Source organism: Mus caroli, unplaced genomic scaffold (assembly GCF_978045245.1).
Source record: "Mus caroli unplaced genomic scaffold, Mus_caroli_1 scaffold_8, whole genome shotgun sequence".
Classification (NCBI taxonomy): domain Eukaryota; kingdom Metazoa; phylum Chordata; class Mammalia; order Rodentia; family Muridae; genus Mus; species Mus caroli.
The window spans coordinates 104674626-104735573 of NW_028227263.1; the positions used below are offsets into that span (position 1 = coordinate 104674626).

The following is a 60948-nucleotide window of genomic DNA, read 5'->3' on the forward strand; positions in this document are numbered from 1 at the left end:
TGCATACACTAACAAATTTTGCTGAAAGGACCCTGATATAGCTGTCTCTTGTTAGACTATGCAGGGGCCTTATGCAGGGCAAACACAGAAGTGGATGCTCACAGTCAGCTATTGGATGGATCACAGGGCCCCCAATGGAGGAGATAGGGAAAGTAACCAAGGAGCTAAAGGGATCTGCAACCCTATAGGTGGAACAACCATATGAACTAACCAGTACCCCCAGAGCTGGTGTCTCTAGCTGCATATGTATCAAAAGGTGGCCTAGTCGGCCATCACTGGAAAGAGAGGCCCATTGGTTGTGCAAACTTTATATGCCTCAGTACAGGAGAACGCAAGAGCTAAGAAGTAGGAGTGGGTGGGTAGGTATGGGGGACTTTTGGGATAGCATTGGAAATGCAAATGAGGAAAATACCTAATAAAAAATATTTTAAAAAAGAAAAGAAAAAGGAGGGAAGTAATCTTTCAACAAACCTAAAAGAAGATAGCCACACAAACATAATTACACCTCTAACAACAAAAATAACAGGAAACAACAATCACTATTCCTTAGTATCTCTTAACATCAATGGACTCAATTTCCCATTAGAAAGACATAGACTAACAGACTGCTTAGGTAAACAGGACCCAGTATTTTGCTGCATACAGGAAATGTACCTCAGTGTCAAAGACAGACACTACCTCAATGTAAAGTGCTGAAAAACAACCCTGAGATTCCACCTCACACCAGTCAGAATGGCTAAGATGAAAAACTCAGGTTTCAGCAGATGCTGGTGAGGATGTGGATAAAGAGGAACACTCCTCCATTGCTGATGGTATTGCAAGATGGTGAAACTGCTCTGGAAATCAGTCTGGAGGCGCCTCAGAAGATTGGACATAGTACTACCTGAGGACCCAGCTATACCACTTCCTGGGCATATACCCAGAAGATGCTCCAACATATAATAAAGACTCATGTTCCACTATGTTCATAGCAGCCTTATTTATAATATCCAGAAGCTGGAAAGAACACAGACATCCCTAAACAGCATAATGGGCACAGGAACTGTGGTACATTCACACTGTGGAGTACTACTCAGCTATTACAAACAATGAATTCATGAAATTCTTAGGCAAATGGATGGAATTAGCAAACATCATCCTGAATGAGTTAACCCAATCACAAAAGAACACACATGGTATGCATTCAGTAAAAAGTGGATTGTAGCCCAGAAGCTCAGAATACCCAAGATACAATTCACAGACCACAAGTAGCTCAAGAAGAAGGAAGACCAAACTGTGGATACTTAGGTCCTTCTTAGAAGGAAGAACAAAATACCCATGGGAGGAAGAAAAGCTGATTCATAATCTTTTTCGTCGTTAAGAAATTTGAAGTCTTGGATATGAAACTGATCGTGGCTTTGTAAAACAAATTTGGAAATGTTCTTCCTGTTCCTATTATGTGAAGGGATTTGAATATTATTTATATTATCTATTTTTTGAATGTCTGGTAGAATTCTGCGCTAAAACTTTCTGGTCCTTCACTTTTTTGGTTGGAAGTTTAATGTCTGCTTCTAATTCTTAGGCTTTATAGGTCTATTTATGTGATCTTGCTTTAACTTTTTTGTTTTGTTTTGTTTCTTTGTTTTTTGAGACAGGGTTTCTCTGTGTAGCCCTGGCTGTCCTGGAACTCACTTTGTAGACCAGGCTGGCTTCGAACTCAGAAATTCACCTGCCTCTGCCTCCCAAGTGGTGGGATTAAAGGTGTGTGTCATCACGCCTGGCTTGCTTTAACTTTTGTAAATAGAAATTTCCCCCATTGTATGGTTTTGGCTTCTGTGTCAAATTCAAGTGTCCTTAGATATGTGGGTTTTCAATTCAATTCCATTGATCAAGATATCTATTTCTGCACCAATACCATGCAGTTTTTTCTTTATCACTATTTCTCTGTATTACAGCTTGAGTTCAGGGACAGTGAATCCTCCAAAAGGTTTCTTCTTCTTTTTTTTTTTACTGGTAACATTTTATTGCAAAAGGAATGAATACAAGAGCATCTTCCTCCTCCTTCTTCATTGTTATTAATTAACCCATTACAAATGTCATAACTTATATTGACTACATTTTTGGTTTCCTTGAAGACTGGGTTCCTGAGAGGGCTCAGAAGATAAAAGTCCTTGTTCTCAAGTCTGTTTCCTTGAGTTTGACCCCTGAAACTTGCATGGTAGGATAGAACTGACTTCCTCAACGTTTTCTTTGACCTTACAGGCACCATGCAGTAGTACATGCTCTATGCAATGTGTACCTCTCCACATAAAGGCCTCTGTCATTTTTTATAGGATTTCATTTAATGTCATTTCCTGTGCTTTGGTTGTGTTAGAATATCCAGGGTTTGCTGTAGTAGGATTGCTGTGCTCTGAAGGTGCCATATTGACTTCTGTTGAATGTTTTTTTAATGCTGATCTTTATCCATCTGGTTGTCCCTGGGTGTTCCTGGATGATTCAGGTTCTACAGGTCTGTATGCTTCAGGATCTGCAGGTCTGATGAAGGTCTGTGGAGAAGTAGCCAGACAATGGAGGGTCTGGTTGGTTGGACAGCAGGCTACATTTTGCAGCAGGGCATACTCCAGACGACTCAGTGGGAACAGAAAAGGGAGCAGGGAAGGTGTCAATAAATATTTTTGATCTTAAATCATTTTTTACAGTCCAGTCTTCAATCCCACTTCTAGTTTGCACCCCCCCAACAGCTTTCCAACCCATACCTTCCCACCATGCCCCACTTTCCCAGACCTGCTCACTCCCTGGGGGCTCAAGTCTCTCAAGAGTGAGGAGCATATTCTCTCACTGAGGTCAGACCAGGTAGTCCTCTGTTTTATATGTGTTGGGGGCCTCATATTAGCTGGTGTATGCTGCCAGGTTAGTGGCTCAGTGTCTGAGTGATCTCAGGGGTTCATGTGAGGTGAAACTGCTGGTTTTCCTATTGGGCCCCACTTCCCTTTGGCTTCTTCCAGCTTCTCCCAATTCAACCACAGGGGTCCATGTCTTCTGATTGATTGGTGCTATCTGCATCTGCCTCTCTCAGCTGCTTGTTGGGCCCCTCAAAGGACAGTCATGCTAGGCTTCTGTCTGCAAGCATACTACAGCCTCAGTAACAGTGTCAGGCCTCAGGCCTCCCCTTGTGTTGGATCCCAATTTGGACCTGCCAGTGGACTTCCTTTCTCTCAGGCTCTTCTCCAGTTTTTGTTCCTACAGTTCCTATAGACAGATGTCAATAAGCTTCTTTTTAAAAATATTTATTTATTCATTTATTATTTTTAAGTACACTATAGCTGTCTTCAGAGATTCCAGAAGAGGGCATCAGATTTCATTATGGATGGTTGTGAGCCACCATGAGGTTGCTGAGATTTGAACTCAAGACCTTTGGACCGCTGAGCCATCTCACCAGCCACTCAATAAGCTTCTTAATACGAAGATTTAGTACCATGTGTCTAAGTGAGGAATATCTTTGGATTGATTGTTTTATAGGTTTGCAGTACTACACAGGATTGCACTGAACTGAGAATCAGGTATGCCCATGCCTTTTCATTGCATACAATCTTTTTTAAATTACATATATATATAAGGGTTTCTCTGTGTAGCCCTGGCTGTCCTGGAACTCACTTTATAGACCAGGCTGGACTCGTACTCAGAAACCTCTGCCTCCCAAATGCTGGGATTAAAGGTGTGCCCCACCACCACCTGGTGCATACAGTCTTGTAAGAGTCAGGATCTATTTAATAGGTATGCCTTACATATTCTTAATCTTCATTAAAAAGAAAGTCTGAATAAGCTACAGCTTGACCTGTTTCATTTCTTTTCTTACTTTTTTAAAAAAAGATTTATTTATTTATTATATGTAAGTACACTGTAGCTGTCTTCAGACACTCCAGAAGAGGGCGCCAGATCTCTACGGATGGTTTTGAGCCACCATGTGGTTGCTGGGATTTGAATTCAGGACCTTTGTAAGAGCCGTGTTCTTACCCGCTGAGCCATCTCACCAGCCCAGCCTGTTTCATTTCTTATTGCTTTATATTGTTGTTTCATTTGGGTTTTCATTCACTCTACTCAACAATCCTTGCTTAGAGGAGTTCATTTATGTTGGGGACATTCTTTCCATACCACAAAAAAGAGTGCATTCAACTGCCCTAAACTCTTGTTGGTCTGGATATAGATCTCCACTCAAGAGAGCTTCCTTAAGCATATTAGGTGAAAGGACACACTGTGATGACTTTAAATTACACCTTTACAGAAAGGAGATGGATTTCTCACACACTGTTATATTTTTTTAGTAGAGTAAGAAGGAAATACACAGCTTTAGATGCAGGGATGTATCACAAGGACAATTCAACTCAATGGTAATCCCAGGATGGAGAAGTTCAAATCTCAGAATGGAAAGAGGCAAAACAACATTTGCACTGAATTTAAGTAGGTAATTTATAAGTGAGAAATATGACAGGACTATTGGCTTTTTAAAAATGAGAAATAAGCTGAATAGGTTTAAGTGCAGACATCCTACTGCTTGGCACATACAAATGTATCATAAAAGAATATTCTTAGACACCTATAGTCAGTAGGAAGTGTAGACTAAACTTGCTGTTTCTGATTTGAAAAACATATTCCACTTATTTTGCTCATGAGTGTATTTCCATGCCTTCTAATTCACCTACTCTGGCAACCTATGATTTAGCATGCTTTTGTCAGCTAAAGTTGTTGTCATAATAAAAAGGGTTTTTTTGCTTCAAATTTGGCCAAAACAGCCCAACAGGAAGTTGTTCCTAGAGCTGTCTGTCTTCTTGGCTAAAATCATGGTGCCTGTATCTAGAGAAGAAAATCGAAGACATGTTTTCCAATTTCTTTTCAAGCAGAATACAGGGGCTCAGATACAGTGCCTAAGGGAATTCAGAACTCTGAATAACAGTGGCAGAAGTGTCAATAGGAACTTGAGAAAGGTGTTGTGACATCTGCCCTCATTAGCAAAGTTAGAACCACACATGCTCACAAACACTTGACGTCAATATATACCTGCTGGGCATCATTAGCTCTGTATCCATCAGTCTTATGGATAGGCATATATGTGTGTGTTAATAGGATGTTCTGGATTTTTATCTTTGGAGTTTTGTATATTCCCAATTTTGTATGTGCCTTTACTGGTGATAAGTGCTATGAAAAAATCAAGGAATATACTTACCATGAAGGAGATGTGACAATTGGTGCGTTTTTTCCTCTTCATATTTACTACACACGTGACCATGTTCCCCATGAAATTGACCCATACTATTTCGAGGATATGTACCTAGAGTAAGTACAATTATTCCTTGTAAAAGTTCAGAATTCTTGTGGCGTAAAGTATGTATGAATTAAAACATTCATGAGTTTTTTCACATTCACTGTTTTCCACTCTCAAATCTCTGAAGTTATAGTTTCATTTGCACTTCTTTTTCTCTTTCAAAGGAAAAGTGATCATTTTGATGTTATTCATTTTGCTTTCCTTATATCATATTAGAACTTCATACAACTTTTTATGCTTGTAATGCCAGATGAATTGAATATTTTCAGTGTCGTGATTTCAAAGTATGGATAAAATTATATTTAATCTAAGTATGACCTGGTACTTCTGAGCTTTCTTAAAGTCCAGATGTGCTCTTCTGAGGTTAAATAATGTCATGAATACAGAGACTTCTAAATATTGAGTGACAAGACTTGCTATTTTCACATGCACCTGACTTTGGGACTGTCAAGATTAAATTTTGGGACCACTGTTTTCCTACACATAACTAAATATCTCTCTCTCTCTCTCTCTCTCTCTCTCTCTCTCTCTCTCTCTCTCTCTCTCTCTCTCTCTCTCTCTCTCTCTCTCTCTCTCTCGCATTTCATGTTTACCTTTCACCCTATATGTTTCCAGTGCTTTCCTTCATGTATATGGATGTGCTTATCAAGATACTCTTGCTTTGAGGGTAGCCATTTAGGACCACTTTTTAGCTCTTCTGAAATCTACAAGATTAAGGAGTAATATAAGAAAAATCTGAATTCCTTAGAAAAATTGATGAAGAATATTAAAGTGTGTCTCTTTAGAGAGGAAGTATGGTGTGCTTATCTTATATCTCTATGGATCAATTTAAAAATATCCTAAACTATACCAATAGAGTTTGTAAATCTATTTTAAAAATCTACAAAATAAAATATAGTACTGAACAATAATTGTGCTCATTGTGAAATTACTGTGTATTTTTTAAAACATTGGTGGGATTTTCAGTAAAACATTGAGAACAGTGGAGAAGTAAATATTTTCAAATATAAAATATCATATATTTGGGGTGGTGACTCATTTAGTTTGAAACTAGCATACCTTAGATACCAATAGATCAAAAATTTTATATATACATGTAATAGTTCCTTGATGTAGTAACTGAAGATAGATTTAATTTCTTTAGGATCACATTGATTCTCAAATAAACCCAGAAATTTGTCTAATATACCTAACCGACTAAATGAATTAGATGCTGACTGGAGCCACATGTTCTTCATCATAACTAATTCCCTTTCTGACTGTCTATTCCCTCTGCTCTCTCCTTTCAGCAGCTCATGCAACAATGCACATCTGTATGTGTTTTTCTGTATATTATGCAGCAACATGCCCATATGTGAAAAGGCTATACTTTCAGTTATGTGAGCCATAGTATCTAGCTTATTCTTGCTAATGAGACAATTATATCTTGTAAAATTGCTCAACCTTTTATGCAATCAAAAATTCAATCAAATTCGTTCATGACAGAAAAACAGTATTTTTACTATAAAATATTAACTATCTTGTCTTATACTAAGCAATTCCAAAATAAATATTTCTTAATATACTTAATTTTTTGTATTATTTTCTCCACAATAAAAAAAAAGATAAAATGAAGTAACTTCTAGTTTTCTAGGACATTGCTCTGGTGCCTATCAATTATTCCAGACTGCTTTCTCCATATATTTGGGGGGGGGGTTGAGACGGTTTTTCTGTGTAGCCCTGGCTGTCCTGGAACTCACGATGTAGACCAGGCTGGCCTTGAACTCAGAAATCTGCCTGCCTCTGCCTCCCAAGTGCTGGGATTAAAGGCGTGCACCACCACCGCCCAGCTGCTTTCTCCATTTTTATCCTTATGAGTATTAGCAGTGAAAATTGTTCCATCTGTAAGTGTATGTTGGTCCCAAGCACATTCCTGCACTCTTACCTGTGGCTTTATAATTGAGGTCTCATTTTCTTTGAATTGCAGACTTGTGCTCTTTTCTTTGCACACAATTTTTTTCTGGCAACTGAGTGTCCTCTAAATCCTTTCATCAAGTTCTAGGATGTATGTGTCCTGCATTAATTTACTTGCAAAGTACAACTATGATGTCTGCTCTTCTGTATCTACTTATCTTTCTTCATCTAAGTATTGTTTTTTACTCGGATCTATGGTTGTGTTTTCTTGCTCCCCTATCCTCAGGGCAGTTATGAAGGAAGATGTAATATACAGGGGCATTTTCCAGCGCAGCCAGAAACACAAGTACAAGCAGCCCATGAAATGTACACCAACCTCTCTGATGTAAAGAATTTTGTCAGGGTCTGGCTAAAGTGAGTGCTGATGCCTGTCATTGCCAGCACTGTGAGGACTGTACTACCACTTATCTCTAACACCTACTTAAAGGAAGAAATGTGAATTCAGACCTTTATAGATTAATTTTCTTTTAAATTAAAGTATTAAGATATTATTGGGTTGTATGTTGTTTCAATGTTATCTGCTCTAGTTAAGTATGTAAATAACTTATGAAGTATTCTTTGATTTTTAAGTAAATTACCTGATGTAGTAGACATTTAGAAATAATACAAAAAGAATTCCCTGATTTCTTATCTTTCCTACTGATTTGTTTACAGGATTTTTTACTATCATTATGTTAATAACCATTTTTAAGATTATTTTTGTTCATTCATACTCCTATCAATTATTAAAATGCTATTAACAATTTCTTAACATTTACATGTTGTCTAAAGCATTTGTAGATTTTTTTTTGCCTCATATTTCTTTTTTTCTGGCTAGTTGTATGTCAACTTGATAAAAACTACTTTAGTCTTTGCTGTCAGAACATTACTCATAAGGGTTTTTTTATTTCATTATTTTACTCTACTACATACATTTTCATTTTCATCCTTATTAATTATTTTAGAATTATGATATATGCAAAGTCTTTTGTTTGATTTCATGTGAAGTTTCTAGGCAAATCCATTACATTTAAAAGAAATGAAACTCAGGGCATGCAAACTGTAAATCTCAGCAGCATCCCAGAAAAGAAGTATAGAGGATGTTCTATTGAGTATCCAATGTTCTTTGAGACAGCATTAATGTCAGATATATGGCAGATCACCATCTGTGTTAAAGGAAAAAAAGTTTTGGAAAAAAAATAGAGAAGCAGAAAAATGAGAGTTGAATAAATAAAAATAAGTATGTGACTATAAGGCCAGAATTCTGCAGAAAAAAGTACATTTAATATAACTATTTTTCTTTTTTCAATATGTATGTTTAATATAAATTTAATCTCCTTCCTATATATCTTTCCAAAATATACAAAAGTAATATTTTTTATCTATGAAACTCTGAAAAATAGCTTAATATGAATTATGTATATCCAACTGAAGAAAAACATTTACAAATATAAAGTTAGGAAACAGCTTTGTGACTAGCACACTTCATCCAATAACTCAGTCAGTTAGTCAACAATTAAACAAATGATTAAGAGATTCTGTGAAATAATGTGTGGATTGCTTAGACTGGCTGTTGAAGTTCCTCTCTTCCAGGCAATTATTGTTATTAAGACTCATGGACCTCTACCCTCACAGGGACTCACATCCGCATAAGTGATGCACACAGCTCATAAAAACAATAAATATAAAATAAATTTGGATGTGGATACACATGAATTACTCACCAAAGTTTAAAGGCAGAGGAAGAAAGATCCCCATGAGTTCAATCCACCCTGGACCACCCTATTAAAAATACCACAACCCAGCACTCGGGAAACTGAGGCAGGCGAATTTCTGAGTTTGAGGCCAGCCTGGTCTACAAAGTGAGTTCCAGGACAGCCAGGGCTATACAGAGAAACCCTGTCTCAAAAAACCAAAACAAAAAACAAAAAACCTAAAAAACAAAAAACAAAAACAAAAACAAAAAAAACCCACAAAATGACAACTATAGCAATATATAACTTAAATTATCTTTGTGATATTCTTTAAATGGGATATTGTCACAAAAACTTGGGTGACTGGGTCAAGGTGTATTGTCATTTTATTGCTGTAGAGACTGATAAGCCAAGATTCAAGCATTAAATGTTCTTAAGATTTGTCAGAACATAATTACTTATTTGTGCACCATTTTCTCCACACATACAAGATAAATAAATCAATATAGTAAGAGTCCCTGAGACCATGATTAATGAATGTTAATGCTGTCAGATCTTACCTAATACTACATACTTAAAATGCCCATTCTAATTGTAAACAATTCATGAAAAGATATTAAAATAAGAATTCTATAGAAACATTGCCATTTGAATGAAAAAGCTATTTCAAAAAGTATGAAGATCGTATGGTTTATGTCTTTCTTCCATGTAATTTTATGAAATCTTTGCAGGTATAATTTTATGAACTACCAGTTTCTTCTGGCCCTGGTATTTACCATTGAGGAGATCAACAGAAATCCTCATCTTCTACCCAACACAACTCTTGGATTTGAGCATCATAACATTAAATTTTCTGAAAAGAATATTCTTCTTGGTCCCTTTCTTTGGCTCGCAGGGTTGAGCAATCAGCTAGTGAATTATAACTGTGGCCAGAAGAGGAATTTACCTGCAGCACTCACTGGAACATCATGGGCGATATCTGCCCATATTGGGACACTGCTACAACTCTACAAAATACCTCAGGTGAGCAGTAGGATGTGGGAACTGGAGTCAGATATCATTTTTTAGCACTACAGCTTTCTGAAAATGTAAACTATGGGTACTTGAATTAATCAAGAACCAAAGTAAAGTATAAAGGTACTTGATGACAGAGCCACATTTCCATTACCTGAAATAGAATGGAAGGAGAGGTGAATAGGGCTAGCTATGTTATTTAAAATAGAGAACTGTCAGTACTTTTTGTTGAAAACTCTGTGATGAGTTGACTTTTCAAAATATGACAAAGTCATCTTCATCTTCATCTTGGCTTCTGTTGATTCAGGATTGAGACTGTGTTTGATGCCAATATTCTTTCTCTTGTTTCCAATTTTGTTTTGTACAGCTCACTTTTGGATATTTTGATTCTAACATGAATGACCAAAGTCAGTTTAAAACTCTCTATCAGGTGGCCCCCGAGGACACATATCTGTCACTGGCCTTAGTGTCTTTGATGCTTCATTTCAGCTGGTCCTGGGTGGGTCTGATTGTCCCAAATGACCCCAGAGGGACTCAGATTCTATCAGACTTTAGAGACATTATGGAAAGTAATAGGATCTGCTTAGCCTTTGTGAAAATGATTCCTGGCACCTGGAATTCATATTCTGATGCAATATGGAAAAATATGGAGAAGATTCAGGAATCATCAGCAAATGTGATTGTTATTTATGGGGACATTGTTTCTTTACAAGGTTTAATGCGACACATTACACAACTGTTAGTGACATGGAAAGTCTGGGTCTTGAACTCTCAATGGAATATTGACTACTATTCTGATTATTTTATGATAGAATCATTTCATGGGAGTCTCATTTTTTCACACCATCATGAAGAGATGGTTGAGTTTGTGGATTTTGTTCAAACAGTGAATCCCTACACATACCCAGGAGATGATTATCTTCCTAAATTTTGGGTTTTTTTCTTCAATTGCCCTTTTTCTGAGTTTGATTGCCAACTTTTGGAGAACTGCCAACCCAATGCATCTTTGGACTTACTGCCCAGACACATTATTGACCCAGCCATGAGTGAAGAGAGCTACAACATATACAATGCTGTGTATGCTCTTGCTCACAGCCTCCATGAGATGACTGTTCAACAAATACAGACACAACCATACGCCAATGGAGAAGGAATGACATTCTTGCCCTGGCAGGTAATATCCCTTCCTGTGTATTATCAGCAATGTCACATTTTTTATTATTTATTGAGGATTAGTATTAGTCATCAAAGGCTTTAGAATATGTTGTGAATTAGCAAGCGAGAGAATATCTGTTTTACTCTGATGTTCAATGCAAAATCTCGAGTTAAGTATCTTTATAAATTGTGTGCCAGGAACAGAGGAAAAAACATATTAAACTAATCCTAAATTCATATAACAAGTTGCTTTACAGGCTTTTCATAATATCTTCAATGTGAGAAGTTGAGAATTCCCATGTATATTCCTCAGAGCAGACACTGGCACAATAGATCCTTAAGAATTAAAATGCTTCTGGCTAGTAACACAGGATTATAGAGTTAAGGATCACTTTAAATTGAACATTCAACTTGAGAGTCTTCATTTTACACATGGGAGATCTGAATATATTCTAAAAGTTAACAGTTGTGGCTAGCTGTTCAAAGAATTTTGAATGAACTGAATCCACATAACGTGTTTTCTTAGCTATATTTAATTGAATGATTTCTCCTGAACAGAGTGATTTTTGAAACTGAATACATTTCAATTCAAGTATATTTTATTTACTCAACCATTTTGATGCCTCCTTTATACTTGCTTTTCATCATGATGGAATAAAAGACACTGAGATTATTTGTATTATATTTTTTTAAATATTTTTAGTATCTCAGATTTCAGTATACATCTCTACATCTCTTCTAGATCCTCCCTTTTCTAAAGATCACCCTACATAAAAACCATTTAAGCAGTCGATCTGTAATAGGTGAGAGGAAAAACTTACATTCAGAATATGACATTTTCAATTTTTGGAATTTCCCAACGGGTCTTGGATTAAAGATGAAAGTAGGAACCTTTTCTCCAAATTCTCCCCAGGGTCACCAGTTGTCCTTATCTGAGGAAATGATACAATGGCCGACACAGTTTACAAAAGTAAGTTGTGACTTACCTCACTGCTTTGCCTTTTTATAAAAACAAAAGTAATTTTCAGGATATAGTGTTAATTGGACACTCATTCAGTATCAGTCAATCTTTAACTCCTAATAAGTAACAGCCAACATTTGACTATTTTGTCATTTCCCTGACTTTGATTAATGGAAAAGTTGTTTTAAATAACCACACATTTCTTTTTTTAACAATTTTATTAGATATTTAATCCATTTACATTTCAAATGCTATCCTGAAACTCCCCAATACCCTCTCCCCCCAACCCTGCTCCCCAACCCACCCACTCCTGCTTCTTCTACCTGGCATTCCCCTGTACTGGGCATATAAAGTTTGCAAGACCAAAGGGCCTCTCTTCCCAGTGATGGCTGAGTAGGTCAAATCTTGCTGGTATATGCAATAGTGTCTTCATTTTCTTATAAATAGTGTCTGTAAGATTTCTGCCACTGCCTCAAAACACTGGTTGAGTTTATTTTGTCAAGAAGTTGAAATTTTGGGCAGTGGTGGCACCTGCCTTTAATCCCAGCACTTGGGAGGCAGAGGCGGGCGGATTTCTGTGTTCAAGGCCAGCCTGGTCTACAAAGTGAGTTCCAGGACAGCCAGGGTTACACAGAGAAACCCTGTCTCAAAAAAACAAAACAAACAAACAAATGAAAAGAAGTTGAAATTTCAGTGAGAGAGCTAGGATAAAATTCTATTTTTCAGCTTCTGAAAAGGTAAAATATCATGACAGGCCAGTATGGTGTGTGTGTGTATACGTGTGGGTACATGTGTGTGTGTTTGTGTGTGTGTGTGTGTTATTTTTGTTTGGTGCTTCACATAAAGAGTCAAGAAAAGTTGACTGAAGGAAGTACGGGTTTCTTTTAGCTGACACTCTGGGCATGTATGATATGGTAGAAAAAGAGTGTTTTAGGTGCCAGAAGATGTGATGACATCATATTCACAGATCAGAATCAGAAATCAAAGAATGTGGTTGCTTACCTTGTATCTATATTTCATTTTTGTCTGAGACAGTGGACAATGAGATGCTGACACCGATTATGTGGTAGCTCTTCCCATCTCAGGTAAATGTCTCTATAAAATTCCTCCCAGAACTGCATAAGATTTGTTTCCATTACAAAACTAAGACCTGTAAAGTTCTCAATCAAGATTTATACTCACATTGGATACAAAAGCTCCACCTAGTAGCTAGTAAGCTTGAGACACATTAACTCTGAAGTCCTACCATGACATTCTCCAGTACTACTTTAATGAGGTACTCTTTACAACAGCTGGACAGTATTGGCCCAACATGTAAACATGTGGATTATCTTATGCAAAAGGAACCAAAATTAGTAATTCCAAACTCATTATCTTCAACTTTTATTGGAAGCATTTACAAAGTAACTCTTCAATGATACTCAGAAATAGTCCAAAAATTTGGATTTTTTAAAAAGTCCAGGCATTTGCTAATAGATTTCATTCCTCCTAGATTCCTAAGTCTGTGTGCAGTGAGAGCTGTAGGCCTGGATTCAGGAAAGCTGCCCAGGAGGGGAAGGCTGTCTGCTGCTTTGATTGTACTCCCTGTGCAGACAATGAGATTTCCAATGAGACAGGTAAATAAATAAAGGCTTACAGAGATGTTTCCAACTTGTCCACAGGAGTCTGCAATACCTAAGCAAACAGGAAAGGACTGAAGAGAAGTAAGAGATAAACTCTTGCCCAGTAGTTAGAAATTTAAACATTGCTATTAGGTTTTTTTGGTTGGTTTATTTTTTGTTTTGTTTTTGGGGTTTTTGTTGTTGTTGTTTTATTTTCTGTGTGTGTGTGTGTGTGTGTGTGTGTGTGTGTGTGTGTGTGTACCAGGGAAGAAAAGGGAAGGTAAAGCCAGCATGCACTATGAAGTGATTATACAATAGGAGTATAAGTTCATGGGTGTAGTAAAAATTAACCATGAAATAAATACCCCAGGGGCTTAGTCTCCTGAAGTTCAGGAAAGATATCAAGGAAAGGACAGACAAGTACACACTTTCACATCATAAATTCAAGATTTCTCACAAAGCTTTGTCTTCTAGCAGTAAACATGGGAATACATTTGTCTGTCTCTTAGTAACAGTCTTGTGGCCACTTTGACATAAGTTTCTTGCACTGGCATTAAGGTCCTGAGTGGCTTAACTGTGCATTCATATTCAATTTTCTGGCCTTAAGATTCCACTTTCTACACGGAAATCCCCACAATTGCTTCTCTCTACCTAAGGATGACAGATTAAGTTGGTTTGATCCATCCAGAGGCGATTCACACCGTGAAATGGTCTTACCAGGGAGAAGTGCATCACCTGAAATCCCTGCAGAGGAGCCTAAAACTAGATGATTTCTCTTTGACATCACAGACCCTAGACATTGAAAACATCCTCAACTTACATTGCTGAGCCATTGCACATATCTTCCCCCTGAATACTCACTTTTCCCACAAATACACAGTCCCTTTCATTACACCATGGAAACAGTGTTTTTAGCATCATGTTTTTAGATTTTTTTTAATTTTATTTAATCCTTTTTTACAGTCCAGATATTTCCCCCCTCTCAGTCCACCGTCTGACTGTTCCACATCCCATACCTACCCCCCCTCCACCACCTGTCTCCACAAGGATGTGACCATTCCCATACACCCCATCTCACCAGAACTCCCCTAACCCTGGGGCTTCCAATCTCTTGAGGGTTCTCAGACTGAGTGGAGACCCGGCAGTCCTTTACTATATATGTGTTAGGGGCCTCATGTCAGCTGATGAACACTGCCTGGTTGGTGGCCCAGTGTCTGAGAGATCACGGGGTCCTGTCAGCTGTCTGTTGGGTCTTTTGGAGGGCAATCATGATGGGCCCCTTTTTGTTAGCACACCACAGCCTCAGTAGTAGTGTCAGGCCTTGGGGCCTTCCCATGAGCTAGATCCCAGTTTGGGCCTGTTGCTGGACTTCCTTATCCTCAGGCTCTTCTCCATTTTTGTCCCTGCAGTTCTTTCAGACCAGAACAATTATGAGTCAGAGTTTTTGGCTGTGGGATGGCAACCCCTTCTCTCACTTGATGCCCTGTCTTTCTGCTGGAGGTGAGCTCTACAAGTTCCCTCTCCCCACTGAATGTAGGAATTTCATCTATGGTTCCTCCCTTTGAGTCCTGAAAGTCTCCCACCTCCCAGGTCTCTGGTACATTCTTGAAGGTCCTACCCACCTCCCACCTTTCTCACCTCCCAAAGTTGCCTGTTTTCATTCTTTTTTTTTTTTTTTTTTTTTTTTTTTTTTTTTTTTTTTTTTTTTTGGTTTTTTCGAGACAGGGTTTCTCTGTGTAGCCCTGGCTGTCCTGGCACTCACTTTGTAGACCAGGCTGGCCTCGAACTCAGAAATCCGCCTGCCTCTGCCTCCCGAGTGCTGGGATTAAAGGCGTGCGCCACCACGCCCGGCTGTCTGTTTTCATTCTTTTTACAGGCCCTCAGGACTTCAGTACTGTTCCTCCTACCAAATACCTGATCATGTTCCCCCCCATCCCTTTTTGTCCCCTTTCCCACCCATATCTCTCCCTCCCGATTATGCTTTTAATGCTCAGTCATATGTAGGATTGACTTAATATAACCCCTTTATTATTTATTCTCTTTATTATTTTCAGTAGATGATTTTTTAAACACACATGTGACAGGAGAGTTAATTTCCCATAGATAGATAGATAGATAGATAGATAGATAGATAGATAGATATGGAGATATATATATACTGAGTCTCTTTGTTTTACTGAAAATACATTATTTCAAATAATTTGATCTTTTAAAATTTTGTTTCTCTTTTATCAAACACAGACTCCTTTGTTACTCAATATAGTCTAAATACAGTTTTCCTTCCCTCCACTGCTCCCAGTTCCTACCCACCTCTTACCCACTCTATATCTACTTCTGATTTTCTCAAAGATAACAACAAAACATAACAAAATAAATATAATATAATAAAGCAATACCAAGCATATCAAAGTTTGAGAATATAAGACAACAGAAAGTTAATGCCCAAGAGAGGGCATAACAATCAGAGACTCACTTGTTTACATGTAAAAATAAAAGTTCTAAACTGAAAGGTATTGTCTACATGAAGATACCTATGTAGGCCCCATGATTCCTGCTTTACTTCAGAGTGTTCATATATCTGTTGCTTAGTTGTTATAGGAAGACTTGTTTTCCTGCTTTCTTCTATCCTCTCTATCTTGCCTACTTCTTCTGCTACATCTTCCATGGGTTTTCCCTAAGCTCTAAGAGGAAGTAATTGATGGGGACATCTCACTTAAAGCTGTTGTACCAAGGCCTGCCTCTCTCCTCTCTCTCTCTCTCTCTCTCTCTCTCTCTCTCTCTCTCTCTCTCTCTCTCTCTCTCTCTCTCTCTCTCTCTCTCTGCCCCTCTCTCTATTTATGTCTCTAATGATGCCTGAATACATCACTGATCTATGATTATGGAAGAATATAAATAAGCATCCTTTTTCCAGACAATATTGGTTTTACTCAAAACCTCTTGGCTATTTAATTTCTATTTGTTTGTTGCTCAAGCAGTCCTCAAAAAATGGGATTCATCTCATGGAGTGGTCCTTGAGTCAAACCATATGTAGGTTGGTTACTCTCTCAAGGTTTGTGCCATATTTTTTAGGAAGAATTTCTTTTAAACCAATTTTTTTTGTAGTTGTGTTGTTTCTTGTGCTCATCTTTTGTCAGCCTACAGACTACCTTTCTCAGTCACAGATGGTGAAACCTGGGGCTGAAGGGTCTATTAAGAATCATTCTCACTTCTCCATATTCAAAGAGTTATTTGCTTCAGCAGTGGGGCCTTGCTGACACTTTTGGCAGAACAACATATTGTCTAGACAAAAGCTTGTTTGGGGCATTTCCGTGCAGTATTTTAGCCAATGATTCAAATTCTTTTTTTTTTTTTTTTGGTTTTTCGAGACAGGGTTTCTCTGTGTAGCCCTGGCTGTCCTGGCACTCACTTTGTAGACCAGACTGGCCTCGAACTCAGAAATCCGCCTGCCTCTGCCTCCCCAGTGCTGGGATTAAAGGTGTGCGCCACCACGCCCGGCTTTTTTTTTTTTTTTTAAATTATTATATGTAAGTACACTGTAGCTGTCTTCAGATACACCAGAAGAGGGAGTCAGATCTCTTTATGGATGGTTGTGAGCCACCATGTGGTTGCTGGGATTTGAACTCAGGACCTTTGGAAGAGCAGTCGGGTACTCTTACCTGCTGAGCCATCTCACCAGCCCCCTCAAATTCTTAAAAAGTAGTCCTATTACTGGACCTATTCCTTTGTTGGTAATAGATGGCCAGTTGGATTTCTGTCTCCTTCTTATTGGCAGACATTATTAGAGTCACCTTCATATAAACAGAATGTTTCTAATGCATTAGATTTCAATATTTCCCCTTGTAACAGTTAATATTATTATAAATATATTCAGGCAATTAACTTGTAAACTTCATTTATCTTAACTCCCCAGTAATGACACAGAGAGAACAATATTTATTTAATCAAACTTTACTGAAACACTTGGACATTCATTGACCTGTTTTAATCCTCTAAATTAATCTAGCTAACTCCAAGCCAAAATTCCTGAGACACTAGCACTTTAGTATTGGTCTGGCCCTTTGGGCTTCAGGTATATTTTATCATAATGTCTCCTCTCCTCCTTCATAGCTGAATCTGTCTCATTTTTCTATTTCCTCCTTCCCTGTCTACCAGAAGTCCCACCCTACTCTTTCTTCTAGCCAGTCATTGACTGATCAGCTTTTATTGACAAGGCAGAAAATAAAAGACCAATCATTGTACAAACTTTTGACAGAATATTCTTGACATGAGCATTACAGTGGCATGTCTAATTGAAACAAAATATGAGGACATAGAAATCAACATTTAAATAACAAAAGGATAATCTTTCCACAGTGCACAGAACATTATGCTTACATTTCCCTTTTTTTTTTTTTTTGGCCCAATAAAAGGCTCTTTGTCTTACAATAATAATCTATATACAATAATAACAATTATGAAGACCATCAAGTAAGATTTACATTATAATGGCTAGTCCATATACAGTGACAATTTTGGATAAAATACTCTCAGTTAAGAGTTCTGTGTCTAGATTATTTTCTATCATAAGTTGCATTACTAAATCAAAACATCTATTTAAAAGGTAAACAACTTAAATTTTTATGTGAGACTATAACTATCTATTTTACATTCCCACCAGAGTCTTGAGAAGGAATAAATATTACCAGAGTATACAGGATACACAGAGCAAGCAGCTTCCAAAACGATAAAATGACAGACATACTTGGCTGCCTGAACTCCAAACTGTCTCTATAAAATTTGAGCATTCATCTTCAGCCTTCTGGCCTAATATATATATCAGATATTTTCTGAAGCAGGAATTATGAAGGCCTGCTTAACTTGTCTTGGCAAAGCTCAGCAATCGACTTCCATGCATCTGCTTGTCCTTTAGGACAGTCAAATTTCCTGCATCTGCTTATTCTTTTTGGGCATCATTTTGTCTGCAGTTGAAGCAGAGGCAGTTTTCTGCTTAGTGGCAGCTTGCCACACTTTAAGAAAACTCCATATGGAGATTCTTTGATGCTCATCATCTTCTTTGAATAGGACTGAGGGTGTGTTAGGAACATATTTGTCTCAATGGCAAAGATTATCTCTTAGTAATAAAACTACTTTAAATGACATATTCTATAAATCTCCAAGGTTTGTGAAGACCATCTGTACACCTGTAGTATATCTGAATTGTCAAACATTGTTCTTACTATTCACTATATGAATAAGCTTGAAAACATCTTACTTTATTTAGCCAGACTAATATCTAACATAATCTTGAGTTGGATTGCCTGACTAAAACTTGCACTTCTTATTTACTCTTAACAATTTCTAATCCCAGCTTTCAAAAGGACTAGAATGTTATTTTACATTTTTAGGAACTACATAAGTAATAACTCAAATAAAAATTAAAAACCTATATACATAGAATAGTATAGTAAAATATAACCTCAATTTTTTTATCAGTATACAAAGATCAATACCAATGTAAGATTTCTGTTTTGTAGTAGCACTATAGTTTAAGTGTAGATTCGATAATCTACCCTTTTAAACTATTATTCCTATATTACTCCTATACACCCTTTTCCTTTTCATCACTTCTTTCCCCCCTTTTCCTCTTGTTAGATAAGAAAGAAAGAAAAACATAGGAAAGAAAAGGAAAGAGATAAATTCCTGAGTCTAATCCCCTATATGTGGATTCTTCCCTGATCAAGACCATTAACAATTTATAAACATCCCCTTTTAATTTGTAAGAATTTGTTTTTCTTATAATTCTCCATTTGTATTACAGTTGGGAAGGGACATAAAATATTTTTATTTAATTTTTTCTTTTTTAATTATACAATTTACATCCTGCTCTCTGCCTCCCCTCCTGTTCCCACCCTCTATAATCTTCCCCCCACCCCCATCCTCTTCTCCTCTGGTTTGGTGGGGGCCAACTCGGTATTCCCCCCCACTGGCACTTTAAGTCTCTGTGACGATATGTACTACCATTCCCACTGAAGCTACAAAAGGCTGCCCAGCTAGAAGCATATATCCTACATACAAGACAACCACTTTGGGGATACCCACCATTCCAGCTGTTCAGGACTGACATGAAGATCAAGCTGCACATCTGATACATATATGCAGGGAGGCCTAGGTCCAGCCTGTGTATATTCTTTTTTTTGTTTGTCTGTTTGTTTTGGTTTTGGTTTTGGTTTTTGGGTTTTTTTTTTTTTTTTTTTTTTTCGAGACAGGGTTTCTCTGTATAGCTCTGGCTGTCCTGGAACTCACTTTGTAGGCCAGGCTGGTCTCGATCTCAGAAATCTGCCTGCCTCTGCTCCCGAGTGCTGGGATTAAAGGCATGCACCACAATGCCCAGCCTGTGTATATTCTTTAGATGGTAGTTCAGACTCTGAGAGACAAAAGGATCCAGGTTAGTTGACACCATTGTTCTTCCTGTGGGGTCTCAATCCTTCCTCCTATTCTTCCCCAAGAGTCTCCAACCTCCATCTTGTTTGGCTGTGACTGGGTTACCACATTCTGGATGATATTCTCAAGTTCCATCCATTTGCCTGCAAACTTCATGATACCCTTGTTTTTAGTATTCTATTGACTAGATGTACCACATATTCTTTTCCATTCTTCAATTGAGGGATGTTGAGTTTTTTTCCATTTTCTGACTATTATGAATAAAGCTACTATAAACATAGTTGAGCAAGTGTCTTTATGGAATTCTGAAGCATACTTTGACTGTATGCGAGAGATGGTATGGCTGCATCTTGAGGTAGAACTGTTCCAGTTTTCTGAGAAACTGCCAAGTGGATGTCTAAAGTGGTTGTACAAGTTTGCACTTTGCCAGGAATGAAGAAATATTCCCGTTGCTCCACATCCTTGCCAGCATGTGCTATCTCTTCAGGGTTTTTTGTTTGTTTGTTTGTTTTGCTTATTTGGTGGTTAGTTTTTGTTTGGTTTTATTTTGTTGTAAACAAACAGGCTTTTTTGTTTTTCGTAACATAATAGTACAATGGATATGACAAACTGCTATTGTGGGTTCAGTGATTCAGTGTTACAGCTGACTCTCGTCCTTCTGCCTTGACTGTTACAACTCCAGTAATCATGTTCCAGAAAAAAAATGTTGGAAAGCCTTCAAGCTGTGTTTTATTTGTTTTCTCATTTTTTAATAATTATAGACTGATTCACATTGAGTAAAATGAACATCTATTTTTCCTTTTATTGAAAATAAATTTCTCTCACCTGATCCTGCCCCCCTTTCCCTTCCCCTCTCTCTTCCTCCCAGGCCCATCACTCTTTCTACCTCCTCTGGTTATTTTGTCCCCTCTTCTAAGTAGGACTGCAGTATCTACACTTTGGTCTTCCTTCTTCTTGAGCTTCATGTGGTCTGGGAGTTGTACCATAGGTATTCTGAGCCTTTTTCCCATTATCCACATATCGGTGAGGATACACCATGTTTTTTCTTTTATGATTGGATTACCTCACTCAGGATATTTTCTAGTTCCATCCATTAGTCTGTGAATTTTATGAAGTCATTGTTTTTAATAGCTGAGTAGTTCTGCATTGTGTAAATGTACCACATTTTCTTTATTCATTCTTCTGTTGAGGGATATCTGGGTTCTTTTCAGCTTCTGGCTATTATAAATAAGGCTACTATGAACATAGTGGAGCATGTATCCTTGTTATATGTTGGAGCATCTTTTGGGTATTTGCCTAGGAGTTGTATACGTGGGTCTTCAAGTAGTACTGCATATAATTTTCTGAGGAACTGCCAGACTCATAGATGTGGGAGACATATAGAGGGTCAGTAAATTGAATGGAGGTGTAGCACTGGGGGTAACCACTAGAAAGTTGTAGATTCCAGGAATGCATGAGGCTCCCAGGACCCAACGGGGATGACATTAGCAGAACTACTCAACATAGGGGAGAGAAAACATGTAAAGACTATATCCAGAGGTTAGGTATGGCCCTCAGTTGAGAGACGGGGCCACCCAAGCATCTCAAAAATATTAACCCAGAATGGCTCCTTTCTAAACGAAATGTAGAGACAATGAGTGGAGCAGAAAGGACATCCAGAGACTATCTTACCTAGGGATCCATTCCATCTGCAGACACCAAACCCAGATTCTATTGCTGATAACAAGAAGCACTTGCTGACAGGAGCCTCATATAGATGTCCCATGAGAGGCTCTGCCAGAGCCTAAACAATACAGATGCCGATGCAAAGCACCCAACCATTCACCTGAGCATGGAGACCCCAATGGAGGAGTTAAGGAAAGGACTAAAGGAGCTGAAGGGGATGGCAACCCCATACAAAGAATAGCAATATCAAAGAGCCAGACCCCTCCCTAACCCCCCCCCAGAGCTCCCAAGGACTAAACCACCAACCAAAAAGTACATATTGGAGAAACCTATGGCTCCAGCTGCACATGTTCCAGAGGATCGACATATCTGGCATCAATGGGAGGGAAGGTTCTTGGTCCTGCAGCTCGATGCTCCAGCTTAGGGGAATTCTAGGGTTATAAGGCAGGAGCAGATAGGTGGGTGGGGGAGCACCCTCATAGAAGCAGGGAAAAGGGAGAGGAGATAGGTGGTTTGCAGAGGGAACAACGGGACAGGGGATAACATTTGAAATGTAAATAAATAGAATAACCAATAAAAATACTAAAAAAAAGAAAATATATTTAAGAATTGAAAATATATTTTTTCTCACATAATATATCCTGATTACAGTTTCCCTTTCCTCTGTTTCTCCAAGTTCCTCTCCACCTTCTCTCCCATTCAGATCTATTTCTTTTCTGTCTCTCATTAGAAACAAGCAGGCTTCAAATGGATTATAATATAAAATTTGATCTTAACCATTCTGATCAGTTTAAGATGACAAATTAAAGATGTTTGTTTATTTGTTTGTTTGTTTACCTAGTCACTTTACATCTTGCTCATTGGTCCTCCCCTGTTCATAGAGTTGGTTTGATTTGCATTTCCCTGATGACTAAGGAATTTGAGCATATCTTTAAGTGTTTCTTGTCCCCTTGATATTCTTCTGTTGGTATTTCTCTGTTTAGTTTTGTACCCCATGCATTAATGGGGATATATGGGTTGTTATGTCTAACTTCTTCAGTTCTTTATTAAGTTTGGATATTAACCCTGTGTCAGATGGTGGGTTGGTGGAGATCCTTTCTCAATCTGTAGGTGTCCAATTTGTCCTATTGACAGTACACATGCTTTAGAGAAGCTTTGTGGGTTCATAAGGGCCCATTTATCAATTTTTAGTCTTAGAGCCAAAGCCATTAGTGTTCTCTTCAGGAAATTGTATCCTGTACCAATGCATTCAAAGGTATTTCCCATTTTCTCTTCTATGAGATTTGGTATATCTATTTATGTTGAGGTCGTTGGTCCATTTAGACTTCTGTTACAGGCATGGTAATAATTATGGATCTATTGTTAATTTATCTATATACTGACATCCAGTTAGTTGAGCACTGTTTGTTGAGGATGCTTTTATTTTTCCATGTTATGGTTTTGGCTTATTTATAAAAGATGAAGTACCCATTTGTGTGTAGATTTATTTCTGAGTCTTTGATTTGATTCCATTAATTGACACATTTGTTTCTGTATGACTACTGTGCACTTTTTAATCACAATTGATGGTGATTCTTCCTGAGGTTCTTATTGTTCAGAATGATTTTGGCTATTCTGGTTTTTTGTTTTGTTTTGTTTTATTTTTCCATGGGAAGATGAGAATTGCTCTTTCAAGGTCTATAAAAATTTGGATGGAATTTTGATGGAATTGCATTGAATCTCTCCTTTTTCTCCCTTCAAATCCTGCCACAAACCAATGCTTGCTTTATTTCAAATCAATTATTTATTTTTAATTCATTTCTTATTTTTATTGAAAACAATTTTTCGTGCAATATATCCTGATTATAGTGTTGCATCCCTTGACCCTCCTTAGTTCTTCCCAATATTATTCCTCTATTCAGTTATCCCTATTTTGTTCCTCATTAGAAAGGAAAATGCTTCTAAGATAAAACTACCAAAAATGAAAAAATAAAATATAAGAAAAAATTATCCTATCGCAGTTGGACATAGCAACTCAACACAAGAAACAATGTTCCAAGAGGATGCCAAAGTGTTAGTGTTACACTCATTCTCTAATACTAGTTAGAAGTCTCATAATTCTAATCTGACAGCTAAAGTATATATAAAGGACATGATGTAGTTCATGTAGTCCCTGTGCTTGCTGCTTCCGTCTCTGTGAGCATGCATGCACCTTGGATATTTAACTCAGAGGGCCTTCATCTCTTGCTGCCCTTGATCTTACTCTTATAAACTTCCTGCTTCCTCCTCCATGGGATTTTCTGAGCTCTGAGGGACGGATTTAAATAAGATCTTCAATTTAGACTCTCTCCACATAATCTCTATATATATTTCAATCTGCTGTGAGAGATGATTGGATATGGCACGGGATTATAAATATAGCAGAAATATTATTAGGAATGATTTTATTATCTTTATATCAGTTGTGTTGGCTTTTACATGTAGTCTCTGGGATATATAATCTCTTCATCTTGGCTACCTAAGAAGTATCATTCATGGGTTCCTTTTCATGGAGTAGGCCTTAAATCAAATTAGACATTATTTGGCTACTTCCCTAATTTTTGTTGCACCACCTTCCAACCATATTTTCTGAGATATATAGTCTCTTCATCTTGGATACCTAAGGTGGCACACACCTTTAATCCCAGCACTTGGGAGGCAGAGGCAGGCGGATTTCTGAATGCACTTTTTTTTTGGACTTTTTATCCAAAAATTAGGTGCCCATGAGTGTTTAGAGGTTTACCTTGAGTTTCAAGTCAATTCCATTCATCAATATGTCTCATTTAATGCCAATACCACATAGTTTTTATTACTGTATCTCTGTAGTACTACTTGGGATCAGTGATGGTAATACCTCTAGTAGTTATTTTATTGCTCAAGGTTGCTTAGGTACACTAGATATTTTATTTTCCCACAGGAAGTTGAGAATTGCTTTTTCAAGTTCTGTAAGGAATTGTGTTGGAATTTTTAAGGGGATTGCATTGGATTTGTAGATTGCTTTTGACAGGTTGGCCATTTTTACTATGTTAACCCAGTCAATGCATGAGCATGGAAAAATTTTCCATCTTCTCATATTTCCTTCAATTTCTTTCTTCAAACATTTGAAGACTTTATCACAGAAGACTTTAAATTGCTTTGTTAGAGTTACACCAAGAAATTTAATATGATTTGAGGGTAACGAAAATGGTGTTTCCCTGATGTCTTTCATAGTTCATTTGTCATTTGTATATAGGAGGGCTACTGTTTTAGTTAATTTGGATTAAGATTTCTCAATATTATTGATTTTCTCAAGAAAACTACTCTGTTTCATTGATTCTTTGTAGTTTTTCTTTATTTCTATTTTATTGTTATGAGACCCTAATTTTATTATTTCTTGCCATCTACTCCTCTTAGGTGTGATTACTTTTTTTGTTTTAGACTTTTCAGGTGTGCTGGTAAGTTCTTAGTATAAGATGAGCTCAAATTTTTCCTATTAATTTCTATTTTTATTCAGTTTACTTCCTAATCAGTGCCTCCTCTGCTCCTATTCCTCATCTCACAAGTCAGCTTCACGCTCCCCTTCTCCTCTGAGAGGATGGAGGCTCCCCCTGGGTATCTCCAACACCCTGGCATATTGACTCTCTGCTGGGTTAGGCAATTCTCTACCATTGTGGGAAGACAAAGCATCCAGTTAGGGGAATGGTGTCCACAGGAAGGCAACAGAGTCAATGACAGTCCCCACTCGTTTTGAGGAACCCACCTGAAGTCTGACATAGTTTTATATGTGCATACATGGGTCCTAGGTCCTGCCCTGGAATCCTCTTTGATTGATGATTAAGTCTCTGAGAGCAGTCAAGGGTTCAGGTTATTTGACACTGTTGGTCTTCCTGTCAAGTTTCTAGCCTCTCTGGGTCCTGCAATTCTTCCCCTAACTCTTCCAAGAGACTCCCGAGTTCCATCAGATGTTTGCCTGTGGGTCTTTGCATCTGTGTCAGTCAGCTGCTTGGTGTAGCCTCTCAGAGGACATTTATGCTAAGTCCCTCTCTGTAAGCATAACCAAGTATCATTAATAGTGTCAAGGATTCATGCTTTACTATAGATTGTGTATCAAGTTGGACAAGCAATTTGTTGGCCATTCCCTGGATCTCTGCTCCGTCAGTGTCCCTGAATTTCCTGTAGACAGAACAAACTTTGGGTTAAACCTTTTTTCTGTAGGTTATAGTCATTATTCCTCCACCAGGGGTTCTGTCTGGCTACAGAAAGGGGTCACTTCAGGCTCAATATTCCCCACATCTAGGTTTCTCAGCTAGAGTCACCCTCATAAATTCCCTAGGTCCTCCTACATCCCAGATCTCTGTCATGTACAAAGAATGTCTCCCATCCCCAGCCAATTTCTGTTCATTCTCCCAGCCCTATCTCTCTGGCTTTTCCTATACCTCACCTCCTTACTCTCCCATCCATTCTTTCTCCCATCCAGTTTCCTCCATATATCTGCTAAAGTTACTTCCATAAACTTCTAGGAGCCTCTCCCATGCCAGATCTCTGGCATGTCCTAGAGATGTCCTCACGCCACACCCAAAGCAGCTTCGCATTTCCATTCATTCTTCTGGCCCTCTGGCCCTCTGGCCCTATCTCCCTTCTCTTCTCACACTAACCCTGAATGCCCCCACTCCCATCCTCATCCCCTCTCCCACCCAGTCACCTCCCACCATCTTCCTCTTACCACTATTTTTCCCCATTCAAAGTAAGGTTCAAGCATCCTAACTTGGGCCTTCTTTCTTGTTTAGCTTTGTTGGGTCTGGGAAATATACTGTGGGTATCTAGAATTTTATGGCTCATATCTACTTATAAGTGAATACATGCCATGCATGTCCTTTGGATTTAAGTTTCCTCACTCAAGATGATACCGTTTAGTTCCAATTTTAAATGTAGTCTCCAAGACTTATGAAATTTTTCTTTGTATCATTTTTTGTGTCCCAAAATTTGGAATGCTCTGAATTAATTTCCATAGAATTCTAGAAAGTCTTCAATTGCTTTCTTTCTTTCTGCCTTAAGGCATTTTTTCATTTATTAGACAGTTGAGATAGTTGTTCAGTTCCCATGAGTTTGTATGACTTCTATTGTGTCTGTTGTTGTTGATGTCTAGCTTTGATCAGTGGTATTCTTATCACATGCAGGGAGTATTTCAAATTTCTTCTGTTGTGACTTGCTTAGTGTCTGGGTATCTGGTCAGTTTTGGAGAAAGATTGATGAGATACTGAGAGGAAGATACATTCTTTTGTGTTGGATGAAAAGTTCTCTAAATATGACGGTTCCTTTTGGTATAAAACATCTTTTAGGTCAAGGAAAATTAGAAATGTTTAGGTGCCGAATATTCAAAACTCCTCTTTTGCATACCTAAACATATTTCAATAATTTTCTCCTTAAACATTGAAAAACACTGTTGTAATGAATTGCAACAACATTAATAGTGAAGTATTTAAGCTCAAAGAATGCAATTTTATTTATTAATTGAAAATCATTCATACTATTAACCAAATCGGAGTATCCAGGGGATTTAATGAAAACAGGTTAATATAACTGAAATAGATGAGGGTACTTAGAGCAAACAATTGCACTGAGGTTGCAGAACCCTATGGAAGAGTTAGGGGAGGGATTGAGGGAACTAAAGTGGATGGCAATCCCATAAGACAATCAGTGTAAACTTAATTAGACTCTGGGAGTTCCCAGAGACTAAGCAACCAACCAAAGAGTGTACATGGTCTGGTCTGAGATCCTCGGCTCATGTTGCAAAGGGCTGACTGACTTTTCTGTCTCCAGTAGGAGGGGATGTGGTTATTCCTGTAGAGACTTGATGCCCTGGAGAATGAGGATGCACAGTGGGGGTACCCATTCAGAGGCAAAGGGAAGGGGGAATGGAGTGGGAAACTCGGGGAGGGAGTACCAGGTCAGGGTCCACATTTTGGATGTAAATAAATGAAATAACGAATTTAAAACTATGTGTATTAAACACACTAACAAATTAAATTCTTGTGCTGGAAAGATGGCTCAGTGTTTAAGAGTACTGACTGCTCTTCCAGAGGTCCTGAGCTAAAATCCTAGCAACCACATGGTGGCTTACAACCATCTGTAATGGATCTGATGCCCTCTTCTGGTCTGCCCGAAGGTAGTAGCAACAGTGTACTTACATACATAAAATAAATAAATAAATCTGTTTAAAAAAAAAAGAAATAAAGAAATAAAATTCTTTTTGTAAGTTTATCATCTATTTGTTTACATTTCAAATGTTATCCCTTTTCCTCATCTCTCCTCCAAGAACCCCCACATACTGCCCCCCACTCCCTTTGCCTCTAAGAAGGTTCATCAAAGAACATGGTCCACATTAAACAAATTACTAATCCACAAATTAGAGATTTTTCTAAGATGATGTCAGAATCCAAGTAGTTTTATACAGTATTATTCTGTAATCTTATGACCTATAAACTACATGCAACTGAGTCACAAATTAAGGGACAGCAGACAAAAGCAGAAAAGCATTGGACTTCTCTGATTTTGGTCACAATAGGTAAAGAAGGCTGCATAGGTTGGAAATGATTCACAGAGAGCATAAGTATTTGTTTCAGAAAAGAAAGGAAGGTTATCCAGGAAGCATATCAATGAGATGGGGATAATTAATAGCTTAGGGGGGAGGTGACACCTGCAAATTAATTTACAGTCACTTTCTCTTCTGAACAGATATGGATCAGTGTGTGCAGTGTCCAGAAAGTCACTATGCAAACTCAGAGAAGAACCACTGCCTCCAGAAATCTGTGAGCTTTTTGGCCTATGAAGAGCCCTTGGGGATGGCACTTGCCATCACAGCACTATGCTTCTCTCTACTCACAGCTGTGGTTCTTGTAGTCTTTGTGAAGCACAGAGACACACCCATTGTCAAGGCCAATAATCGGGTTCTCAGCTACACCCTGCTATTGACACTCATAATCTGTTTTCTCAGTTGCTTGCTCTACATTGGACAGCCCAACAGAGCCACATGCATCTTGCAGCAAACAGCATTTGGAACTTTGTTCACTGTGGCTCTCTCCACAGTGTTAGCCAAAGCTATTGTAGTGGTTACTGCATTCAAGGTCACTTCTCCAGCTAGAATGGTGAGGTGGTTAATAGTATCAGGGGCCCCAAATTTCATTATTCCCATCTGCACACTGATCCAACTTATTATCTGTGGAATATGGCTGGCTACCTCTCCACCTTTTATTGATCAAAATGCTCATGTTGAACATGGTCACATCATCATTATGTGCAACAAGGGTTCTGCAGCGGCTTTCCACTGTGTCCTGGGATACCTCTGCTCCTTAGCACTTGGGAGCTACACCATGGCCTTCTTATCTAGGAATCTGCCTGACACATTCAATGAGGCCAAGTTCCTGTCATTCAGCATGCAGGTATTCTTCTGTGTTTGGATCACCTTCCTCCCTGTCTATCATAGCACAAAGGGGAAGGTCATGGTGGCTATGGAAGTCTTCTCTGTCTTGGCTTCCAGTATAGCACTCCTTGCTTTGATATTTGCCCCCAAGTGCTACATAATTTTGTTAAGGCCAGATAAGAACTCATGTCTTGACATCAGGCACAAAATACATTCCAGAAGAGTAGTCATTTAAATTTTATTTAAATGTTAAAATTAATCCATGTTAATTAAATATAATGGTTGAAACCAGTGCCACACCATTCTAAATCTCTTATTCAGATATATGATTATGTGGGTTCATAATTATTAATTTCATTGCTTTAATGTCTCTTTGTTCTATAACCATTTTTATCTGAGATTGATATTTTTTATACTTTTTTTCTGTAATATGATCTCACTTTGTATTTTTATTGGCCTGCTGCCCAATAAGTTGACAATTGTGGTATGAAGTTATGGATATCTGTCTTCTTCTGCCTGCAAAGTGCTGATATTGAAGATTGGTGTCTCAGCGCCTGAAGCCTAGCATCTGATGCCAATTGTGTATAGAGATGCAAGAAGTGCTTGACTTCCTTTTCTTGGGAACCTAGCAACATCAAGGTAGCCCAACCCAGTAAAAAAGGGGCTACTTGGCCCTTCCTCTCTTTTTTTAAGCTCTCACCTTTCTTACTCTCATCTCTAGCCCTCCTTCTCTCTCTCCCTTCCCCCCACTTTCCACATGTTCGTGGCCGGCCTCTCTCCCTCTTTCTACCTTCTCTATTTCTTCCTGCCTTTCTACAATAAGCCTCTAAAACCATAGACTGTTTCTGCTCATCAAGGCCTGAAAGGATAGAAAATACAGCCCCAACTCCAGCCTCCTAAGAAGCCCTAAATACCACAAATTCCAGACCCTGCTCCTGAAAGAAGTAAAAAATTCTAGGCCTTTAGGCCCAAGTTTGGGAATGTGGCCTCTGTGGCTCAGTGCTCCGAGGTGTGCTGGTCATAAAACAGATAGCAATATTCCTTCCTCCACCCACCCGCTTTCTGGGTTCAAAGAGTGTTCATTCAAAGAATGGCACCCTGACCATTACTGGAACCTGCAATACAAATGTGCTATTGTTAGGGCCTCTTAGAAACTGTCTTGAGAAATAACCCTCACAATTACCAGGTATTCCTTGTGACATTTGTGACTTTACACTTCCTTGTGACTTTTAACTGGTATTTTTGGTATTTTCCAACAACGCCCTCCCCACCTCCTTGAGTTGTGGTTTCTTCCTTTAAATACCCCCTTACTCAGCTACTCGGCGCACCACGGTCCTCTACCCCTGCGTGGTGTATGATTGTGGGCCCAAGAGCGCTCTTGAATAAAAATCCTCTTGCAGTTGCAGCAAGACCGTTTCTTGTGTGATTTGGGGTGTCACCTCTCCTGAGTCAGAACATGAGGGAGTCCTCACGTTGTGGGTCTTTCACTCCCTGCCAGAGTATAGGTAAAAGGTCACACTTCTTGCTGCTCCAGGGCCCTGCTGTGAATACGAGATCCTGGCCTAGTAAGATAAAGGGAGATTAGTTAACTAACCGCTTATCTAGTTTCTGTAAACCACTTGCACCATAGAAGGAAATATTACACACTGAAACTGCATTTTGCTAACCCCGCCCAGGAACCCAAGCAAATGCGGACCTCCCAGGCTATAGGAAACTGATTGGCTCCTGGAGTGCAGGCTTGATGATTTAAAATGGTTGGCCTAGAAACTATGGAGTAGTACAAATCGATTGGCTTGCACTGCGTGGACTCTTGATGCTATGACATCATTGGTTTGGGAAGCGCGGGCTTTGTTGTAACCCCATAAAAGCTGTCCCAGTTCCACATTTGGTCCACAGTCCTCCACCCCTGCAGTAGTGTACTACTGTGGGGCCCAGAGCATGTCTGGAATAAAAAGTCCTCTTGCAGTTTCCATCAAGACCATTTAACGTGAGTGATTTGGGGTGTTGCCTCTCCTGAGTCAGAATGTGGGGGAGTCCTCAGGTTGTGGGTTTTTCAGGCCCACCATGCTTAAGAGATGGGATAGTCTTTCCCCTAAAGAGAAACGTCTAACCTCCCACCGGAAGCCTTTCCTGCACTCCAGCCACCGACCAGAGCAAGGACTCTCACCCCAGTAGAAATCACCCAGAGCCCCCTCTCTCCCTGCTATCTCCTTCCTTCGGCCCTGGGGATGACTGAGTTGCCCTCGGGGCCCCCATTTTGTTCTCAGCTCATCTGAGGTGTCCAGCGGTGTCTGGGATGCCTGAGACTGAGAACTTGTTATCTCTGGCCTCTGTGAGGCCCAGAGACCTAGGAATGCCCCTTGTCTGTAGCATTCCACAGTCAGACACCCACCCAGGCCTTCGTGGAAAGCGTGCAGCAGTCTTCCGAGTCCAACTGCCCAGAGCACTGGAACTCTGGCAGGATGTGGGTTTTCTCTCACTCCCTTTATTCCCCTACTGTGGGCCCCCAGCACCCAAATAGGCTTAGGCCAGTCCTGTGGAAAAATACAGCAAAGTCCCTTCCTATTTTAAGCAGTTAACACCTGTCTAGTGACAAGTTCTGATAGCCAATAAGCACAAGAATAGGGAGAAGACAAGCCACAAAAAGGTTTGAGTACTAGGGGATTGAAGTGTTCCAGCAAATAACTTGCACAGAGGTGCCAAGAGATCTCTTTGAATATGTGTATACTTTGTTTCACTAGCCCAGATTTGGTAACAAAGAAACAGCACCTAGAAGTACCCAGCTAGCAGGATGTGATTGGCACCTCCTTACCTGCCTGTAAAATGAAGGAATGTGGCTTTTTGCATAAGAAAGAGCTGGCATCTGGAGCTGGGGCAGGAAATACAGCCAGGCTTTTCAGTCAGAACAAGATACACAGAGAGATGCAGGGAAACAAATGGAGATACAGATTGATGGAAAAGGAGAAGGAAGGGAGACAGAATGGAGTAGGTTTTTAGGTAGTGAGAATCATGCCGCGGTGGGGGGGGGGGGGCGGGGAGAGAGAGAAAGAGAGAGAGAGATGGCGTTTGGGAAGTCAATTTATGTTAGTAGCTAGCTGAGAGACTACCCTAGCAGAAAGGTGACAGTCTTAAAATATATTGATGTCGCCATGTCTTAATTTACCCTCAAATGGGATTGCAAAATTCTCCCAATATTTGGCATACAAACATAAAGCTTTAATTCCAGGCTTAGCCCTGAGATACAGATTAGGCTTGAGATACAACCTTAGGCACGAGATCAAGATTATCTATGATTTCCAGATGTGGAAGCTGGATGAGAGAATCCAGGTGAAGAAGTATAGCAAAATTCGAGGCTTTTGGGCCCAGGCTTGGGAGTGTGGCTTTTGTGGCTTAGTGCTCCAGGTGCTGGTCATAAAACAGATAGCAACATTCCTTCCTCCACCCACCCGCTTCCTGGGTTCAAAGAGTGTTCATTCAAAGAATGGCACCCTGGCCATTACTGGAACCTGCAATGCAAATGTGCTATCTTTAGGGGCTCTTAGATTGTTAGGGGCTCTTAGAAACTGTCTTGGGAGATAACCTGACACTTGTGACTTTATACTTCCTTGTGACTCTTAACTGGTATTTTTGGTATTTTCCAACAATGCCCTCCCCACCTCCATGAGTTGTGGTTTCTTCCTTTAAATACTCCCTTACTCAGCTACTCAGGGCGTCATGGTCCTCTACCCCTGAGTGGTGTATGACCATGGGCCCGAGAGTACTCTTGAATAAAAATCCTCTTGCAGTTGCAGCAAGACCGTTTCTTGTGTGATTTGGGGTGTCACCTCTCCTGAGTCAGAACGTGAGGGAGTCCTCATGTTGTGGGTCTTTCACAGGCACAGAATCATCCCAGCCTCAGAAGTGTGGAGCAGAATGGCAGTGTCAGAGAAGCTGAAATTCTAGACCTCATAGTTTATAATACATGCTCATAACATTGTATTCCCCAGAGAACAGAGTTTTAAAGTTTGGCTGGACAGTGGTGGCTCACGCCTTTAATCCCAGCACTCGGGAGGCAGAAGCAGGAGAATTTCTGAGTTCAAGGCCAGCCTGGTCTACAGAGTGAGTTCCAGGACAGCCAAGGCTACACAGAGAAACCCTGTCTTGAAAAACAACAACAACAACAACAACAAAAATGTTTATAAAAGGATTAAATACTATGTGTAGGAGTGGTAAAGAGGAATAAGTAGAAATGGTTTGTAAAAGTGCATAATAAAGTGAAGCCTCTAAAGGAAATAAAGAGTCAGAAGAGTAAGGGGTTTTTGGTGGTGGTGGTGGTGGTGGTTTTTTTTTTTTTTTTTTGGTTTTTCGAAACAGAGTTTCTCTGTATATCCCTGGCTGTCCTAGAACTCACTTTGTAGACCAGGCTGGCCTCGAACTCAGAAATTCGCCTGCCTCTGTCTCCCGATTGCTGGGATTAAAGGTGTGGGCCACCACACACGGCTAAGAGTAAGATTTTAAAAAATATTTTCTGTGTTTAAAAAAATGGAAAATACTGTAGTAGGGCATTTGTACCTTGTATAATTTTTCTTTAATTATCACACAGAATTATAATGTGCTCAGTAATGACTGTTATTTTCTATGTACTCTCTTTGAAAAATTAGCATAAAGAAAGTAGATATTTTTTTTGTCTTTCTCTTTTTTTATATATATATTTATTTATTATTATATCTAAGTACATGGTAGCTGTTTTCACACACACCAGAAGAAGCCATCAAGATCTCATTACAGATGGTTGTGAAACACCATGTGGTTGCTGGGATTTGAACTCAGGACCTTCAGAAGAGCAGTCAGTGCTCTTAACCGCTGAGCCATCTCTCCAGCCCTCTTTCTCTCTTAATTCACATAAAAGAGACTTAGATAAGGAGGCTATGGTGAGGTAGAATGCTAGATTAAAAGCAGTAGAACAAAAATTACAGAGTAACTTAATTAAAAATAAGTAACTTTCTTGAGCTAGATCAAAGACACTTGATCTGAAGCCTGAAGTGTTACCTTAATATGAGATAGCAGGATGGCAGTACAAGCCTGCTAGAAAACCTACAATAGTCACATTCTCACATGTTCTGTGCCAACATGCACCAGCATATCTTGTAGATGGAAGGTTTTATGTTTTAGCTGGACTAGTCTCCAAGTTTTTCTTTCCATGGCCTATAGAGTGCCTTCTCACCACAGCGAGAATAGAGCATAAGGGTGAAGGCTCCAAGCCTGCATGCACTTGACCTCAGGAAACTGGAAGATTTTCTGAGCAATGGGCACCACTTTCAGTTTTCAGAAAGCAACAGCCTGACTTGCTTAATGTTCCCCACATGCCCTCCTAGGCCAACAACTCAACTGAATGTCACCCAGTCCTACCACTGGAAGTCCTGTCTGTCTGTAGAAGATAGCCAGTTCAGAAATCATATCTTCCATTACCAGTTCTCACTAGGGTCACCTTCATAGATTCCAAGAAATTGCCACAGAACTAGGTTTACACAATAGCCTCCAAATTCTTCCTAATTCCGGCAGTCTCTCCCTGCAACTCCCCTCACTCCATCTTCCACATTCTGTCCCCTCCTGCTCCTGTCCAAACCCACACCCCGTCTGCTCCCAGAATCTGTTCTATGTCCCCTTTCCAAGGAGATCCATGCTCTTTCTTTCTTTCTTTCTTTCTTTCTTTCTTTCTTTCTTTCTTTCTTTCTTTCTTTATTTATTTATTTTTCTTTCCTCCTCTTTAATATTGCTTTTATATGTGGAGTTTCACCTTAATTATCACTTCCCGAATATCTAATGTTTATTTATGAGTAAATTCACACCATATTCATCTTTCTGGGTCTCTACTACTTCATTCAGGATGAATTTTCTATATGCATGTGTTTCCCTATACATTTGAATATTCTGTGTTTTCTAGTTAGTTTGGAAAACAGTTGCTGATTTTCTCAAAGAACAAATTCTTTGTTTCATTGATTCTTTGTATTCTCCTTGTTTTGTTTTTTAGATATCAACTTCAATTCAGCAATTTCATGCTGCCTACTCTTTTGGTAGTACTTATTACATTTTGATTTAGAATTTTTAGGTATGCTGTTATTCGCTAGTATAAGTGAGTTTTTCTTTTACCACCACTTTATTCCTCATTGTATCCCATAGATTTCCGTATTCTGTGTATTCATTTTCATTGAATTCTAAAAAGTCTTTAATATTTCTCTTTATGTTGTGAACATTTTTTCATTCAGTAGTTTTTCAGTTTATAAGATTTTGTTGTATGTGATGTTTTTGTTATTCAGCTTTAATCCATGATGGTCTGATAGGATACAGTGGGTTATTTCATTTTTTTCAAATGTTTTTAAAGATTTATTTATTATGTATATGAGTACACTGTTGCTGTCTTCAGACACATCAGTAGAGGGCATCAGATCTTGTTACAGATGGTTGTGAGCCACCAAGTGGTTGCTGGGAATTGAATTTAAGACCTCTGGAAGAGCAGTCATGTTCTTACCTGCTGAGTCATCTTTCCAGCCTTCTCAGGTTTGGGGTTATTTTTGGTTTTTTGGTTTGAGACTTTTATTGTGTGCAAATATGTGTTCAATTTTGGAGAAAGTTTCATGAACCACTAAGAACATGATATATATATGTATATATATATATGTATATATGTATATATATATATATATGTATATATATATATACATATATATATAGTACTTGAGCAAAATATTTTGTAAATATTTCCTAGATACTTTGTGTGTGTGTGTGTGTGTGTGTGTATGTGTCACACAACAAGGCAAATTTCCTTTATCATTGATAGTGATTTTAAAGCAGCTCATTATTTAAAATGAGCACTTTGTACAAGGACAATTACACTTCACCAAAAACAAAATCATACAGCAAAAATGGCTGAACTCTGATTTACAACACGAATTTCGGTTTGAAATTACACTTACATAAGTCTCAAATTTACAAGAAAAAAAACGAAGAACACCCGGGGGCTGGCGAGATGGCTCAGTGGATAAAGCACTGACTGCTCTTCCAAAGGTCATGACTTCAATTCCCAGCAACCACATGGTGGATCACAACCATCAGTAAGGAGATCTGATGCCCTCTTCTGGTGTGTATACTGGAAATAGCTACAGTATACTCATATAAATAAAATAAATCTTGAAAGAAAGAAAGTAAGAAAGTAAGAAAGAAAGGAAGGAAGGAAGGAAGGAAGGAAGGAAGGAAGGAAGGAAGGAAGGAAGGAAGGAGAGAAGGAAGGAAGGAAGGAAGGAAGGAAGGAAGGAAGGAAGGAAGGAGAGAAGGAAGGAAGGAAGGAGGGAAGGAAGGAAGGAAATCCATTCTGGGATAGCTGTTCCATCTCTGAAGCTGCAGTCCTCACCCATATCAGACCCCTTCCTTAAGGTCGATGATGGATGTTAAAGGCTCGTCAAGGGTGAGCAGGTTTCTCCTTTGGAGGCAAAGGTGAATCCATGGTTAGATGAGCAGCTTTACCACATATCATCAGTTGATGTAGAATCAGTGTCGTCATTTTTGTAAGGATTTAGTCTATTGTAAATGGCTTCAATTACTTTCTGCTTGCTTGCCAATTCACCCCGTGGTGGGAGGCTGGGAATGTGCTCCCTGGCTACCGTGCACATCACGTGGACTCAGTCAGGGACACCTTCCCCCTGCTTCTTTATGATTTCTTCTACTCTGCTTTCCAGGTACTGGTTCAGCCCCGCCTCCTTCTTCCCTGCTTCTGCTGAGGCTTTAGGTGCATTTGGAAAACAGATCAAAATCACACTTACGGTGTCTCAACTTTCCTTATACAAACAGGTGTCTACTGCTTCATCACAAACTTTCTCAAGGTCATAAGTGACTTCAAGTCTGGATCTCACAAAGTCACAGAGCTCTTCGTTTCCCATGACGTCCCAGATACCATCATATGCAAGAATGATCAACTGATCATCTTCTTCAGACCTTTCAATATCATGGACTTCCGGCTCAGGTGAGACAGGCTGCTCTATGGGACCTTTGCAATGGACACATTTGTAATCGAAATCCCCAGCCAGAGAGCCATTGAAAGGCTGAATCATCACTGAGCCCCCTGCATTCTGATTTTGTTCTTTTTCCAGAGAATTTGGTTTATGGTCTTCTAAAGTAAACCTCTCGAGTTTCCACAGTTTTTTTTTTTTTTAAGATTTATTTATTAATTGTATATGAGTACACTGTAGTTGTACAGATAGATGGTCGTGAGCCTTCATGTGGTTGCTGGGAATTGAATTTCGTACTCTGCTCGCTCCAGTTGCCCTGCTCACACTGGTCAACTCCGCTCCCTCGGTCCCTGCATGCTCTGGCCCAAAGATTTATTTATTATAAATAAATACACTGTGGCTGTCGCATACGCACCAGAAGAGGGCATCAGATCTCATTACGAGTGTTTGTGAGCCACCATGTGGTTTCTGCGATTTGAATTCAGGACCTGCAAAAGAACAGTCAGTGCTCTTACCCACTGAGCCATCTCTCCAGCCCGAGTCTCCACAGTTAATGAAGTAAGTATTTTGGGGAGAACTTAAGACACCCACAGCTGTTGACCCATTTCTATCTGTACCATGTTTCTTCTCTGACGTAACTCTCATATGTCCATCAATCTCCAGAAAAACGATTCTTTCCTTTTTCTACCAAAGGTGCTCCTGCAGACCCTCTAAAATCCTGGTTCTTGGAGATGTGATCTAACAAGTGCTCACACTAGTATTTGGCAACCTGAGAACCAGCATGCTCATCAGATACAGAAAAAATAAAAAGGCTATGTCTCAAATCCACTTGGCAAATGGATCACAGCTGTACGTGCATCCTCCATTTCAACTCGCCAACCTTGCAGGCTGCTTAGGCCACATCGCAACCTATCCCCCTGCCCCTGGGCACTATGCTTTTCCATCATTTGCTTGTGTAAAAATGCTCCCATTATGACTTGATCCTCTAGGTCTGGAGCAGCCTGGGGCAGTGGTGACGACAGCTGCGGGGTACAGGCGGAGGAGGGGAGGAGCCGGGCTGAGTCTGGTCCCTAGGCTCTCGGAGCCCTCCTGGCTCAAATCATCAGGGCTTCGGAGCAGGAGGCGGAGAGCCGGGCCTCAGGCGGAGAGCCGGGCCTAGGCGGAGGAGGAGCCCAGGACTCATCTCTCTCCGCCCCATTTGCCTGGGCCTTCCTCCCTGAACGCCAGCCACTAGATACCGAGCTAAGGACCCGGCGGGCGCGGAGACCACACGGTTCTACCTCCTGGGCGCGCTCCCGCCCCTAGAGCCTCCATCGCCTCTAGTGCGGCCCCGCGCACGCGCGCGCTCGTTCTCGACAGCGCGGCCCCTCTCCCTGCCAGGCCCCGCCCCGCGCCGCTGCTCCCCCTACCCCTAGCCCTGCAGCTGTGGCTAGGCCTAAGGGTTGCAGAGACCTGGATGTGGGAGGGCCGGAACTGTATCCTAGATACTTTTGGTGTATAATATCTGTTAGTTCCATTATTTCCCTGTTTAGTTTTTGTCTGGAGGACCTGTCCATTGATGTAAGTGGGATTGTGAAGTCTTGTACTACCAGTCTGTGAGAATTAATGTGTGATATTAGCTTCAAAGCTTCTTCATTAACAAAGGTGGAAGACTTTGTGTTTAAGTCATTGGTGTTAAAATTTGAAATGTTATCTAGGTGGATTTTTCCTTGGATGCATCTCTTTTGATTAATTTTTGTTTACAATCTATTTTTATTAGATATTAAAATAGCTACACCAGCTTGCTTCTTACATCCTTTTGCTTAGAATATTTTTTAATACTTTTACCTTCAGGAAATGTCTATTCTTAGCATTGAAGGTTGTTTCTTGTATGGAGCAGAAGAATTAGTCCTGGTTGAACATCCATTCTATTAATCGGTGTCTTTTTATTGGGGAACTGATGCCACTGATGTTGAAAGATGTCAAGAAATGATGGCCGTTTATTCCTGTTATTTTGTTGCCGTTGTTGTCTGTGTGTTCTTGCATACTTTGGTTTTGCCTACGTGTAATTATGTATTTACTGTGTTTTCATGTATGTAAATAACCTCATCGGTTTAGATTTTTTCTTCTAGAACCTTCTGTACTGATGCATTTCTTGGCAGATAGTGTTTAAGTTTGGCCCTTTTCTCCATTTATACTTATACAAAATTTTACGGAGTATAGTTATCTTAGATGGCATCTGTGCCATTTCTTAGAGTCTGTAGCATATGTGGCTTTAGGTCACCATTGAGAAGTCAGTTATAATTCAAATAGGTCTGCTTTCATAAATTACATGGTCTTATTCTCTTGTACCTTTTAAATTCTTTCTTTGCTCCCTATGTTTAGCATATTGATTATTATATGGTGAGAAAACTCTCCTTTCTGGTTTTTTTTTTTTTTTGGTTTTTCGAGACAGGGTTTCTCTGTGTAGCCCTGGCTGTCCTGGAACTCACTCTGTAGACCAGGCTGGCCTCGAACTCAGAAATCCGCCTGCCTCTGCCTCCCGAGTGCTGGGATTAAAGGCGTGCGCCACCACGCCCGGCTAAAATTCTCCTTTCTGCTCCCAGCTCTTTGGTGTTTTGATTTCTTCTTGTACCTTGGTAGGCATGCCCTTCTTTAGTTTAGGAAATTTTTCTTCCATAATTTCTTTGAAAATATTTTCTGGGCCTCTGGTTTAAATTCTAATCTTTCTTATATCCCTGTTATTTGCAGGTATGGTTTTTTTCTTTAAAGGAATAGATGCCCAGGGTAGGATGCTACCCAAAGGGAAAAATCCCACTTTCTGAGGAGAAGCGGGAGCAATAGGGAGAAGTATTTCTTTTTTTTTTCTTTCTTTCTGTTTGTTTGTTTGTTTGTTTGTTTGTTTTTTGTTTTTTCAAGACAGGGTTTCTCTGTATAGCCCTGGCTGTCCTGGAACTCACTGTGTAGACCAGGCTGGCCTTGAACTCAGAAATCCTCTGCCTCTGCCTCCTGAGTGCTGGGATTAAAGACTTGAACCACAACGCCCGGCAGGGAGATGTATTTCTAAGGGTGGGACTGGGAACAGAGCAGAGGGAAGGGGTTGTGATCAGGATGTAAGTGAATAAAAAAATAAAAATTGAGAGGGAGTGATCTTTCCGAAGCCTCCCTGGTGTTCTGGCATGCATGGCCTATGACTGGGTCCCTGTGGCACAGATACATCTGGAAAAGGAGGGCTGAATGGAGGTGGTTTTTATAGTATTGGCTCATAGGCCTGGACTATATTTTTTGAACACATCAAGTCTGGCATACACTGTTGTATGAGCATCACCCACACCTTAGAATTTTGAAATTTAGCAGAGAATATTATTTTTTCTAGTTAGACAGGTATTTATGTCATTAATACTGCAGGTGACTTCAGAGTTACTGGATTTCAGGTGTGTGACTTTCTTCTGACCTGTTGTGTACATTTTTTAAAAATATGACGATGAGTCTTTTGCCTGTATGCACACATATGTACCATTTGTGCTTTGTCTCCCCCTCACCACAGTCTGAAGATTGCTTCAGAAACTCTGAGCTTGGACTTATAAGTAGTTGTGAGCCCCCAGGTATGCACTTATTTGTAAGCCCAGTAAGAGCTCTTCACCACTGAGCCATCTTTTTGACCCTGTGTAGTTTATGATCAACATTCAAATTGCCAGTGTTTTCATCTGTTCATTTGTAACTGTTTTAATATGTATTATCTTTTGGTGGGATCTTCTTAATTTTTCAGTTTAAACTGGGACACGTGGGGTTTATGGAAAATGGAGATAGAACTAAAGTGAATGTATAAATCTTTATAGACACTTCAATGAAAGCCTCTGAGGTCTTTCTATCTATTTGCTTGTTTTATTGATTTTTGAGGAGGAGACTGGATCTTAATAAATATCTCTGGCTAGCCTGAAATTTCTTGCACAGAGAAAGCTGGCTCCATCTCAATGAGATGCCCCTCCTTTCTGCCTGCTGAGTGAATGAGCCAGTATACCCAGCTTGGCCACCTTTTTTATAATTACCAGTTAGTCACATCATTTCTCTGAACTCACTCCTGTTAATTGTTTGGCTTGTCTTTCTGTGTGTTTGATAATAAGAAGCATTTCTTTTTTTTTTTTTTTTTTTTTTTTATAAGAAGCATTTCTATTCATGGCGATATCTTATTCAAACCACACAGAAATTGTCAGGATCCGAAAATCCATGAGTGAAGACCCAGACCCAGATAGAATGCAAAACCAAAGAGCATTTATTCTGCAGAAACAACCAGCATGTGGGGTCAACCATTCTCTAAAATGGAGATCCCAGACAAAGGTATGCAGGCCTTCTTACAGGGAACTGGGGGAACTCTCTAGAAGGATTACCTAATCTAAAATTTCACTGGTGGCTGCTGGAGGATCATAAGTGGTTAGTGGTCTGCATTCTTATGTCTGAATGTTCAACCACGTGATGAAATAGGGCTGCCCAGGACAAATTCTGAGATATTTACCCATTTTTGTGGTTATCCCCAGCCTGTTTTGGGGGGTGGAGATTTATGAACTTGTTCTGGATGTTCTGTTCTTAATACTGAAGCATTATGACTTAGCTTCTGGGACTTACAGGCTATTCCTGAGGCTGGCACTTTATGGTGTTTTTTGAAATCAGGCCTGGTCCTTAAATGGAGACAATGGGGTCCTTAAATGGAGATAAATGAGGTTCATGTTGTCCTTTCAAAATGACATGGCGTGACCTTGTTTTCATTTTTCTTCTACAATGACTTTGTAATAGTATTATAACATCAATGCCATGAATTGAGTGTGGGAAGCATCAGAATTATATGAATATATTGTCATGAAATATACACTTTCCTTTTTCCATTTATTTATTCATTTATTTAATGTACACCATTGCTGTCTTCAGACACACCAGAAGAGGGCATCAGATTCCATTACAGATGATTGTGAGCCACCGAGTAATTGCTGGGAATTGAACTCAGGACCCCTGGAAGAGCAATCGGTGCTCTTGACCGCTAAACCATTATTCAATTAAATAAGTTTTTTTTTTTTTTATTCTAGAGGGAAAAAAAATCTGACAAGTACCATCAATCTTTTCCAGCATTGTCATGCTTGTTTTTATTTTGTTTGCACCTAGTTTCATATAGACAACAGCCCTATAAATGTAAATGGCAAGGTAAACCATTTAGATTTCACAGTTCTCCCTTTTTTTCTTTTCTTTTTTTTTCCTTTTTTCTTTTTACAGATTTATGTTATTTATATGAGTACACTGTAGCTGTCAGACACACCAGAAGAGGGCAAAGGGTCCCATTGCAGACTGCTCTTCCAGAAGTCCTGAGTTCGATTCCTAGCAACCACATTGTGATTCACAGTTCTCTCAATTGCATAAAATAACTTACAGAGATATAAAACTTTATGGATGTGTAGTAGTGTCTTTCCTGTCACAGGGACCAAACACAATGTGCCGGGCAATCTTTACAAGAGTTTAATCTTGCTAATGGTTCCAGAGGAATATGAATCACCATGAAATTGGCCCAGCAACAAGTGTCAGACATGGCAGCTAAAGCAGGAAGCCCAGAGCTCCCATCCTCAACCAGAAGCATGAAGCAGAGAGTGGGAACTGCAATGTGATGTGGATGCAAACCCTCAAAGGCCACTCCCAGTGACAGGTTTGCTCCAGCAGGGCAGGATATCCCAAATTTCCCCTGAAGATAGCACCAACAGAAAAGGAGTAATTTAGCTGGGTGTGGTGGCGCACGCCTTTAATCCCAGCACTCGGGAGGCAAAGGCAGGTGGATTTCTGAGTTCAAGGCCAGCTCGATCTACAAAGTGAGTTCCAGGACAGCCAGGGCTACACAGAGAAACCCTGTCTCGAAAAACAAAACAAAACAACAACAACAACAACAACAACCCCCCCCCCAAAACAAAAAAAAAAAAACCCAACAACAACAAAAGAAAGAAAGAAAGAAGAGGAGTAGTTGTTTGACGTCCAGCATCCATGCTTCCTTTCTGTTGCATGTCATAAGTCATTATGAAGAATAACTCTAAGTAAGCATTTGAATGTTTCAACATCTAGTTTTCAGCAACGAACATTGGCGGAAGAAAAACACTCATGAGTAAAATTTTCTTTAATGATTTGCTTTAATTTTAATTATGTGATGCTACTGTGTCTTTGTGTGAGTATATGCATGCCCTTCTGTATTTGTGTAGCATGAATTACAGGAATTAAAAAAAACAAACAAACATGACCTTAGTCTTGGGATTGAAATTATATTAACTGTTCCACCATGTCTCTAGTTTTATTTTTTTATAATTGATTGATTGATTGATTGATTGATTATGTATATAGCATTCTGCCTGCATATATGACTGCAGACCAGAAGAGAGCACCAGATCTCATTGTAGATGGTTATGAGCCACCATGTGGTTTATGGAAATTGAAATCTGGACCTCAGAAAGAGCAGCCAGATTTCTTTTTCCTCTAGATTCAAAACCCTTATTTAATTGAATAATGGTTCAGCAGTTAAGAGTACCGATTGCACTTCCAGAGGTCCAGGCACTTAACTTCTGAGCCATCTCTCCAGCCCTCTACTACTATTGATATACAAGTCTCTATTAATGTCTGGAAATATGGAAGAATTCAAATAAGAGAAAATCCTATTTATGAAAACAATTTAGGAAAGACTTTTGACATCACAGTTGTCTCTAATTTCAAGAAAGTAATATTTGTTCTTTCACCTCTTTTTCATCAGAGCCTTGAAGCAAGTAAATCATTTATCATATTTAGTCAAGACTGATGGAAAAAAATCACTAAAATGTGGTTTCTATTTTGAAACATTTGGAGTATAAAGTGTGCTTTATGTGTGGTAAATCCATTTAGTGAATGTTATTTTGTGGCTCATGGATTCCTTCTGTGGCTCTTTTGTCATTTTCTATTGTGCTGTCATTTGATGATAGGTATTTATCTGCTGAAATGTTTAGAATGAAATGCCCACCATGCAAGTGAGCCATTATTTAATTAAATGTCAGCATTGTATGACCTCACTTTTTGTGTAAGGGTGTCTGGGAAAGGGTGGTGGGTCCAGCCTCTTTTCCATATTTTCACAAAATCTCTTGAGATGTTTTTGTTTGTTTTCTAGCCTGTCTAGGATGTCAGTAATTTGTCAGGCTATATTTGAACTCTAGATCTACATGTGTCAGCCTCTTGAGTACAAGTCCAATGGTAGAAGATGTACCCTGTATGTGTCCTGTCTTGTTAACATACTTCTAACAATGTTAATGTTATAATGCTTAAGAGAAGAGAAAGTAAGTAATATAAACAAAGTATTACTTTCATCTATATGGAAGATAAGTAATAAGGAGATAATAAAAATCAACTCTATATCTCATAACACAGCTTGATGGATTATGTATATATAACTGGACATTTCATGCTCCTTCATGTCTCTATTAGTTTTTATTAGTCTCTATTTGACACTTCATTTTGAAGTACTGCTTCCTAAAGGAATTATCTGGAAATGACAAATAATGTAACTATGCTGAGATTTGTTTTTTTAACAAACATTTCTGGAGAGAGAGAGAGAGAGAGAGAGAGAGAGAGAGAGAGAGAGAGAGAGAGAGAGAGAGAGAGAGAGAGAAGTGATTATGGGTTTATAGACCATGGCCGATTCATGGAACCTAGAAGACAACTATGTTGGATGTTCTGTGGTCATCGTCATATTGTAATCAAGGTCAGGTTGCTGGCCTTGAACACAACAGACATTTCCCACTAGATTTTCTCAGTGGGGCTCAAATAAGATTAGTTGATACATTACATAAGTAAATTATTGTCTCCTTTTCAGATTGTAAACATATTTTCATCCAAGAATAGGGGAAGTAAGGACAATTTGAAGAGTGAATCCTAATTTCTAATGAAAATCATCTACTGCTATTATTTTTCTTTTTTGGATTGTGTTAGTTTATTCTAAGGACCAAACACTTGTTTGTAACACTTCCTCAGAACTACAAATGAATGGTAGAGTTGTTACAGTGAATAAATAGGATTGTTTCTCTTTTTATTTTATTTTTTTGGTTATTTATTTATTTATTTATTTAATCTATGTGAGTACACTATAGCTGTACTGATGGTTGTGAGCCTTCATGTGGTTGTTGGGGATTGAATTTAGGACTTCTGCTTGCTACTGTCAACTCTGCTCGATCTGGCTAGCCCCTCTCGCTCCAATCAGCTCAGCTTGCTCAGTCCCCGCTCACTCCAGCCCAAAGATGTATTATTATTATATGTATGTTATTATTATAACCACATTTTCTGTATCTATTCTTCAGTTGACAGACATCTGGGTAGTTTCCAGCTTCTGGTTATTTCAAATAAGGGTGCTATGAACAGAGTAGAACATGCGTCCTGGTGTATGGTGGAGCATCTTTTGGATATATCCCTAGAAGCTGTATGACTGGTTCTTCAGGTAGAATTATTTCCAATCTTCTGAGGAACCACCAGATTGATTTCCAGAGTGGTTTACAGTTAGCAATTCCACTAGCAAAGGACGAGTATTACTCTTTCTCTACATCCTAGCCAGCATATGCTGTCATTTGAATTTTTAATCTTAGCCATTCTTATTGGTGTAAGGCAGAGAATCTTAGAGAATGGTTTTGATTTGTATTTCCCTGATGACTAAGAATGTTAGGTGCTTCTTCTTGACAGTTCCAGATTCCTCTGTTGAGATTTCTCTGTTTAGTCCTGTACCCTATTTTTTAATTGGGTTATTTATGTTTTTGCAGTCTAACATCATACGTTCTTTACCTATTTTGGATATTAAACCTCTATCAGATGTAGGGTTAGTAAAGATATTTTCCCAATCTATCTGTTGATGTTGTGTCATGTTGACAGTCTCTTTTGCCTCACAGAAGCTTTTCAGTTTCATGAGGTTCCATATGTCAACCATTGATCTTAGGACCTGAGCTATTGGTGGTCTCATCAGATAATTTTCTCCTGTGCCAATCTGTTTGAGGCTATTTCCCACATTCTCTTCTATTAGATTCAGTGTATCTGGTATTATTTGGAGGCAGGTATGTTGCAGGTGCAGCTGAGAGTTCTACATCTTCATCTAAGGCTGTTAGCAGAACACCTACTTCCAGACAGCTTGGATGAGGGTCTTATAGCCCATCCCCCACAGTGAGACACCTACTTCAATACAGCCACAACTTCCAATAGTACCACTCCCTGGCCCAAGCATATACAAACCATCACACCTAGTGTATTAGTCAGGGTTCTCTAGAGTCACAGAACTTATGGGTAGTCTCTATATAGTAAAGAATTTATTGATGACTTACAGTCGGCAGCCCAATTCCCAACAATGGTTCAGTCGCAGCTGTGAATGGAAGTCCAAGGATCTAGCAGTTACTCAGTCTCACACAGCAAGCAGGTGCAGGAGCAAGAGCTAGACTCCCTTCTTCCAAGGTCCTTATATTGTCTCCAGCAGAAGGTGTAGCCCAGATTAAAGGTGTGTTCCACCACACCTTTAATCCCAGATGAAAGGTGTAGCCCAGATTAAATCTCCTTAAACTCAGAGATTTAATCTTCTGGAATCCATAGCCACTATGGCTCAAGATCTCCATACCAAGATCCAGATAAGGATCTCCAAGCCTCCAGATAAGGGTCACTGGTGAGCCTTCTAATTCTGGATTGTAGTTCATTCCAAATATAGTCAAGTTGACAACCAGGAATAGCCACTACACCTAGTAAAGGCAAGTCCCAGAGTCTCCTGTGCACACTTGGATGTTGGTAAATGTCCCTGCCTTGATGATAATGGACTGAACCTGTAAGCCAGCCCCAATTAAATGTCCTTATAATGGTTGCCTTGGTCTTGTTGCCTATTCACAGCAGTAAAACCCTAAGACAGAAGTTGGTACCAGGGGCTGGGGTATTGCAGTGATAGGCCTGACCATGCTTTTGTTTGGACGAATTTGGGAACTTTGGATTTGGAACACAGTGGAATGCTCTAAATGGGACTTAATTGGCTATCCTAGTAGAAATATGGAAGACCCCTTTGACATCAGACATGGAGATGCAGAGTTTGGAGTTTGCCCAGCTGGTTTCGTGTCTTGCTTTGGGGATTACATGGGATTAGATGAATCTAAGAAGAGGTTTTCAACTTTGGACTTTTAACAGTTTTAAGACTGCTTTAGACTATGGGGACTTTTGAATTTAGACTAAATGTATTTTGCATTACTCTATGTTTAGGTGTGGCTCCCATAGACTCATATGTTTGAACAAGCCTATGGGTGCGAGGGAGTGGAATGTGATGGTTTGTATATGCTCAGCACAGGGAATATTACTATTACAGCCTCTGGCCCCATTGGAGTAGGTGTGTCACTGTCAGTGTGGGCTTTAAGACCCTTATCCTAGCTGCCTGGAGGCCAGTATTCAACTAACAGCCTTCACTTGAAGATGAAGAAATTTCAAACCCATGTCCTGGTGGTGCATGCCTTTAATCCCAGCACTTGGGAGGCAGAGGCAGGCGGATTTCTGAGTTCGAGGCCAGCCTGGTCTACAGAGTGAATTCCAGGACACGCAGGGCTACACAGAGAAACTCTGTCTCGAAAAACCAAACAAACAAACAAAAAAAAATTAATTTGGGCTGGTGAGATGGCTCAGCGGTTACGAGCGCCTGCCAACTGCTCTTACAAAGGTTCTGAGATCAAATTCAAGCAACCACATGGTGGCTCACAACCATCCTTATGAAATCTGATGCCATCTTCTGGAGTGGAGTGTCTGAAGATGGCTACAGTGTACTTACATATAATAAATAAATAAATATTAAAAAAAAAAGAAAGAAAGAAAGCTTCTGGCCACTATAAACAAGGTTACCATGAACATAGTGGAGCATGTGTCCCTGCAATATGTTGGAGCATCTCCTGGGTACATGCCCAGGATTGGCAATTCTACATCCAGTCCACTGAGGAACCGCCAGATGACTCTCTAGAGCAGTTGCACTAGACTACAATCCCACAACAATTGAGGAGTACTTCTCCCTCTGCACATCCTTGCCAGCATCTGCTCCCACCCTAGTCCTAAATCTTAGCCATTCTGACTGGTGTGAGGTGGAATCTCAGGGTCGTTTTGATTTGTGTTTCCATGATGACTAAGGATGTTGAATATTTCTTTAGGTGCTTCTTGGCCATTCAATATTCCTCAGTTGAGAATTCTTTGTTTAGCTCTGTAACACCCCCCCTCCACACACACACACACTTTTAATAAGGTTATTTGGTTCTTTGGAGTCTACCTTCTTGAGTTCTTTGTATATATTGGATATTAGCCCCCTATCAGATTTAGGATTGGTAAAGATCTTTTCCCAATGTGTGGGTTAGCATTTTGTCCTGTTGACAGTGTCCTTTGCCTTACAGAAGCTTTGCAATTTTATGAGGTCCCATTTGTTGATTCTTGATCTTAGAGTATAAGTGTTCTGTTCAGGAAAATTTCCCCTGTGCCCATGTGTTCAGTGTATCTGGTTTTAAGTGGAGGTCCTTGATCCACTTGCACTTGAGCTTGGTACAAAGAGATAAGAATGGATAGATGTGCACTTTTCTACATACTGACTGCCAGTTGAACTAGTACCATTTGTTGAAAATTCTGTCTTTTTTCCACTGGATGGTTTTAGCTCCTTTGTCAAAAATCAAGTGATCATAGGTGTGTGGGTTCAGTTCTGGATCTTCAATTCTATTCCATTGATCTACCTGCATTTTACGAATACCATGCAGTTTTTATCACTATTGCTCTGTAATAACAGCTTGAAGTCATGGATGGTGATTCCACCAGAAGTTCTTTTATTGTTGAGAATAGTTTTGGCTATCCTGGGTTTTTAATTTATTCCAAATGAATTTGCAAATTGCTCTTTGTAACTCTTTGAAGAATTGGGTGGGACTATTGGTGGGGATGGCTTTGAATCCATAGATTGCTTTTGGCAAGATGGCCTATTTACTGTATTAATCTTGCTAACGATGAGCATGGGAGATCTTTCCATCTTCTGAGATCTTCTTTGATTTTTTTTCTTCAGAGACTCGAAGTTCTTGTCATATAGATCTTTAACTTGCTTGGTTAAAGTCACACCAAGGGATTTTATATTATTTGTGACTATTGTGAAGGGTGTTATTTCCCTAATTTCTTTCTCAGCCTGTTTATCCTTTGAGTAGAGGAAGGCTACTAATCTGTTTGAGTTAATTTTATATCCAGCTACTTTGCTGAAGTTGTTTATCAGGTTTAGGAGTTCTCTAGTGGAATTTTTGGGCTCACTTAAGTATACTATCATTATTATCTGCAAGTAAGATATTTTGACTTCTTCCTTTTCAATTTGTATCCCTTTGACCTCCTTTTGTTGTCTAATTGCTCTGGCTAGGACTTCTAGTACTATAATGAATAAGTAGGGAGAGAGTGGGCAGCCTTGTCTAGACCCTGATTTTACTTGGATTACTTCAAGTTTCTCTCCATTTATTTTGATGTTGGCTACTGGTTTGCTTTTACAAAGTTTATGTATTGCTGATCTTTCCAAGACTTTTAACATGAAGAGGTGTTGTATTCTGTTTGTCAAAGGCTTTTTTTTTTTTGAACTAATGAGATGATCATGTCATGTTTGTATTTGAGTTTGTTAATATAGTGGATCATGATGATGGATTTTCATATATTGAACCATTTCTGCATCTCTGGGATGAAGTCTACTTTATGGTTGTGAATGATGGTTTTGATGTGGTCTTGCGTCTTATTGAGTATTTTTCCATGAATATTCATAAACAAAAATGGTCTGATGTTCTGTTTCTTTGTTAGTTTTTTGTATGGTTTATCTAGCAGAGTGAACCATACAAAGTGAATTCATAAAATGAATTAAGGTAGCATCCTGTCTGTTTCTATTTTGTGAAATAGTTTGAGGATTATTGGTATTAGCTACTCTTTGAAGGTCTGGTAAATTGTCCACTAATAATCTCTCATCATTCAACTCCTTTTATAGACCAGTTTTCTGGTTTTGTTTTTAAAAAAGTTTTTATCCAGTGGGTATCCATGTCTAGAAGAAGGTGTTGGGCCTCTTGGTGATGAAGCTTGGCTTGTGCTGATGCTACAACATGTGATGGGGCAATGAGAATTTGTTCTAAGAGTTGTGGAACTGCTTGACAGCTGGACAGCTGCACTTGCCAGCTGCAATTTCTTCCACCTTCATGATCTGGATGGAGTGTGCTTGGGCACGGTGTTGGGCACCCATGTTTGGTAGCACTGTGTGACCGCACCAGCCATGGTCAAGTCCTGCTACTCTCGGTACATGTTGTGTATGCCACTGTGGGAGTCATAGGGCAGCCAGATGCCAAACCTCTTCACACACAGGGGTGACTTCTCAAACACCTGCCCACAGTACACAATCTCCCCAAATGACTTCATCTTCTTCTGCTGTGACACAAAGTCCCAGAAGGGAGACTTGGCCACCACATGGTTGGGTGAAAAGATTCACATACAGTACAGTAGGGGTGTGTGACATTTTGTGGTTGGCAAGCAGCACCCCACTCCCTTGTACTCCCGAAGTGTGCCCAATACCTTCATGGCACTAAACCAGCCCCACTTTATTAATGCAAATGTTCATTCTCATTCCGTTCTATTTATTTATTTGTACCAAATAGCCTGACCAAATCAACGTTCAAAAGAAAAGAACTACACATGGTTACTAGTCGTATAGGTACTGAGAATCATACTTGGGTCCACTGAAAGAGCAGCCAGTGATCTTAGACACTGGGCCAGCACTCCAGCACCTTGACATGCCCTTTCAAGGCATGCTGATAGCAGTCCTGCTAATAGCAACTAATTTAAAAACATCTCTGTCCATCAATTTTTGAAGAAAAATAATGATTTCAAATCCAAATTAAAACACACCCCAATACACAAATAGTTTAGTAAGGGAACTTGTAGGAAAACATCATGTAAATGTGATATTAAATTGTGGGCTGGCTTGCACTTTCAGAGAGTTCATTAGTATCATGGTGGGAAGCATGGTGGCACTTAGGCAGACATAGTGCTGAATTAAGTAGCTAAGAGTACTATGTCTTGAACTATAGGACAAGAGAGAAGGGGGAGAGAGAGAGAAAGACAGAGAGATGGAGGCAGAGACAGACAGACAGATACACACACAGAATAACTTCATCTGCTGTGTGATTTTCAAACTTCACAGCCTACCCTAAGTGACACACGTCCTCTAAAAGGGCTACAACTCCGTATCCTTTTAATCTTTTCAAATATTGCCACTTTGATAACTAGGAATTTAAATACATGGACCTATGGGCAACATTTTAATCAAACTACCCCACATACTATGCTTAAACAGTCCCAATCGTGACAATCTTGCAGCTGGTGTCACTTTCATTACTCAGTCTATTCCACATATGAAGAGAAAACTGTTGATTTTCAATTATAAAAATACCATGAACTGAGCCGGGTGTAGTGGTGCACGCCTTTAATCCCAGCACTTGTGAGGCAGAGGCACGCGGATTTCTGAGTTTGAGGCCAGCCTGGTCTACAAAGTGAGTTACAGGACAGCCAGGACTATACAGAGAAACCCTGTCTCGAAAAACCAAAATAAATAAATAAATAAATAAATAAAACATGACCATAATACAAAAGTCAGAGATAATAGGATTAAAGATACAGGAACAAACCAATTCCATTGCCTGAGGATTGGGAGATGATGCATTTGCATACACAGGTGAGCATGTGAGGCCAATTGGCCATATGAATGAACTGACCTTAACTAAATCCTAAACAGAAATGAGATTTTTCTCCCCTTGCAAATCAGGAAGAAATATTACATCTTCTAAAGAAAGGAAGATATGTCATCTTGAATTATGGCTCCCCTTGAAAAATAATTTTTCCTAAGATTGTTTGGTGACATTCCAAGGAGGCAGCTGCAGATGCCCATGAAAGTAATTCTGTTCGGAATTTTTAGCATGTTCATCTATTCTTATTTATTTTGATAGAAATGCCACATAATGTAGAGGTCAGAGGATATGGTATGTCAAACACCTATCTCTTTCCACAATACGAGGTTCTGAGAACCTTAATCAAGTTATGAGACTTGGAGAGCATTGCTTTTCCATGCAGATTCACCTCATGAGGTGAGAGATGACATCACAGTTAAAACGATTGTCTTTTTACAATGAATGAAGGCTCTATTGTATGCTTTACAAAAGTCACAAAGGTCTTCTACCTCCATTTGGATTGAGATGTAGAACTCTTGTCTCCTCTACCACCATGTCTACTGGACAATACTTTGCTTACCACAAGATGATAATTGGCTGTTCCTCTGAAGGTGTAAGGCAGCTCCAATTAAATTCTGTTGTTTAAAAAAAGGTCTTTCATCATTGTGTCTCCTCACAACAATGGAATCCCCAAGACAACTTCTAACCAGACCAGCATCAAATAACTTTTTTTCCTCAAGACGGTTTCTCTGTGTAGCCCTGGCTGTCCTAGAACTCACTTTGTAGACCAGGCTGGCCTTGAACTCAGGAATCTGCCTGCCTCTGCCTCCCAAGGGCTGGGATTAAAGGCATGCGCCACCACTTGCCCAGCAAACTTCTAAGCTTTCTGTCCTGTAGAAGACTGTCTTGGTATCAATGATGTTCCAAAGGCACAGGATTAAATATCTGTTACAGATTCAATATATGTTATACATTGTAGTGTACTGAGTAGATCAAGGTAATACAGGTTCTCATTGAGACCCAAATAAAGAAAATTGTACTTGTTAATGGCCTGCTGATATTTTTTCTTTCTTTACCTGTTAAAACTATTAAAGTTTTATTCATTTCTATATTGTTCCCTATGGTGTTTTTCATTCCTCATGTTCCAAGTTAAAAGTCAACCTTATTAGATTTGTTCTTTCTCAATAATCTTGTGATTTACACATCATACTTTGTTACCATTGTTTCATGGTGTGTTCTGTGAACTGGTTGATAGTTAACTAAATTATTAAATGCAAAACAGTCTGCATTTGTATCATTCACTATGTACCTCAGCCTTGAGTTTGAGTATAAACAGCCTCCACAGCTTGTAATCAGGAATGCTTCTCTCTTCTAATTCAGAGAAGACTGCAAGTGTGACCTGGTGGTAAAATAAAATTTGACGTTACACTTCAAGAGTTGCTCCTGGTTTTACATACCAGAACAGTATTCACTCAAAAATGTAATTCCATTTGAGATGTGTTGTACTATGGAAGTGACTATGTGGACCAGTATGGTCTCAAATTCATGGACATGAGTTTGTCCCCAAAGTCTTGGAATTACTAGCCTGTGCTCCCATGCTCATCAGTATTCATTTTTGACAATGGTTATGTAGGCACTGATGGCAAACACATGAAAGAACCTTAAGAGGGATTGTGTTGTTGCCGTTCTTCAATGCTCCTGGTTTTTTTTGTTTTGGTTTTTGGTTTTTTGAGACAGGGTTTCTCTGTGTAGCCCTGGCTGTCCTGGAACTGGCCTCGAAATCAGAAATCCGCCTGCGTCTGCCTCAGTGCTCCTTTTTATCTATGTTGTTTATGTTTGTTCTTTTCCATATTGTGTGTGTGCATGCCTCTGTGTGTGTGAGAGAGAGATGTTTGTGTGTGTGTGTGTGTGTGTTTGTTTGTTTGGACAAGGTAGCACAGACCTTTCTCAAATTCACAGTGATCTTTTTGGCTCTTTGCCCTCAGTGCTGGGACTGAAGAAATGCTCTACCAATCCGAGCTTGAAAAATAAGTTTTAAGGTGTACGTTGTTTCTGTTTCTTTAACAAATATAAATTTAATCACTCTTTTCTGTGTATGACTGTCCATATCTGTGTCTGTTTACTCTTTTTACTCATGCCTATTGGACAGGGAAGCCAGGGAATGTTGTCAGAATTCCTGGAGCTGCATTGCACATAGCAATGTGAGACCTTATGTATTGAGAATTAAGAAAGCTGCTCTTCCAGGAGATATTTCAGTTTCCTAAACCTTTTAGTCATTTTCCATCTCAAGGTTTCTATTCATGATACTCTTTCCCACCCAAGACATTCTAGGTTACTTGTGTTGAATAGGCCCCTGGAGGTGTGAGACTAGAAAGTGAACCACACTAATAGATGAGGATAAAGTCCAAGTGCAGATTGCTTTGTCAACCTCTACCAGCATTCAGGGAGTGTAATATCATGTGGTTTATTGTCAGCATATTTAAAGCACAGTACAATTTGGGAAAAGGTTTCCAGGCAGAAATCAGTCCAATCAGTTCAATTCCAGGTCCACAATAAAGCTTACTATGTGGCTACATAGAAACCCTTTTCCAAAGTACATGTGACTGTGATGGTGGGTACTCTGGGTAAAAGACCTGGCATCTAATGGGGTTTCTGACCAATTGCAGAGATGTCAGCATGCCATAAAGGACATGTGACATGTCCCCTAATTTTGGTAACAGTCTAGAAAGGAAAGAGTTTAAGACAACGATTTTAGAGAATTTGGGTAAGGTCTGCCTCTATAGCAAATGTTATGTGAGATCTGCCTAAACAAACCAAAAAGGTTACTAGGCCATTAAGAAAATCCACATCAGGGCCGGAGAGATGACTTAGCAGTTAAAAGCAGTGACTGCTCTTCTGAAGGTCCTGAGTTCAAATCCCAGCAACCACATGGTGGCTCACAGCCATCTGTAGTGTATTGTATGTTCTCTTCTGGTGTGTCTGAAAGCAACTACAGCGAATCAATCTTTCTTAAAAAGGGAGGGAGGGAGGAAGCAAGGAAGGAAAGGAAGCAGGGAAGGAAGGAAGGAAGGAAGCCAGGAAGGAAAGGAAGCAGGGAAGGAAGGAAAGAGAGGGAGGGAGGAAGGAAGGAAAGAGAGGGAGGGAGGAAGGAAGGGAGGAAGGAAGGAACGAAGGAAGGAAGGAAAGAGAGGGAGGGAGGAAGGAAGGAAGGAAGGGAAAAAAGAAGATAGGAAGGAAGAAAGGAAGGAAAAAAGTCCACTTCCAGCCTTTTACGTTGAATGCAGGTATTTTATTTTCTTTACTGAGTGCAGGCCTCTGAATATCTAAGATTCCTGGTTTCCCTAGTGATCTGTGTGTGCAAGGACCTTTGTGCCCCAACATCCTGTTCCTCATTAAAGAGTGGAGCTCTCTTGCAAGCAAGAGAAGTAGACTAAGCCAAGGATGAACTAACTACATGGTTATCTCAAAATACAACATGTTCAGTGAATTCATGTACACACAACCAACAGAAATGGAGAGAGGAAATTTTATTATCATATTTGAGCAGACTTATTTACACATATGTAACAAGAAAGGGATTGGCTGGGAAGAATTTAGGAAGGGCTGCAGAGAGGACAAGAAAGGAAAATGATATAACATTTTATGATATATAAAAATAAATGTTAAACAAAGGGCAGTTGCTAGACCCATGGCTTAGCAGTTAAGACCACAGCATGTTTTTACAGAGGATATAGATCCCATACTCATAAAACATATAGTAGTTACCTAGTAACTGCTGTAGCTCCCGTCCCAAGGTATTTGATGATCTCTTCTGGCTTTCTTTGTATTGTGCACAGATAAGTTCAGGCAAAACCCAGCCATTCCTATGTAAAATAAAAATAAAGTTTAAAAAGAGTAGCATACCTTACATCTATGTCACAACCAGTAGACGCCCAATACTTAAGGCTAGTTAAAGTGTACTCACTCTTTATGGTTGTTGATGGAAGCAGCTATGAACTTCTTTGAGCCAGCCTCCTCACAGGCAAAAGCAGCCTCGTTTTGAAGTTAGAACACTTCAGCATATCTGTTCTTCTAAGAAAAACATTCAAAATGCTGATAACTGACCTTTGCTTGAAGTTTTTGTATTTGTGCTCTCTGTTCTTTGTATATTAGAATTGTGGCATTAATACATATGTAGGTTAAATCATAAATTATGGTTAACAGGTATCACTGAGCAATCTACTTTCAGAGCATCATTTATTTACTTGATTACCTACTAAGACCTTATGGTATAAGGTGAACATCTTTGAGGGATTTCTGTCCATCTTTTATACCATTTGGCATATGTTTCTGAATGATTTTGATTGAGGAATGCCCTCAAATATCTCTACTTTTTACATTGTGACTATGTTCAGAAGTGGATTTATTTAACTTAGGATTCTTAGGAGTAAGTGAGCCTGATTGTGAACATATCCAGACTCCCTAAGTAGAATCCTGATGCCTCTTTTATTGATAAAGAATAAAAGCATTGCTTTGGAAATGACTCCCAGGTTCTCCTTTCCTGCAACATGAAAGAAAATTTTCTCAGTTCTTCTGTCTTTGCTCTTGTGATGGTTATTCTCGGTAGTTGTATTAGTCAGGGTTCTCTAGAGTCACAGAGCTTAGGGTAGTGCCTATAAGTAAGGGAATTTGTTGATGACTTACAGTCTCTAGTCTAACTCCCCAACAATGGTTAGCAGTAGTTGTGAATGGAAGTCCAAGGATCTAGCAGTTTCTCAGTCCCACAAAGCAAGCAGTCAAAGAAGAGAGAGTAAATCTTCCTCCTTCCAATGTCCTTATGTAGGTCTCCAGCAGAAGGTGTGGCCCAGATTAAAGGCTTCTGTCATCACGCCCAGAGCTGGGACTTGTTTTGTCCTAGATGACCTTGAATTCAGAGATCTTCCTGTCTTAATCTTCTGGGATTCATAACCACTATGCCTCAAGATCTCCATGCCAAGATCCAGGTCACAAACTTGTATCTTCCAGTCTCCAGATTAGGATCACAAGTGAGCTTTCCAATTCTGGATTGTAGTTCATTCCAGATATAGTCAAGTTGACAACCAGAAATAGCCACTACAGTAGTCAAATTGTCTGTACATGGAATTAACTAAAACTGGAACAATTCAGTATTACAAGGGAATTTTCATAATTATATCTTTCTTAGTTGTAAACCCTTTTTTGAATTTGAATCTTCTGAAGTCATAAGAGATATCTTTTTTTTTAAGATTTATTTATTTATTATATGTAAGTACACTGTAGCTGTCTTCAGGCACTCCAGAAGAGGGCGCCAGATCTCGTTACGGATGGTTGTGAGCCACCATGTGGTTGCTGGGATTTGAACTCTGGACCTTCGGAAGAGCAGTCGGGTGCTCTTACCCACTGAGCCATCTCACCAGCCCCGAGATATCTTTAATGTAGGCCACAACTTCTGGTGGCAGATTACATTTATAAAGGTCATTGAAGATGGTAGTTCTTTCTCCTTGTCGTCGTATCCTACTTCTGGCTAGCAAGTTCATTTTTTAAAAACTAGCCTTAGAGTCTCCTTCTTCATAATTCTGGTGTATATACTGAAGACCAGTCATGACATTCAGCTAAACGGACTGAAGAACTGCTGTATTCCTCATCTGTTCATTTGCAGACAGCCATTGTTGGACTAGTTCGACCACAGCTTGCAAGCCATTCCAATACATCCACTTTCTACATACACAGAGAGATCTGTTCCATCAGTTCTGTTCATCTAGATACACTTATTAATTCAGCTGTGGTTTTTTTCCCCTTCCCACTGAGGGACAGGTGCTGGCTGACAATAGTGCTCCACAGTGTTTATCACCTGCTTCCTCCCTTTCTCCCAGGGCTGTGTAAAGTCTTATACCTTCCAGGTGAAAAATAAGTTGCAATTTACCTGACCCAACCATGAAACCACAGAACAGAAATGTTAGTGTTTTCTAAAATCTCCCTTTAATTGTTAATATTCTTAGCACCCTTTCCTTGTGGGCCAGATTGATTATTAAACTGCAAGTTGAATAACAAGCCTTGCAAGCTCTCAGCCTTGCAAGAAGAAGGGGAAGTACTGGAAAAGAGTAGGGTAGGGTGTTAGAGGACCAGCACAAGTAAAATGCAAATCTTTCCAGAGGATGATTGAGTGGTTGGTGTGTCCTGCTCTGTGTGCTACTGCTCAGTGCTGTGAGAGGAATTCAGGAGAGCTCTGAACTCCCGATATGGTGAGTATATGGCAGCTGCTTCCAATGGGAAGGGGCAGGCGATTGAACAGCTGGAGGGAGTATGGTGAGTCCTCCCTGGGGCTGGATGGGAACTGCATCTAGACAGGGCTACCTGTGATGTTGTTTCTGGTCTTAGCTGCTCCCAGAGCATGGAGGTGACCTCTGAATAACTTTGCTCTGGGGTTGCATCTGTGGAAGCATTTGGAGTATGGACTTGTGTGTTGAGTCATTCTTGGCAAGATTGCAAACACAAAAAAATGCCTAGTTTCTACAGTATCTTCTACAGTTTTTGCCCTTTGTTTTAACATTGTGATGTAGGATATATTTGGAGTTAATATGAGAAAGTTGTAAACGTCACCTCTTGTCTTGGGTAACAGTCCAATATTAAGCTATGTAGCACTGTTTTAGACTCCTCTGAGTTTATCCCATTGTGTAATACTGTCTGCTGACTTCATATATACTGTTCCCCTCCAGGAAGGAGTATAAAAGATGATATTCTTCTTAAGATGCTTACTTGGCATAAGATATAGGTGGTGGGAGACCTCCCCATCCCAACTTTTATACTTTGTACCTTTTGCCTTTCTTCTCCTTTTCATCCTTTGGGATCTTCCACTTAAGACCGTGTCACTGTTTCAGGTCTCTGGTGTACTTAAGAAGTCTATACAGAGAAAACCTGTCTTGAAATACCAAAAAAGGAGGAGGAGAAGTCGGAGAGAGAGAGAGAGAGAAAAAAAAAAAAAAAGAAAGAAAGAAAGGCAGTATGTTGGCTGTAAATCTCCCTAAGTGGCTAGACTTGCAATCCCTATTTAAATTGTTCAAAGTATAACCTGGAGGTTGAAAATAAAAAAGACTTTAGGATGGAATGTAAGGTCTGTTCTAGGCTGGCTCCTCTTTGAGCATTAACCAGTCCTGGATGCTATTATTAACGAGATACTTCTTTTCTTTTCAAAATTGTTTTATTTATTTACATTCTAAAAGTCCCGAATCCCAGTCTCCTTTCTAAAAATCTTCAATCCATCCCTCTCTTGTTTTCCTCTATGCCCCGGAGGGTCTTGAGATAGAACTATACTCAGTTTTCTGACAAACCCCCAGCTTGAGTTCCAGAGTGGGTGTACACGTTTACAACCCTACAAGAGATGGAGGAGTGTTTGCCTTTCTCAATGTCCTTGCCAGCATGTGCTGTTCCTTGAGTTTTCAATTTTAGCCATTCTGATGCATGTAACGTGGAATCTCAGAGTTGTTTTCATTTGCCTTTATGTGATTAGTAACGATGTTGAACATTTATTTAAGTGATACTAGGTCATTCGAACTTCCTCTGTTGAGAATTGTGATTAGCTCTGTATTCCATGTTTTGATCGGGTTGTTTGGTTTTTGCCATCTCACTTCTTGAGTTTTCTATAACTTTTGGATATTAACCCTTTATTGGATATAGGAGTAATGAACATTCCTTTCTCAATTTGTAGGCTGCTGTTTTGACCTACTGATAGTGTCTTTGCCTTACAAAAGCTTTTCATTTTTAAAAGATCCCATTTATCAACTGTTGATCTTAGAGGCTCAGCCATTGATGTTCTATTCAGGAAATTCTATCCTGTACCAAAGTGTTCAAGAGTGTTTCCCACTTTCTCTCCTACTAGATTCAGTGTATCGGTTTTATGTTGAGGTCCTTGATCCATCTTGTGCAGGGTGAGAAATTTGATATGCTCAGTGCCAGTTAGACCAGCACCATTTGTTGAAGATTCTTTCTTTATCTATTGTATGGTTTTTGCTTCTTTGCCAAAAATCACCCAGTGTCCATAGGTGTATTAGCTCATTTCTGGGTCTTCGATTCTATTCAATTGATCTGCCTGACTAGGCTCTGTACCAATACCATTCTTTTTTTTTTTTTTCCACTATTGCTATGTAGTAGAGCTTGAGAGCAGGAATTGTGATTCCTCCAAAAGTTATTTTATGTTTCAGGATTGTTTTGGCTATCCTAGGTGTGTTTGTTCTTCCACATGAAGTTGAGAATTCCACTTTCTATTTTTTTTAAGATTTATTTATTATATATAACTACACTGTAGCTGTCTTCAGACACACCAGAAAAAAGCATCAGATCTCACTACAGATGGTTGTAAGCCATCGTGTGGTTCTTGGGATTTGAACTTAGAATCTCTGGAAGAACAGACAGTAATCTTAAAAGCTGAGCTATCTCTCCAGCCTGAGAATTGCAACTTCAATGTGTGTAGAAAATTGTGTTTGAATTTTGAGGGGAATTGCATTCACTTTGTAGATTGCTTTTGGTACCATGGCCATACTGACTATGTTTTTTGGTTGTCTATTTTTCAAAACTGGTTTTTCTGAGTGATGAGCTTGTGGTCCTGGAACTTGTTCCATCTACCAGGCTCTTGAACTCAGAAAGTTGTGCTTGCCTCTGCCTCCGAGTCCTTTCCCAGTCTTTAAGAATTTCATTCCTAACCAGGCACTGGTGGCACACACGCCTTTAATCCCACCACTTGGGAGGCAGAGGCAGGCGGATTTCTGAATTCGAAGCCACCTGTCCAACAAAGTGAGTTCCAGGATAGACAGGTCTATACAGAGAAACACTTTCTCGGAAAAAAAAAAAAAAAGAATTTCATTCCTTACTTAAACTGCTTTAATATTAGTTTCTCATTAGAATAATACTTTCTGAATCTTTGGCTTCTCTCAGGCTTGTAATTAAGGATTGCATTGTACACCTCATCCTGCCTCTGTGGTCCAGTGACTTGAATGCATTCCTGCAAGTCTTTCAGGCTTGACCCTTACTAATCAGTGAAATTGAAAAGAGACCAGTGCGTGAGGGTCCTCTGACTTCCATCCCTTTTATTGGGCATTTA

General features: G+C 39.4%; 1 protein-coding gene, 1 long non-coding RNA gene and 2 pseudogenes across 2 annotated transcripts; 2 read left to right on the forward strand and 2 right to left on the reverse strand.

Annotated features, from left to right (window-relative positions):
* Positions 1–5058: 5058 nt before the first annotated feature.
* LOC110289046 (vomeronasal type-2 receptor 116-like) lies at positions 5059–30563 on the forward strand. Its single transcript, XM_085841827.1, has 6 exons — positions 5059–5310; positions 9657–9948; positions 10307–11113; positions 11837–12064; positions 13548–13671; positions 28474–30563. Exons 1-6 carry the CDS (start codon positions 5102–5104, stop codon positions 29391–29393), a joined length of 2580 nt encoding a protein of 859 aa, XP_085697953.1. The 5' UTR covers positions 5059–5101; the 3' UTR covers positions 29394–30563.
* A 6091-nt stretch (positions 30564–36654) lies between these two features.
* LOC110288969 (protein phosphatase 1A-like) lies at positions 36655–38132 on the reverse strand (annotated as a pseudogene).
* A 119-nt stretch (positions 38133–38251) lies between these two features.
* On the forward strand, positions 38252–43047 carry LOC115030350 (uncharacterized). Its single transcript, XR_003835928.2, has 3 exons — positions 38252–38700; positions 41324–41457; positions 42382–43047. It is a non-coding gene; the product is annotated as an uncharacterized LOC115030350 (long non-coding RNA).
* Positions 43048–50185: 7138 nt separating this feature from the next.
* Positions 50186–50712, reverse strand: LOC110288970 (large ribosomal subunit protein eL20 pseudogene; annotated as a pseudogene).
* Positions 50713–60948: the final 10236 nt, after the last annotated feature.

Excerpts from the sequence above, each read along its gene's own strand:
- LOC110289046 (XM_085841827.1), top strand. The coding sequence starts at position 5,102 with ATGTTCTGGATTTTTATCTTTGGAGTTTTGTATATTCCCAATTTTGTA. Across the intron at positions 9,949-10,306 it reads AACTCTACAAAATACCTCAG|CTCACTTTTGGATATTTTGA; the intron begins GTGAGCAGTAGG and ends TGTTTTGTACAG. Across the intron at positions 12,065-13,547 it reads GGCCGACACAGTTTACAAAA|ATTCCTAAGTCTGTGTGCAG; the intron begins GTAAGTTGTGAC and ends CATTCCTCCTAG.